The following is a 60,948-nucleotide window of genomic DNA, read 5'->3' as shown; positions in this document are numbered from 1 at the left end:
AACATATACTGAGGTAGATCTTGATGAGAGAGCAAAACAATTTTAAGTAGTGGAGGTGAAAACTTGCATTGTTTACATTTTCGGTAACTGCATCTATCCAGGTATTTACGTGCTTTCTTTTGTTTTTATATGAGGTATATTATTGTTTGTATCTGATCCTGTGATGCTTTTCTGTTTTACTATGCACATTTATTACATTAAAAAAAAAAAATAGTTGCACCGAATCCATACGACGATGGTTGCCGAACAACATCTCGGTGCTACAGATCGTACACGAAATCAGGAATTCCCCACACACTTGAAGTTAGTGACGGATTACATTTTCTTCTCACCAAAATAAGCTAAAATTATTGTTGAAAAGGCATAGTGAAAATATAAGTTAATAGAGGGGGGAGAGAGTATAATCATTCTTTTCCCAGTGCAGAATTTTTTGTTTATGTAGTCGTGCAATGAAGTTACATTTATAATAATGATAATCATGAATATTTAGTACACACATACCTCCTACTGATAGAGGAACTCATGAAATTTGCAAAGTATCTACACGCAAAAAAGAGACATTCAACATTTATTTATTCCTGAAAGGGCATGCAAAAGATAAATTTCTTTATTTGCATATTCCACAAGAAATGGTTTTAGAGCAGATTGTTCCATTTGGAGTAGAATGAGCAGTAAATATCAAGTGGATACCACTGTGCTTTCAAGACAAATTATTCTTGTTCATCAAGTAATAAATAACATCTTTTAAAATTTAATGTTGTCATGATTATTACAACATTGTAGTCCACAGCATTATTTCCATTTGCCTTAAGCAAGAAGCAGACTTCCATGGTATTAACAAAATATGGAAATATCGAAGGGGAAGGGCTCATCAACAGAAACTGCACGATAACTTTGTCATAAATATAAATGAATCAGAGGCATTTCCTGAATCAGATTGTCATGTCAGGAGAAATTCCTTCTTTATCAGAAGAAAAGAAGGACCTTTTCAACTCACTCAAAGTTTGTTTTCCAAATTGTCATGTATTATTTATTATTAGATACACTTTATTTTAAAAGTGGAAAGTACATTCAACATGTGTACAGTCATCTTTATTTATCACATTTTCTTTTATATACTCATAGATACAGTTTTATGATGAAACCCTTTTGAGGGAAAGTTTTGGCAACAAACCAAATACCCTTTTGCCCTAGAGCACAGTTTTGGGCTGTCCTTTTTATGTGACTCATGGATTTAAAAAGTTGCATGTTGATATTAAACAATAATTTTGTAGGATCATCATTAGCATTTATATGGGTAAGGGTGGTGTCATAAACAATGGAGAATGTGTGCCTGCTTTAAAAGATTTTTTTTCTTTTTAATTACTATTGTATATTCTCTTTTAAAGTGGTAGGTATAGCCAAGATCCACATGTGCATTTATTCTTTATGGAGTTCAATTTTTTTTTGCAGATCACTCAGCAAGAATCTTTTCAGATAGAAAGGGACACAAGGCTGCGCAGCCAAATATTTTTAATGTGTTATAATTTGGAAATCTGGTATAAAACTCTATTTTTCCATCATCTTGTGAAAAACGTTCTAACCCAAAGTTTTCGATTTTTCTGCTGCTCTCCATTTGCAAATGATGTTCTAATTGTTGTATCCTCTCTTGAAGAACTTTTTTACTTTATTCTCTTCTTTTGCCAAGGAGAGCTGCTCTTCAACAGAAGGGTTGTCTGCTGTTACAGACTCTGCAGCTGCTGTTGCCGGCTCTGTCTCTGCCGTTGCAGGCTCTGTTGTGGGCTTAGCATCCCCATTTTTGCTGATAAGAAAAAAACATTTTACCACATGAAATGGCTGATTTGGCACAGCTCACTTAACATTGACAGGGAATTAACCCCTTTTGCTATTTGAGGGTTTGATGTGACAAAAAGAGGTTAACTGAAAATATGTTTTTTGACACCTGTCGATAGTCAAAGTGTCTAAATAATAATGACACAATTGATGTTCTTGTTCTTTGTTTATGTTATTAAATATTTTTAGCAATGAAAAAATTAAATTTGATAATAAAAGTCACTTTTGCATTTATCTTTGTATTTCTATATGTGATTTGAACAATGATCTCCACGCACTACACATCTGATCCTATTATGTATACATCTTGAAAATACACATTCTGATGTAGTGTAACGAGAATAGGTAATAATGAATGGACTGAAAAGACAACAAAATTCTGACAATTGTGGCAAAGTTGTATGCTAAAATAAAAAAAAAGACCAGAAGGAAAGCAATTAACAAAGATCTCACAAAGTAAATTAGTAAAATGACACAAATGTGGTGATGCCTGGCCTAAATGCTCTAAAATGATGCATCACATGAACAGCTTGTGAGAGGAAAGTCAAAGCTGAAAGTTCTCAACTAATTTTATTTCTAACTGAACAGGATCAGAATGTGCTTAAAAGAACCATTACTTCTATCTAAAGTTATGTTTGACCAACTATAATTTGTTGACATTTCTTATGCTCAACACAATATCCTCTATAAAGAAAAAAAAATTATTACTTAATCATACTCTGTTTTTATTGAGATCATCCACTAATACAATGCAACTAAAGTGAGTTTACCTCTGATTGGTGTTGATATTTGCTAGTGACAGGGGATGGCTAACTGCCAGCTGCTTTCTCTCTTTCCCAAGCTGAAAGTTGTTTAATGTAAACAAGCTTGGTACAGCATCTGGCTTTAGTCTCCTTGCTTTCCTTTTAAGGGTAAAAGGCGAAAATCTTCTGGCACAAAGTGCCTGCTACACACCTTTGTCCACCTTCCTATCTGAGAAAAAAAATTAATGAATTGTTATTTTCATAAACATTTACCAAAACACATGTAAGTGCATTGCACTTATGATTTTGCCTTTCTTATAGCAATATGCAGAAGTTTACTTTAACTTAATACAAATAATATTGGTAATATATGTTCACCTTTCTCAGCATTTCAATATAACAGTACTTTAATAATATGTACTCCCTTAGAAAATGTATGTTGGTATGCGCGATAACGTTTTCGGTAATACAAAATAGCTATGCCCATATGCAGTAAGTTAAGATTACGAAAACAACAATTATTCTAAAATAAGAACTTTAAATCTTTAGACTGGCTAACGATGGTTAAAATGGAATGAAGAAAAAGTGATACAGCGAGTGAAGAAACGATTAATAGTGATTAGAATTTGATCACGCTTACCCGAAAGAGGGGTCCTTCGTCTCTTCAAATTCTTACAAGCCAAAGCTTCTTCATTTGCTCATCCTTTGAAATTTCATGAAGGACAATGTTGGACATTTATAGGCCTTAACTGTACATTGAGGTACACAGCAAATTCGATTATCATTTTTATTTGTAAGAGCTCTCATGCTTGAAGAATGCTACGAGTATAAACAGCAGACAGCAAAACCGGAAGTAGCCTCACATACTTGCTGGGTGAAGGTCGTAACGTTCTGGGTGAAGGTCGTATGCATGCATAATTCTCCGAAATAGCGGATAGACTTAGGGTGAATTGTAAGGATCCCCATTTAAAACAGAACGACACTGCATGACGCGAGAGAGTAAAGGGCATTATTAACTAAACAAATATGAATGAACCAGGTTTGGAAAGTGTTACTTTTTCCTGCAGGAAAACAAGAAATGCACACTAATTGTATTTGGGATATTAATAAATACACCAGATCTTCTTGCCTTGATCATTTTTGTCCCCACAAAATCTGTCCACCAGTCCACAATCTTCTGTTCGTGAGTGAAATCCAAGATGTTTGGACATGCGAAAGTGTAAAATCTGCAGCTAAGAAGAAAATATGTCAAAAATATAACTATAGGGACCTTTAATATAACAAAGTTGGTTTAGGAGTGAAAACAATCCTGAAAAGAATCAGGCAGAGGAAAGAAATCAGAAAGCACAGTTCACATCAAAATCGACCAAAAATCACTAACAGCAGCAGAAAGGAGAAGGACAAAAAAAGGAGAGCCTAAGCTCTTAGGAGAAGAAACCTAACTCACATCAAGATACGAATGATTTTTATATACAACTCACATTCTGCTCTCACATTTTACTTTATACATCGACTTGACACAGAGTTTCTAATAATAAAACGGAAGACTTGAGTTATATAGAAACAAGTGTATGTTATGGTTGGCTGTAGAAATGGCAGGAGTCATTTAGAGCTAAAGCAATAAACCATGCTTCATTTTCTATCATCATCACTATTGATAGTCTTCTTGCAAAATATTTACTCTATACTATTTATTACTAATTACTCAATAATGAAAGAAAATATTTTCAAACGACTGGCAGATTTCCTTCCTTGAGTCATGGTAACCTCGGCTCTCCAATTACTGACCTGAAACTAAAATCTTTCAGCAGTGAAACATATTACAATTTAATTAAAAAACAAAATAGAGTACTATATATGCATGCACCTCTTCAAAGATTAAACAATCGAGAACTTATTTTTTTGAAAATGGAACAAATATAAACTATTAATATGAAATGTCTAGGTTGTCGAAATATGAAAAGCTATGTTGCAGTAAAACAGATTTAGTCAAAATAATACATTTATTAATAACAAAGATATATTAAGAATAAACACTCAGACTGCACAGCAATATTGGAAAAAAAGAGAAAAATAATCAGTCAACGACGAAATCTTTTAACCTGTTTAATTTTATATGCACATAACAAATATGCTTAGTAGTAAACGCATGTACCCGTATAAAACCTGCTGTTTAATGCTTTGTTCAGAAACATTCCACATATTTATAAACATATTTAATCCATCGATGTGTGTGCACACGTTTAAATCATAGACATCAGATGAGCAAATAAGCAAAGCAAATGTCTACATAAACTCTATAAACATGTATAATTGCTCAATATAAATTAAAAATACTCATGCACTTATATACACTGCTTAATTATAATCATAATAGCACGTAGAAGTCTGTGTAGGACTTCAATAGCATCCTTCAGCTCGACATAGAGGTTGGTAGCACTACATAGCGGGTCCTACTCACACAGGGTATCACTTGAAACAAAGGTTCAGGCTGTGATGTTGGAAGCCATCCGGTCATCTGGCTCTCTTGAGAGGCAGCTTGGTATTTCTGGAGTTCTCTAGACTAGTAATAACAAACCATAGTCACTTATGGTCCAGGTATCATCAGATAGGGAGCTAATGCCATTGTTAGCTGTGTTGTCACAAACACGCACGCACTTTGATCAAAGAAATAGTTCCGGAGAGAATCTGGCTGATTCCAGTAGTCTGTAAACAATAATTATAATAACAATGAAAAAAAGAGATTGAACAAATTGAATTACTAACCATGATAGACATGTGGTGAGTAGTCATTCTACAGAGGTTTTAACACGTTATTTACACTGTCACTGTGTCAAAGATGAATTTATTTGAAGTTGCTTTCCTCTTGTCACCGTTTGATTGGCATAATCATCTAAGACAATAAAATATAGATGACAATCTATACATACCATTATTTTAGCTAAATGATTTATAAAATGAAATCTTACCTGTATGTAAGTGCAGTGTTTCTCTGATTTGCAAAAATTCAGGCAATGCCTTCAGGACCACCGACACTCGCTAATAATCTCGCGATCTCTCGACCAATGGTGGTTGCTTCAAGCGTTGATACATTTTAGGTGCCAAACTTATTTTAATAGGCTGATTAGCCTTTTCTCTAGATTACAAGATAACTATCTTACTTGACGACCTAAAGCTATCACATGTCTAGAAAGAAATTTGTTCATCACTTAGATGACATGATTATACACAAACAGGTGTTATTTATAAATGTGTCAAAAGCAAAAATGTTTACACATCTATTTACCATAGCAATCATATACAGAAAAAGGATATTGTAAAAGTTCCTATATATAGATAATATGAATACTAAAATCCAGCACAATCACAAAAAATGAAACAGTTATTTTTTTGACTGCATCATTACTGGACCAGGTGTCATCGCATTTAAACTTTGACACTATTATTTGCTGTTTCATCAAAGACACAGGTACCACGTTATGAGCAACATGAATCGCTCGGCATGATGGAAAGGATCTGTCTGCTTGATAATTTTTTGAGAAAGTCCTCCTCCCTACATTCATCTATTCAAGAAGTAAACGTGAACTAACTTCCAACAACACAACAACAGACATTTGGAGAGCTTTTTAAATGAATTAGCATAACTTCCTGTACACGATAAGACATTTCTCTAGTATAAAAATCAGACGACAACTGCTTCTATACTATCAATATTTTTTCTCCAAATGTCTCACAGACCACAAGAGATCAATACTTGCCAGTCACTTCTGGAATCGATACGTATGTTGCGTTGAACCCAGTAGCGTAAGCGTGATAGGAGGATCCGAAGCTCAGGCTCAGCTCATTGCTGGTGGACGTGATAGGTTGGGGAGATGCATACCCGCAGTATCTGATAGGATGTGAATAATCTATTATATAATCTAAGATACTTTTAAAATACAAAGAATATTAAATAACTGAAAGGGCGATAAAGTATATAATTAACCAAACTATTATGGATGAATACTTCACGACGTAGGACAAATATTATACATAACCGCCAAGTTACAACTCTTTTGCAAACATTCAAAATCATCCATATTTGTGCCAGTAGATATTTCCATTTGTTTTGGTTCCAGCGGCATATTTTACACCGTCTCCATCCTGAAGCTTGGCAACAGAGAGCGTGGTTGTTGTTGATGAAGGCCTCAACCAATACTCTTGGAATCGCTCATTTCTACTCCAAGTAAACCACAGCCGGTTGGCCAGCTTGGCATTATACATGTAGCAATGTATAATATGTAATGTGCTAGCGCCGTTTCCTTTTTCTTCTTTGGCCATATTTCTATCAATGCCAGCTTATAGTGGCCCATATTCCCAGCACTGACCCTTGAGTTTTGCCGGTGTAGCATACTTGTTCTTTATGTAACACATCTGAAAGAAGACTTACGTCCCGATCCAAGCTGATCCTGTCGAAAGTCTGTCGTAGATGTCCAGGGAAGCTTCAGACCACCACCTGCACTCTTGTCCGTTATCTGGCTGCAAGTTCTCACTCAAGAAAAATGAGGTGAAGGTCAAAAGGATTTTGTGTCCAGGTTGTACTCGTATGGTAGTGTTACATCGAAGGAATAGAGGAAATACTCCTGGGTGATTAGGACTTGTGATGAAACCTTCTTCTCCGACAAGTAGACTTTCACCGCACCCTATAGCACAATTTTAAAAATCAAAATGCCTCTACATATATTTCTTAACTGGGAACAAACTAACATGATTTCTTTGTCTACTATCTCACAATCCTTTCTCAATCTCCTCATCCCTAGTCCTTCATTGCACCTATCTTACCTTCAGTTAGATCTTCTACTAGGTATCTCCTTAAAAGACATTACGACCTTTTTTTCATCTCACCAGCCGAATTTGTTTTCAATGGCTGTGCCAGAACTAATTACCTTCGGGTTATTTGAAGCACAAATCTCCAAACTAGCCTAAATAAAAAATGTTTGATGAATTTTTTTTATCCACGACAAGAATTAGCTTTGTTTGACTTTTCTCTAAATTTTAAATGCAAAATGTACAGTTTAATTCACGATATGAACATGACTAGAAGTGCTCTGTGCAATAAAGAAATATCACTTTACCAGCCATTGTCGACACAAACGAAATGTTGAAGCCACCCTTTGTTATATTGCCGTCTGTGACAAAGTGTAGGGTAGTTGGAAAATAGGTGGTCAAGCTTTGCATTGGTGCTTTTCCACAGACCTTCTTGGCCTCTGGAGGTACGAAGTATCCCGGGTTATAGGATGGAACTTGCAGGATCTAGAATGACAATCCGTAGTTTTGCAACCATCAGTAACAGCAGCAGCAGTGCCAAATACTGCAATGGTATTCTTTGCAAAAGATATCTCCAGTCTTTCCTCTTCCTAAAGCAGTAGATTTTATTGTTTTATTGACATATTTCTATGATCGAAAGTCACTACATCAATCAGGCCATGCTTGTATCAAAAATGTCTAACAAAATGTCGTTTATAGCATTTTAACTTCCTGTGTCACACCAATTTTTCTCTTTATCCAGTCTCATCACGTTTCTCATCAATTCTCATCAATCCTATGCTTATTACACATTTGTACTGCTAACTTTTAACACGTCCAAAGCCTGTATTAGTTCTGTGACAGATTGAATAACACAGAATAAACAAACCGGTAAAATTTATGCGCACTAGTGGGTCAAACGGCCTCTAGCCTTAACCGTCAGCAAATCTCCTCCTTACCTGTACTAGACTTTAAACCGGTGGTGCAGGTGAGGAGCTAAAATTTTTTTTTTTTGACAGGAAAAATGGATGAATTAACGGCCTAAAAGGAAAATAGCATGAGAAGGGTTTGACCTGTTGTCAACGAGGACGTCTAGGAGCTGTCGAGCTGTCAACCCACAGTGCTAATGAATTATCCATGAAATACCCTGTACTTTGCCCCACGTCTCACCTCCAAATAATCGTATATGCAAGATCCGTTGGAATCAGGTTCTTGTAGATCAAAGGTTTCGAAAGTGAAGATATAAGATATGCCAGGTTGATAGGTACGTTCCCCTATAAAATACGAACAGCTCAGATTGTCCAGGTAGGTGGCGGGGAACCGTAGCGACTGTATCCAGCCGCTGGAAGTCTTCAGTGGCCACTCACATGCTGCAATAAAAGAGGTGCCCAGAAATATTATGGTAAAAACTGATATCATAGTAACTATGCTGAAGATGTAATACAAAGTGAATTTGATAAAAGTTAAAATTACACTAGCGCATTTGTGCATTGTGGTAAACTTTCCCCAAGCCTATTAGTCCTACGCATTCTGAACATAAGTACCCATCATAACTTTCTAAGCAAGTGGTTCTCAAAGTGTGGTCCGCGGACCACTAGTGGTCCGCAGGCATAAGTCAGGTGGTCCGCGGCTGACAGTCATCATATGTCAGCAAAGTGATGTTTAAAGCGATGCATTTCTCGCATTAACATTTTAATTACAAAGAACGAGGTAGTTTTATGTCAACTTATTACTATATTACTTTTACAAAAGGACATTAAGTTTCGAATTAAAAAGAAACAAATGCAGCAATTTCAATTTGAAATTCATAGGACAGACTCATTTTTAGGCCTTGGTGGTCAGCCATATTTTTTACTTAGGCCTTGGTGGTCCGCCATAGCTTTTACTTAAGTAAAGTGGTCCGCGGTCCAAAAAACTCTGAGAACCACTGTTCCAAGCAAAGATGAAAAACGCATTATAATTTATACTTTAACCTTGGCTATGTTTGTGTCAAACAAGTTCAAACATTTCAAACGTAAATAAATGATGTTTTAACTAAAAAAGTATTTCGCTTTACGATAGCTATTAAAGTTAAAAAGCATTTTTAAAGTTTTTAAACATATGTTACCAGCCTTTGGTTGTATAAAATATGAAGAAATGTGTTAACATATTTTTTATATATAAATAACAGGGTTAATAGACAGCAATGGAGCGTTAAAAATACCGAACACTAAAAATTGAGCTCGAATAATCCATTAGCAAAAACTTGAGAAGAAGTTGAAGTATATTTAGGTTTGTTCTTTTAGGCAGAACCAGCATACAACAGTTAATTACCTATCAGATTTGGCTTAAAACTCATTTTCTAAGTAGAATTCAAGGGAGAGTTTCGTATAAAATTTGTAAACGTACATCACACTCTCTAAGCTCTTACGATATTTGACCGAAGCTGATTTTAAACTACAGTTATCAAAGACAGTTATTTGCTGTGAAAATTATGAATATACAATAATTTCAAAGTATTTTTCTGAAATAGATGAGACATATATAAAACTTTTTTGCAATATTCAACAATATTATTAAACATGTGACAAGTAAATATGTTTACAAGGTTAAAGACTATTCCTAGTATCACATATCTCTCAGTGATGAGGTTTAGTTCATTTACTAGATAATATTTTATAAGTACAAATCAAACATTCCCTTTTTATTTACAATTGCTCAAACATCTTATGCAGCTCCATTAAGTCTATTTAAACTTTTAATATTTAAGGGAATCTTACCTTTTCTCCACGATGCATTAAACCCTCGTCCATTATTCTCCCAGTCAGAGACAAACCTCATCGTCAAGTTGTTGCTCGCAGAATATATCACAAGTCCATATTTGTTGACATGCCTTCCACATAATCGGTAGACCTGCCCTGAGGGGTATGCACCTGTGATCTAAACATACAGCACATTTCTCCATATTAAAATAGTTTCAATGCACTTACAAAAGCAAACGATATGTAAATATACAAACATCGATGTAAAAGAAACATTGCATAGCATAGACAAAAGCATAACAAACTCTGTTAAAAGACCTTAGTGCACAGCATCAAAGAAAAGAAAAAAACTCGAGGTCAAAGGCGTGACACTTTTTTTAAAGCTGTTTTAAGAGAACTCCCTGGTTCTCAGTTTTCAGCACAAAGGATAGAAGCATCCGTAAACAGAGGTCTACAAAGATGACTGAGCATGATGGCACAAGACACTTAATATCGGGGGTTCAGTCGATGTCACTGATATCCTCAGACCATTGCAAAATGTCCATAAATCAGAAAAGCGTAAATCGGCCGTGAAATGGAGAACAGGGAAAAGTTTCAGAACAAAAGGATAGGTAATAGAGATTGTTTTAAAATAGGGATGTTGATGGTGGAAAAGACTAGGCCAGACCTGGGCAAGGGCGGCCCGCGGGCCACAACCGGCCCGCCCGAAGTATATATACTAAATATACAATATTGGGTAAAACGGAGTTAACTATATTAGTCCGGCCCTCTAAAACCATCCCAATTTCTCATGAGGTCCCTTGGGAAAATTAATTGCCCACCCTGGACTAGGCACATAAAAATAATCTAAGAGAAAGGTAAATAACTCAACCACAGACATTTAGTAGAGGGTTATCTTCGCAAAGTGTGTGCGAGCGTGTGCCGTGTGGTAGGTTACCTGTGTGTTAGTACACATGTACCCGAAATATTATTATTTGTAAGTGTGGTGAGACCTTACGGTGCAGAGGGTTATATCAAGCAATAAACGTTTCTAACAAGTCTTTTCTTCTGAAAATCTGCTCTACTGATTTTTGTCGGAGAACCATTTGATGTGTGATATTTGTTTTATATGAAAACGTCTATTTACCCTTTCAGGTCACCAAATAAATCCATCTCACGGGGCTTTGTAGCTAGAGAATCAAACATAAGTGGTCTTGGAAATTAACCTTAGGTACCATAAAAGCGCAGATAGGTTGTTCTGTTATTTCCATTCTGAATACATCGCATCATCCCGTCGTGGTTCACTGAAGCTACTTAAAGAGTGTTGAGTGCTATTAGTGTTTTCGTGGCAAATACTAATAAATGTAAATATCTTTTACTTATTATAGTTTACAATCAAGACATATTTTTAGGTTAAGTTGCAATATTTATTTATTTTGTTTGTTTCTTGTGTTACAGAATTATGCAAAATAACAAGCAAATAAGTTCATGCAACTAGAAATTATGAATGGTAACCATCAAAATGCATACATCTGTGTAAGACTGACATCCATACGTTTTAAAGACGGCCATAGAGTTTAATTAAGAATAAAAAAAGTTAGTGCTATTTTTATTGTATAAAGATGAAGTGTGTTTTACATATTTACTTTTTTTTCAAAAAGCTATCAAAACTACAAGTGGTAGACCAAAAATACCTTTTCACACCAGTGCGATAAAGATGTCTTTTAAACCTGTTATGTCAACAGCTCTACAACTGTGACATCCACAACCGCAGCGTGGTTTCTTCCCAATATCATTAATGTCATTAGACCTTTCACATAGTACTACACGAGGTTTTCCGTTCTGCGGCGTCTGGTGTAAAAATTCCACATGGAGGAGGCCCTCGTTTAAAGCCGCACAAAAGCTCAAAGACCACTTAACTACTGGATAATTAGCTAGAAACGTTCTTTCACACGCCCGTTGCCTCAGTAAACGATGTTCACTATCGCCTTTATCGTTCAGAATCTTCGTGGAAAACATCACATGACAAGCCCTTTATGACCATCACACCTCTAGAGATTGATGTGAATAGAGCTTAACTCAAGAAGGTGAATAATAACAATAATAAAGGAAATATTTGTGTAGCGCATAGTCTCCCTCGTGAGGAGCAAGCTCTTAACACTTAAAACAAGAATGGACTTGAGATACAGTATACAAGGGATGGAATAATAAAAACACTACTGGCGATGAAAAGAAGACAAACATAAAAAAACCAAGTAAATAAGAACTGAGAGTATCGTGATGCTACAGAGGAAGTCTAGCAGGAAAGTAGCAATAAGTGGAAAAGGGGGACGAGTGAAAAAGGACTAGAATTATGTGGACTGTCTTAGCAGAAATCCTTAAGGAAGAGGTGCATTTTCAGTGCAAATCGGAAGATTTAGCTGTACGTAGGTGGTGGGTATGGAAAGGGAGAGAGTTCCATTGTTTATCTGGACAACGACCAAAAGTCCTGTGACCATATGCTGTTGCTCTGATGACAGGAATAGTTAGCCGAGGTGGACAGAATTTGCAGAGTTTGACTAGCCGTTCTATATCGGAATTGCTCACCACCACTCAAGAGAGGTCAGTGTGGTGAAATTTGCTAGCAGCTGAACTATCTAGTTATTCCCCAGCAAGTTCCAGTAGTTGGTTACCATAAATGTGGTTCACTGTATCAAAAGCACTCTTTTCTCTTCAGCTACATTCACCCTTCCTTATAAATCAGGTACCTAGTAATTTTAAGGATCATGCGATCCACAATATGTTCTTACCAGCAAAGAATCCCCATCACAGAAAGACTCGTTAAACAAGGATTCAATGTCGAGGTCATGTATGTCCACCCTGATGTTGAAAAACTCTTCCACTGTGATCCTCCACTCGCACACTCGCAGGTTGTCGTAGTTGGCCGGGTAGTTTGGAGACGACACAACACCCTCTTCACCAGAAATGTCCCCGCCACAATCTCTCAGAACTGGAAAACATATTTAGTTAATTTGAACATTTATTTTGAACGTATAGAGTAGGATGGAAATAGTTTTATACGAGTAATCGATGACATTTTTTAATTTATTGCTATTTCTATCGTCTCTACTTCTGTCGTCTATGTGATTGAAAGAAAGAGGACGAGAGATAAAAACAAGAATATAAAAATATATAAATGAAACGATAAATCAATAAAGAAATAACCCAGAAAGAACAAGAAATAACCAAACAAATGAGTAAACATACTTTTAAATCATCTTAACTGTCTCCAGAAATGGCCATTTCTGTACTTTGACTAGTCTAATGAACATCGTTTTAAGTAAAATTTTAAAATATGGATATATTAATCTTCATCAGGATGTTCCTTCGCACTTAGCATAATCAATATAACATTAGGTGTTTCACAAAATAATTTAATATAAATTTAATTTATATAAATGTGACTCTAAAAGAGACACAAAACCTTTTTTTGTTATTTTACTTACATTGTTTTCTGTCATAAAGCTACTATGTGAAAACCACAAGCAATGCCTTTTTGAATAAAAAAAAAAGTGTTTTACTGGCAGATTCATTGAAAGACTTGTAACGAGCTGCAAAAGCAGCCCGAGTGAAGCCAAAGTCTTCGTCAAGGGTCAGCACAACCACAAGACGCCGGGTGGTAGATGTTACAGGGTTATAGCTGGGCAGTACATCAGCACTGCACAATCTGCAGTAGAAACATTTGTTTTTGTCAAGTACAAACCCTACATTCACGGCGCCACACAATTTTATTTATTTATTGTTAAAATCTATTACAGCATTTTTAAGTATCACCTTTCTTACTCGATACTTTACTCAAAGGAATTGAACAAACCGTTAATGAAACCCCTCGTGACAATTGCATGTTTCCTTCACAAAAATTCAAAATATAAATACAGTGGAACCTCGGTTAGCGAACGCCTCGGATAGCGAATATTTCGGATAACGAACAAAAATTTCGTTAAAAGTTTGTCTCGGATAGCGAACAAAATTTCGGATAACGAACAGCCTCGTTAACCACACGTGACCGACCAGCATGTCATCATTCGCGCTCGAGACACAGTTACGATCAGTCGTTCCTTATCTGTGCGCATTCTTCTTATTTAGTGATTTTTGTGCTTTATTCTAATAAGATAATCCACAATAATGGCTCCAAAGAAGATTAAGAGCAATTAATAGTAGTGAGGTAATGACAAGGAAGCGGCCAACAAATGAAATGAAAAAGGAAATGATTTCAAAGTGTGAAGGTGGCATGCGTCTGTCGGAAATGTGATGTCGTATTACCGAAGTGTTTTACAAAAAAGGCAGAAGGAGCAGACACTGGACAAGTTTTTTTCCTTTAACCTCGACGCTACAGAAAAGGGAAGTCACCCCGATTTTATAATGTCACGTGTGCTCATGGAGGGGGAATCAAAGTAGTAATTCCACCCCTTCCTCCCCACACCTGCTTCCACCCACGCCGTCAAAACGGCAAGTTTTCTGATCATTCAATGCTTTCGTTAATGTTTTTATGTTTATTTAACTCCATTTATATTGCATTATAACTGTTCTCATTAAAACAAATACCTATATATATATAGCCTGTAACTTTCAAATATTAGCGAGTCAACAGGGGCTGGGAACCAATTACATCTATTTCCTTTATTTCCTATGGGAAAAATTGTTTCGGATAACGAACATTTCGGATAACGAACAACTTTCCAGAACGGATTAAGCTCGTTAACCGAGGTTCCACTGTAGAAGTATTTAAGTTTTCACGAACTCGTACCGCACAAGTAAGCTGCCGTCTGTTTGTGATCCATCGTAAATCGCCAGATAAGTGCGTGCGTATTCGTTACATCTGGTTTCCGTTTCTATGTGTAATTCTGTAATGAGGAGCTGAATGATTTCGTCCTCTTCAACTTCAATACTCCAGACGCAGATTCCGTTCCTGTGGTATCCGTTGATGTAATCAGATGAATATGTGCTAAGATCGATGTCTCCAGCGCTGGCATTTGTCACTGAACCACACGTGGCTGTAGAAAGCAAGAAATAAAAGATACATGGATAGATAAATGCCCCAGAAGACAAGCATAAAAGCTCCCTATTACTTTTTATTTAAATTTTTAACTTTTCTGAGATAAAAGCGCTAAAAGTAGCTATAAAATGATGCAAAGAACATTAGTTTCCATATTGTAAATTTGTTTTTTTTTACTCCTCCATACCACCGCAAACGAAAACGTGTGTCTTGCATTGTCAGCTTACATATTTTGTAAGAATAAAAGCATTTCTTTGTAGATAACTAAAAATTTTATCATTAGTTCATCATTAGTTCACACAAAAATACAAATAGTTCCATAGATATAACAGGACCCTTTAACATAATTCCACTGTGCGTCTAGAACTCTAGAAAATAATACATTCCTTTCTTTAAAAAGAATTGTCAAATTTCCTTAAAAATTCATACTTTATTAATACAAAATGCGAAACCGTTTGAAAAATAATATCTGGTAAATAGCAGTTGGTTTCTGTGCTATACTGTCTGTAATACGTACAGTTCTCTGTAGCCAAGAACATCACTGAGAGATCGAAGTAAGATGTGTAGCTGGCGATGTATTCGACGAGTATGTTGTTGGATGCCTCATCTAATGTAATCATGTTGTATCTGGATTTACTTCGATCAGACAAATAACACGTTGAGCTGAATAATTATTCTAAAAGTTAATTTCTGAATGAAGTTTCAGAAGAGCCATTTAAAATAATTATTCATTTTGAATAAATTTGTAAAAGTGTTCAGTGATTTTAAATATATATTATCTATATAGTATATATTATATACAGTCCCTCAAAGTTTGCACTGTGATAAGGAAATAAACTTACATCTTCTCATACAATTCTGGCCGACTAAATGTTTCATAATAATAATTGAACGTTTCTGTTTTAATGTTAAAATAGGTTACATCTTATTAATTCATTAAACATGTATATGTAGTTTTAAAATAAAACCTATTAATGACTTCCTCTTGCAGAAAACAGAAGCGCTGATAGCAACTAACACTGTGATCAAAGAATTTTCATCTTTGGTTGGTCCTCTGTACATTCTAATTTGTTGATTTCTGGACTCGCTGCCATAGAAGTAACCTATCATCATGATGGTGAGTCCCTGGTCTGCGGTTAGCGCCCATTCACATCTTCCTTGCATTGGGTAATTCTGTCTAAATCTCAAGGAATACGAAATATTTTTGTGGAGCCGTATGTCTGCATTTCCACATTCTACAAACAACAGAGTAGATAATAATAATTATTAGAAAAATAGTGTACACAATTATACAGCGTTATATTCCAGCCATATGTTTAAATTTTTTTCCTCTTTACAAAGAATAATAATAACAACAATAATAATATTAATATTAATTAAAAAAACCTGCAAATGCTACTATTCACACCATTGTTGCAATCATAGAACAGATCACATAGGTGAGAACCACTTTTGTTTAGCTGCTCATAGGTTTACTGAATGTTTCTTTGAAAACCCTAATGAGTTTAGAAGGGAGGCAGCACATCTCATCATCATCCTTCATGTTTTCAGATCCAGCTGTTTCCCTCTGTCGTTTCGGTCTAGTGCTTTACGAATCGTCAACTCACTGCTATAATTTCTGCAGAAAATGATATTAGGGAAAACAAATTTCTATTTCTTTAGTTCATCTCCAGAGCCCGATGTAGAAGCTTTTCTAAGATTGGTTAACAGTTACATTTCTACAAAACAAAACAAAACAAAACAAAACAAAACAAAACAAAAAACAAAAGAAATGAAACAAAAAGTAGATCAATTGCTACTCAGAATACTTTTGTGCATAACTCAATACATCCTAAGGATCTATATTATAACGAAGGAAAAATATTTTACACTGCACCAACTGTGTGATCTTCGCACCAAATGCACAAAGAAACCGTTATGGCATTACTAGCCTGGCAGTTGACAGGACAATGTAAAACTCTAGATAAAATCCAAAGGCAGCAAAGTACACTAAAGCACACTAAGCTCTGTACACTAAAGCTCACTAAGCTCTGTACACTAAAGCTCACTAAGCTCTGTACACTACACTAAAGCACACTAAGCTCTGTACACTAAAGCACACTAAGCTCTGTACACTAAAGCTCACTAAGCTCTGTACACTACACTAAAGCACACTAAGCTCTGTACACTAAAGCTCACTAAGCTCTGTACACTACACTAAAGCTCACTAAGCTCTGTACACTAAAGCTCACTAAGCTCTGTACACTACACTAAAGCTCACTAAGCTCTGTACACTAAAGCTCACTTACCTAGCACCATGCTGACATTAGCTTGAAACCCAAAGCCGGCGGAAGCGTTCAAGCTGGAATTAAATAAAATGCGGTAGACATCTCTCAGGTCAGGAGGAGTCGAGTTCTGGCAAAACCTTTGGGTTGGTGAGTAAGAGTAGACCTGAAATTAATTTCAAGGAAACTTTTAAAAGGCATAACTGGACAACTGCATATAAAACTGGTCCGTTTGACAATTCAGCAAAAGGAAATATTGTCAAACTGTTTCAGGTATGATTTTGTTTGATGTAGAGTTTTCTTTGTTATACACATTCTTCTTATGCACAAAAGAAAGATCAGTTCACTTAAAATAGAACAGAAAACTGACAAAGATTGAAAGAAAAACTACAAGGAGAGACTACATAGAACACAGGTGTACACAGACATTTTTACATACATACACTCACGTATACACCAGCTCACTAAAGCTATTAACGGGTTTGAGAGTAACTGGTTTCTGTTTTTGTCATGTCCTGTATTTTGAAAGTGATTTTTGGTGATTGCGATGTCAACTGTTCATCTGAGTTTTTGTTCTTCTGCCTGCTTCGCATCATTTTGCAGTGCTTGTCTACTTGTATCAGCAGCCTGGACTGAAATCTTCTGTCTTTGTTCAGCTTTTGTGCTGATGCTTAGTTTCTGCCATCAACCTGAGTGCACACTGGACATGGGGAACCACTGGTATTATTATTATTAAAAAACGTCAAGCGCAGCCAGGGGCGTTAACGGGCGGAAGAATTTGTCTCAGTCTTTTAGCTACAATAATTATTTTTTCAAAGTATCCAAGTAATAATGTAAATCTGTTTTCATTGCCTTAAAATCTTGAGGTACAGGCTAGTGTTTCTTCGCTGTCATTGAAACTTTATAAGGTGACAAAATAAGCAACTGCCTAAAAATCATTTCTAGATTCCCCTTTGTGATGACCAGGGCCTATGAGTGGCGTGCAGTTGTCCAGGGGAGACGTACCTCGATGAAGTCACTGTCACATGATGTGTTCGGGAGGTTAAAGTAGGTGAAGCTGATTCTCCAGGTGCTGAAGGTATTCGGAAAAGAAAAGTAGTACCAGCAATATTGGTCCCCGTAGTATTCATTTGGAAATCCTAGCGACTCGATGGTCCCATTATAGTTCCATGGGATTTCTGTGCCGCACACTAAGTGCAGTTAAAATAAAAACAAAACATTTATTAGTGTAGATCACACGCGGGGTTTCTGGCACTCAGTTTCACATCCTATATAATGCTAAGAGCATAACAGAAAAATATCGTTTTGGAAACTTTAATATTTGGGTAAAATAGTAAATGGTATACAATTATTTATATAAAATTGAGAAAACAGGAATAATCAAATATAATTTAATGAAGATAAAGCACTTTAAAATAAATATATTGACAAAATAGCGAATCGATCTCTTTTGCAGTTGCATTTAATGCTAAAACTTTATAGTGTTCTCTTCATTTTTCTGCTATTCAAGCAGATATCTTAAAAATTGTTTTCATTTTGTTGATCTCCCATTTCTTTTTCTTTTTCCCTGGAATTACATTATTATAACTTCATTTAGTCACTAATTACAAAACACGACAACAAAGCACTACTTACTCTGGCTGTAGTCACTGATACACCAGTGAGGTGAAGAAGCAGGAGGAACCAAAGATTAGCCATGGGTTTGCGCACTCCTCCACCTAGTCATTGAAAACATATTAAAAATAATCAGATGTTCTTCTATCGGGCTATCTGTCTAACTAGCCAGTGCACTTGCTTCATCGGGGTTGATGTTTGCCACTACCAACTCTTCCAAACTGCTGTTGCTTTATTTAGTGTTGGTTAATTTATGACTTCGCTTAAGTCTGGTGGGGATTGGAAAAACCTTGGCGATGCCATAAGGTTTATAACTGCCATAAATATCGACACACTCCGTTTTAACTATGTCATAAACATTATGCTACAAACAGGCTTTGAAAAATGCAGGTTGTTTCTCTAAAAGAGAATAAGGTCTCATAACGATGAACTCGCTCGCTGTCACAAATCTGAAACATTTTTTGTCAAACATCTTTACATAATAACATTCTGCACTTTCCTTTTCAAGGATTTACTGCAGAGTGAATAAATGAATATGCATCAAATTATTTTGTAATTTAAAATAGTGAAAAAAACTATACAGAATTTTTTAAGGCTTAGTTGCCTTTTGGCACACATGATACCAAAGTGGAAAAAGAAGATATAGAAAGTAATAAAAATAAAGAAGATGATCATGATGGTCATGATAATAGAATTTGTAAAACACATTTTCTCGTGTAAGCGATCCTAACACGCTGCACACAAAAGACTATAAACAAACCGATAGTCAGTCCTACAATGGACGACACCATGACAAACACGAAGTACGTGAATAAATGCACGGACAGACATTATATTTCACTACGTAACATAAAAGTCGTAAAACTGGTTTTCACAATATCAATAAATTAGTCTCTCATCGCTAGATGGCGCATGATTTACAGGTCAAAGCTTGACCCTTGTAAAGAATGCGACTGTCTCTTTGCTGGAGGGGAGATGGTTGGTAGAGGTAATATGATTTATTACATAGTACTTATTTTAGGACTTGGCAGTGGGAAAAGCCAGATCAGAGCCTTACTGTAAAATAATAGATATTATAATACTGGTTTCTTTTGCGTCCTTACACCTACCAACTTTCATTTAATACTTTTGGCGAAAATGACATCCTGTTTTCAAAAAGGGTGTGCAGTTTCGTCTCTAGTATGTTGATATGCTGATAGACCCACAGCCACTCAAATGTAATTATACACATCCTGCTTTGTTCTTTCCATTAATGAGGACAGTAGGCGGCGATCAGTGATAAACTACAATGTCAACACGCTTTAGTGACTATTGTGCTTACCACACAGACTGAGCGTTGAAAAGCCCAACATGGAGGTGAATGTTCAGTTGGGAAAAATTGGCAGTCTCCTGTTATCAGACGACCATCTTGATTTGGTCTCCGACATATAAAGTTATTCTATACAATTAGTCGGAGGTGTTTCCAGCAGGTGTAACGCATTTTCCTTGAGTATCACTTCTAGCACACCCAGTTCTAGTCCTTTTTCATCCTTCCTCTTTTCCGCTTATTACTAGTTCCTACTCGTTTTCCTGTCCAGAATCACGTTATTCTCAGCTCTTGTAATCTAGTTCTTCTTTGCCTTTTCTATTTTTGTCTTCTCTTTGTCGTCAGCACTGTTATTTAGTCTTCTATGACTTGTATGTTGTCCATGTCTCATTACTGTTTTAAGAAAAATTAATTTCGCAATTTGCTGTGTACTGCCATGATATTAGCCCTATCAGCACACAACAGAGCTCGTGTCGAATGCAATGGGGATCTGGAGCTCTGGGTTCAGGCTGTTTTGTTCTTTCTCGTCATGTAGTGCAGGTCGGGGCATTGCTGTAATTTGACACGTCGATTTGAGTGGTATTAACCTGTCTGTGCAGGTGTATTCCGAGCAGATTATCAAGTGGGTATTAAGAGCCTACTGGCTAAGCAAACCTTGCTTATAATTGAAATTGAGAAGTTTAAGTCAAATAAGCATAGAAGGCCTTCTTACATTTGAGAATACACCACATCGGGAGGCATGGCAAACACAGAAATATTTTGGAAAGTTCTTGATTAAACGATCACCTTTCCAGTCATCAATGCTGGCTCAAAGCGATGTGCAAAACAACACACAAAGCTGTACATTTGTAAAGTACACTCAAACGTGGCTGTCATGGAGGTTGTGTCAACACATTGAAAATAAAGAAAATAAATGGGGGAAAACAAGAGGTCAGAAGGTCAGCTTCCCCTTCTCAGAATCTAAGGCAACAGGGAAAATAGTCCGTGAAGAAGAAAGTATAACGAGCTACAGGAAAGTAAGGACAATATCCTTAAACAAACGAAAACATAATTGTAGAATTAGCATGGTCCAGATAGGACGCATCAGATCATCAGACAGTGTCGAAGGAAACAGCGAAGTACAAACAAAGGAGTTTAGAACAGCGGCAGGTGTACCAAAGACACACAGAGTAAACAGCACGTAGTAGACACGAAAATCCACGGGCACCGACAGAAAGCAGGAGAGCAGTCATCGTCAAACCGTTTAGACAAAGGAAGCTACCAGCATCTCTTTTCCCCGCTTAATTAACCTGTCCTCATTAATCAGCTGATGAATGGGCAGGAGGAGTAATCCAGCCACAGGTCCGAGCAGGCCTTGACTTAGTGACCGTCTGCTCCACGGTCGACTACACCAACGTTTCCTTCTCTACTGTAGATACTTTGATCTTCAGGCAGAAAAAAGGGATGATATCTTTCTACTTTTTTGTGTATGATGAACGTGCTAGGCTTCAATCCTACTATGTAAAGAACACAAATATTTCACTTACTGTTGCTCCGCTGACTCTGGAGGAGCGCTTGTTCGATACCCCGTGGGCAACGAACAGTTGGTGCTTATGTCGAGAATGGCACCTGACTCTAAAGAGACTCTGACCTTTGCAGATGGGCCGCACTCTCACATAAAGGTGGCTCCTAGAAAAATGAAATCGTTAACACATCACTATCCAAAAACCGAGAAAGGTTAAAAATGACCTGAATCTTTTACAGCTACTTCGATTAAGGACGAGCAGATGTTGCGACCGGCATGTGTTTATTGTAGAGAACATTTCCAACAAAACTTTTAGTAAGATAAATAGCAACGACAAACGTCCAGCAATGACAGAGGATGTGCTCTAGAAAATTTATTGTCCTGATAAAAGGTGAAAAGGTAATGCTGTAGAGTTTTCAGTTGCTGTCGCATGAGATGTTAACACAGTGTCTCGAGACAGATTTATGTCCATATCCTTTCACTTCCTGAATCATGATGACTTAAAGGTCTAGATGTTAGAGACTCTGCTGTAGCGATAAACACACACCCAGAGTCATTCGAGTGTTTTTACTACAAAGTAGAAACAATTGTCTACATGCTGTCCAAACATATTATTTCTTTACTCCAAGACAAATATTAACACATATGCACTACTGAAAATCCTAGGGGTCACGGCCGGATCTAAATAGCACTAAGCAAATTTATATCAATACGTGAACACCAAGCTATTGTAAATGCATTACATATTAAGATATAAATTATGAATATTTAAAAGAAGAAACACTTTCCTATACCTAGTTAAAATCCGTCGAGGTCCTCACAGAGCCCTTGGAGACGGTGTATAGGAAATTAAACACAGCACACAGCATGGTCAATACCTTCCGACACAATTTCTCACTTTCAGACTTTTTTTTTGCTATTTCGACGATTAAGGCATGCAAAACGCACTTAAGTCATATTACGAGGACCTTAAAATGTGCCAAATGTCAACGGTTAATGGTAACCAAGGATGATGTCACCTGAAAACCCGACATGTCCTGGCGACGAGCGGGACAGGTGCCAAACAAAATGTCGTTAAATCAGAACAGGGGAATCGCTTTCCAAGACACACAGGTGCACGCCACAGTGCCGAGGAACACGAGGAACCTGTAACTTGAGGCTTTACTATTTAGTGAATTGATCTATGTGTTAAAGTTACACTCGGCTAACACGAGTAAAGCGTAAAGGTGATCACAAAATTTACTGGTATTAGCTAATGTTAAAACCTTTTTTTTTTTTTTTTTCTTTTTTCTTTTTTTTTTTTTTTTTTTTTTTTTTACAAAGCTAGATTGAGCGAGTACTTCTTTAAATTTAATACGAATTTCTTCACACAAGCCAGAGCAGACATAATCACAATTCTCATTCATGCTTCTCCAAGTAATAATTCAATATGGCTTTTTATTTGATAAGACGAGTTTTCACAAGTGTGAGTTACAGACACGACGGTGGATTTCTGAATGCTCGTCTTACAGAGATTTTTTCTTTCCACGCACCTAGACAGTAAATAGTCATTCAAAGCTGTTTCAACTGATATGTGTGGTCATCATGCAATCATGAGCAGCAAGATGTCAGAGTTGGGACTATGCGTCCATGGCAGTAGATTTTACAAAAGGTAATTTTACTTACAGAAGGTCACATGTACTTCAGGTGTAGGCTCGAGCTTCCTGTTCAGTACACGGCAAAGTGGAAAAGAAAGGTGAAAAATGCTTTGGCAGGCCCCACTCGCTGACGACTGATCTGATGAAGGTCTCAGTTCCGGAAATGAGCGAGTATGTCCTTAAAGTTAATACAAATGTTATCTTACAAACCATACATAATCACAATTCTCATCTACGCTTCTCTACGTAGTAATATAATTCGTTTACCTTGATTAGATGATCTACTCACCTTAGCTAACGACCAGTCTTTGCCTGACATCTTTGTCCTGGAAAAAACTGTCAACGAGCTTGGGTAAGTGGTGACAGAACTATATTTGCTACAAAGATGGAATTGAAATTAAAAACTTAATAAAGATATCAACAAAATAACCCAACTGACACTAGAATGATGTACGGTGGACCTTCAGTAGTTATAAACAATTACCTACAACAAGGTTGAGAAACATTAAAATATACAATAAAATGTTCTTCTATGTTTGTTTCATCAATAACTGAGAAGCATTTTATGGAGAAGCTTCTTAAGTAATCTTCTTTGTCTTTTAGGTAAAATAATCATCTTCATTATTTTATGTCTTGCTCGCTGTCGCACTTATTATGGTGAGAGATTGGGACTAGTATTCAAACGGCCAGTCAATAAACAGTTAAAGGGAAGCAATCATGAAATACTAAGAAAATGAGTCAGACATGGATTACTTCCCTGTTACTCGCCTGCCTCAGAGCGTGATGTACCTTCACATTTGTCCTGTGTAATTTCATACTGTGAATTTATTTTGTTAATATAGTGTTTGTGTCTTCAGTGTTGTCTAATGTTGTTTTGCAAAACACATCTATTAAATCGTAATAATTGGACTAATAAGCAATTTGCTGACAGAAATCTACTGTTGACATACATCTGCAGTAACCATTGGACGAGAAGTGACTGTGTAACAAGCAGTTACTAATTTTCTTACTAGGGTGCACTGAGTGCACAGCAATTGTCACGAGTCTATTTGATTATTACACAATACATGTTAACCTGCTAGCGTGTGGTTAGTGAAACCAACATCAGTTAACTGATTAATACGCAGTGGTTACAAAAGCACAGTAATTAACTGATCAGCTTACAGTTAAAGAAATGTACTGAATTAAGCTGATTAGTGTGTATTGGCAGAAACCTACACCAATTAACTGATGATTAGTGTGAAAAAAAAAAAACGATAGCCGTTAACTAATTAGTGTACAGTGCAAGTAAACCAAAATAATAAAATGCATCACTATTCTCTTTAGTACCAATGCTAACCCTGTTGAAAAGGAAGAAAATAAGAAATATTTTCATTATTTTCGTTGGGAGACTTTATCTCGGCTCACGAGACAACTTAGCTCCAACCTGTATGAGGCGGTTTGCCCATCAACCTATATGAGGTGCCTTGAATGATTGTGCTCTAACCACTCTCATAAACCTCTGAGACGCTTGACCACCAGTCTATGTGACAACCCAATCACTAACCTAAGAGACTGACCATTCACCTATAAAAGAGCCTAACTGTCAGTTTATGAGACAATCTGACTAGCCTCACCACTGCCAGACGTGACTGACCTTTGCCCTCAGTGAGAGCTGTCAGCGAGTGGTGACGGAGCGACATTTGTCACAAAGATGGAAAGACGGAAGTTAAAAAAAAAAACGTTGCTAAACATAATGGACAGAATTACCCAGCTAATACCAGAACCATGTACGGCGGGCTTTTGGTCTTTGCAGACGATTACATGCAACAAGGTTAGTGATGTCTACCGCCCTTCCTCCCCTCTTACGCCCATCGATCTCACTCCCGCCATTTGCTCTCCAACAAGTGAGGGGTGAGTGAGGGAGCAGAGAAATCGATGGAGAAATTATATATTGAGACTTCTCTGTGTGGCGAGATTACGGCTCTTGCAACGATTGACGGTTAGCCACCCAGCCACCCCGCCCTCCACAGACCCGTACATAACAGTCGTCTGGGCTCAGGACCTTCACACATGGCTGCCATCATGTCTTCTGCTGTGTTGCACGACTGCTCCCACTGCGTGCCGATAGACAGTTTTTTTTTTTTCTATTATGAGATTAAAGGGTTATGAAGGACACTAATACGTATCCAGAGGAGGTACGAAAGCTTTGCATTCTAACTGTAAACCAGATTTTTTTAAATTTTATTTGAGAGTCTTCATACTCAATAATTGGGCGACTTAAGCACCTTCATTGGCTGATCTTTATCAGCTTTTTTATAAAATGCATAAACACACTGAAAGAAAATAGGATCTGGTGGAGTTTGATTGTTGTGTCTTCCCACCCCCTTGTTGCTTTGATTTCTCTGCCCTTATTCTTAATTTACCCTTTTAGGATTTCTTTAACAAAGAGTGAGCCACACACTAAGAAGCTGTGAATTTTACTTATAGCCAAGAAAGTGAACAGACTTTGACACAAACAATGCAGCTACTCGCATTATATTTAGCCTGTGATTTTTTTTTAGTTTTTTGTTTTTTTGTATACTCTTTAATAAAAAGGGTTTAACTGACTGCCCAACGAAATTTAGAGAACTGGTGTACAGAGATAGGTGTGGCCATGTGCTCACCACATGGCTGTTTCTGGTTGAGAAACCCATGCAATTATTCATCAGCTCCAATATTCTGAGATAGCGATTTCGTGTTGATCTCTAACCCTTTGCAGTCAGCACCTCGAATTCGAAACTCCGACTGATTTGCTGCACACTGTTCTTTTGTTCACTAACCACAAAGCCTCGAGTTTTCTCACAATATTCCCTGCAGTCTTCACTGGCGTCAGAAGTTCAAATCTGTGCGATATTCCATATAAGTTTTTGTTTATACACTATGCTCATTTATTAAAAGTAATTTTAGCGCTCCATCACCTGTCAACATTTTTCAACTTAATTTGACGTTTGGCTAAAATTAAACTTTTCCTCCAATCTTTAGTAATAAGAAAAAAAAGTGTTTCAAAACTCAAGGGTGATTACTCTCAGTGTGGCAGACAGCGACACTCCTCCATGTCGCCTCGCCCTTACAATTGGTGAAACAGGGCGGAGTGCAGGGACGATTGATGGCAAGGACTACATTTACATAGAAGCCATGCTGCCACCTGCTGACAAAGTGTCGGCTAAATGTGGCCCAGCAGGTTTTGTGCTTCTAGTGATAGTGGTACCCAATATAAACAACACAAACAGCAAAGAAGAAAGTGTGGAGGGTCACTTTAGTGCGTGTGAGCCACTCACGACCGTTGACGTCAACACACAAATGTTTTTGCCACACCTTGAAAGATTGTGTGTGTTATCACTGTACTATTATCGTTGACATTTGCGTTCTTCAAACTAACGAGGAAACGTGTACTCAAGTCAACACACACACACCTGTACAAGTGACTTATAAAGGGTGGAATGGCGTACATCCTTGTCGTGTACCACACACAACGACAGCTGAGGGTAGAACACACCCCTCTATCGTTTTCTCAGTATCAAAGTTTATAAATAAGCCGGTATTTTTTTTTTCCTTTGGGCAGCCTTATTCTCAGTACACAGAAACAAATATTTTTGCTAGAATGATAGTAAATGATAATAATCTCAGCTGCAGATTCTGTAATTCCAATTCCTTACCGGCCGTTTTTTTTTAAGGAATCCTTGTCTTAATGTCGTTCTTATTCGAAAAAATGTGACCAAGTTTAACGAAGTTGTGACAAAGGTTCTTAAATCCGGTTTATTTTTTTAACAGACTCAGCATGTTTCAAAAAAAAAAAAAGAAAAAAAAAGAAAGCCGTTAGCTGGCACTAACAATGCACCCGATCAATGTTAACAGAATTAATGTCATTCTGTACAGCCTACCCCGCCCACGACTCCAGTCTGCGGGTGAACACAATCGCACTCAGCCAACTACCTGGCTACATGCCACCACAGGACCGGTCAACCTCCTGGGTGGCTAGGCTACACAGTTAGAACGGATGAACCCTAACCCTGGCAAAACGCCTGTGGAAATGGAGACTTTCAAATGGTGGCTCAGCATTCACGTGGATTCAATGATGAGACCGAATGAGCTTCGTTCCACCAACCCTGGGCTGGGCTGCATGAAAGGGTGCTAAGTCTCTCTCTAACCACTTGGCGCTAAATCAACTTAGGGGTTGTGCCCCTGGCTGCCTCTTCCCTGATGTCACTGAAGCTGAAAATGTAGTGGCATCCGTTGGCCTATAAATAGCTGTCAGCTGAGTGTGCATGCCAGAAATCGACATTTAATGAGAAAAACATCGATCTTGTCCATGTTGCAGCCTAAGCTGGCTGCGGTGTTGGTACCATCTTCTCCTTGCACTCACGAGATACAAGAGTAGCCAGGGGAGAGACAGACCTGGAGGTCAGCGCTGACAGGTGAGTCGTGTCTACATCATACCCCCCTTCATAAAGGTCTCACCATAGAAATAGTTTTCTTTACATCTTGAATTCATTTATTTAGAAATGTTAGTGGTATATTTTTTCGCAGTTATCATCATAAACTAGATTCCAGACAGCAGTATGTCATGCCTTGTGCTTAATGTAGAATTGATCGAACGACAAACGGTAACTTCTACGGCTCAATTTAAAGAATAGTGATGCTTATTTTTTTTTTCTAATGATTGGGTAACATTTAGTTTAAGAAACTATTTTGCTATATCTGGGAGAATATACCTTTCCATCATCGAAATACAAGGCTAAAAATCTGACCAAGCGTAGAAAGCGCTCAACAACTCTGACGTCAGAAATTGTACAATGTACATGAATACGCCTCCGTTGTGAAGTCTCAACCAATGATTCCATCTTTTCCTCCGACTCAAAAGATATGACAAGAGTAGGGAGGTGACGGATATACTGAAGGTCAAGGCTGACACGAAAGCTGAGATCATATGTTAATAAGGGTGTACAAACGTGACGTCACGATTTTCGACCATTCCTGTGCATGATGATGTAACTCGAATGGTGCGTCTACCCAGACTTGGGTAAACAGTGTCCTGCGCTAAGCTTACCCAATCACTGTTAAAATAATCGCCTCTATCCAGTCTTTTACAGCCTCGAGCCGCCGTCTAGCGGCACAAAACGGAATGGAGTGATGGAAACAAAAGTGTGATAATCGTTTACCGGATGGAGATTCAGGTTGCGAGTTCAGCTCCTAAATCAGGCTTGCGTGTCTGTCCGCACGACCGCGAGTGTGAAGGAATGAAGCGACCGGCAACTCGCAGCCCCTAACTCTGCCATCACCTAAGTCTCTGTGCGCAATACCACCTTACCCTCCTAACCCTTCTTACCCTCCTTACCCACAAACTTCAGACAGAATCTCGCTCAAGGATACACCGCGTTCACTGCTACGTTCACTCCTCCGCCCGCCGACGTGCAGTGCATGGCGGGAACCTCGCCCCGCGGCTTTGTTGTTGGAGATATCAAAGGAGCGGTCACGCCGCCTAAAGAATATATTTTTTTAAAGATTGTCTTACTGCCTGAAGTGGACGTGTCTGTGAATTACAACAGTGTTGTCGGTGGTGTGGATGGAGGTCTGAGGACATTTCCGCGTGCAGCCTGACCTGAACACAGCCAGCGCGACGAGCCGGTTTGCGGCAAACAGTGCAGGGTCGTGACCCCGCAGTCACGTGACTTTGGGGAGGGGAAAAAAGACTGGAGTGTCGGCGAGGAGAGAGAGAAGTGTTTGAGGTTCTATTCTGGGAGGGACTGGTGGTGTCTGAGCTCGAGTAAGGTGAGTACTTCCTCTCGTCATGTCCGGCAACTCGCGCTGTGTACGTCTTGCTGGTTTACTGTTACACACGCGTTACGTGTGTGTGTGTGCAGCTGCTGGACGTAGTCGTACGTGGTGTGGACGGAGGGCTTGGACAGGAAGGACTAAATGTATTTGTTCGATGTTTTCTCTCTCTTCACACCTCCCACTCTCTCGTGGTCTACTTCTCTCTTCCTTCCTAAGATATTTTCGTGTTGAGTGACGCTGTGTGTGTGCGCACGACAGAAAGAGGAAGTGTGGTGTGTGTGTGTAAAACATTGGGTAGGTCGAGTGTGTGTGTCTGTGTGTGAGTGAGAGAGAGAGAGCCTGTGAGCTGATTGTGCACGTGGATGTAGTAAGTGGAGTGGAAGAGAAATAGATTGTGCGAGATAGGAAATGATGTAAGAAGGACGAAGAGTGTGATGTGGGAGAGCTTGTGTGTGATTGTAAGAAAGAGTAGGAGGGGAAATGTTGATTGTATAGAAGAGTGTAGATAGTTAAGTGGAAAAGAAATTATTTCTCTAGAGTCTAGACAATAATCAGCAGGCGTCACGCGAATCTTTGCAAATTAATTCACCATCAGTAAAGTTACAGCTCTCTCACTCACACACACACAGACACATGTATACAGAGAGAAAGAAAGGTGATGTACTGTGTATGTGGGTGTACAAATTGGGATGGGAATTACATGAATTTTATGTGCGTGTGTATATATATGGTAGGTGTGTCTAGGAGAGAGAGAAACGGATCTTCATTATGCATGCACTTTAAAATTAAGGTTACACCCTTTTTCCCATTCAATTTGTGTGTCGGTTAAATAAAATGTATTTACGTCGAAGGAAAGTAAAGGTGGTGAGTAGCAGCATGCGGGCCCACGCAGGTAACATTTTCGCCCATAGTCCGTGAACGATGACACGTGATCCTTCTGTCAGCGCGAGCTCACACACACACATATGAGCGTGCACACTAATAAATCTTATTCTCAACTGACTGTAGACTGACCGCCACAGTGTAACCCCCGCTGTCTACTACCCACAGTCCGCGACAAAATAATTATAATATAAAACTTCTAAACTGTTGGCACCGCAAGTAAATGTGACCGACCACAGCATGAAAAGGTCACGTGACTGACCTGTGAGAGAGAAGATGCTGTCAGCTCTCTGCTGTACGCAGCAAACCTGAAAACAAAAACCTTAATTGATGGCTGACAGGCCAATTATTAAACACGTGAGTGTTGATTTGACTGCACTGGCAGGATTTCCCACGGGGAGGGAGAAGGGGAGTAAAATTTACAACAGTCAAATTCTTCACCAGGACCATGGTTTGAAAAGTAGTCGTATGGTGCCTGCTGGACCCTGCATCCTTCTCCCTTTCATCATCTCTTTTTTTTCTTATTAATTATTTTTTCTCGTCCACTACCCTCGCAACAAGCTCAGCCATCTATATTAGAGAATGCAGAATGAAAACTTTCTTAGTTTCCAAGGTAACGGTCAACCACCGTGCACGTTGCGGGTTTGTCCTGGTGGGCGAAGGAGCCAGCTGTCAGGTTGAGGACAGTTCACGTCTTGACATCGTGATCGTGAAGGTCAGGGCATCTTGCGGCGTCCTTGTGGCCTTCACCTTGTGTTTGATAAATGAGGTTGGGGAGGGAGACTAGAGGGGCACACACCACCTCTAGAAAAAAAGATATGAGGCAAGAATGTGAGCGTCGTTCACTGTCAGCAGCATGTTTGACCCCTACCTCACGGCTGAGCATCTTCCTGCGCCATTGACTTGACCCCTGGCCACACTGCTGGACAGGTTTGTAGGGAACTGTTACTCAAGAACTGAAGGGATCCCAGATTTTCTATTTTAATTTCTTAGCAATATCGTGTACTGTAGGAACAGTCTGGAATAAGCTGCAAGGGGAGAACACTGGAGTCAACGATGTTGTGTCTCATCTGTCCTAGACATCTGCAACATAGAGGGATGGGTACAGTGAATGTAGGGGAGGTTAACATCAAAAAAGTTACCAAAGAACACTGATTGCGGGTGTCACAGGGGCACAGTCGTGGCTGGAGGAGGATTTGCATTTGAAAATTTTCTCCCGATGAGTACGGGCTTGGGTCTGGCTGGGAAGGGGCGAGAAGCCTGTGTAGCGGTTGTATTTCGGGAGACACACAAACATAAGCATGATGGAACATTGACAAAATGTCATCAGTTCAGCGCCAGGCCAAGCGTGGAATTGTTGCTGAAGGAAATGGCAGCTTTACCTTCCTTCCCTCCCTCAACCGCTCTTGTTATCTGAAAGATAAGATGCATGAACTACTCACGCGAAATATTCTCCCTGATTTACATTCCGCTAGTGCTCTGGTGATGACACACGTCCTGTGGGCTGAAGACATTTCCTCCCTCTCGTGTCCTGGCTTTCTGTCTAGTGTCCTGTCAGTGTTGGTTTTTTTTTTACTTGTCTGTGGCGGCATATATTTACAATTATAATTACAGCCTTAATGACATTGCTCAGTGACGCTTCTTAATAACTGGCTTGGCATTGGTCTTGTCTTCAGCACTCTGTGTTTATGCATTTCTTCAGACACTTTTCTCAATTTTGTGTGTTTGTATAAGTAGATGAGTAGCTAGAGCACTGGAGTCCAAACTGTCAGCCGCACTGGTTCGATACCCGAGTAGCTCAGCAAGCTTTTCCCAGACGACTCGCTGGCGGCAATGGGTACCTGACTCTATAGAGGGCTGGGGAAGGTAAGGCAGCGATGGAGATGAGATGGACACCGCCCTCACCTATAAGCTTCCCTCGAGAAAAGTAAGGTCTCTAAGACTTTATTCCTCAACGACCTGAAAAGGTTAGGGATTACCTTTTTTTTTTTACCCTCGAAAATTAGAGAATATTATTTAAAGCGCAGATATGTAAACTAGAGTGCCGGGTTTTGTTTGTTTATTTTTGCTGTTTGAAACGGTAATTGCGCTTGGCAATCTGCGGCGAACGTGTAGATACCATCAGTAGTGTGTCTTGTGGTGTAGTTACTGGTGGCGTTTACATGGGGGCAAGCCAAGAGCTAGCTTTAAAACCTGCTTCCACACACTGTGCTCTACAAGTCTGGTAGAGAATACTAACGGACAGTATCCAGTAGCAACAACACTGGGATGTCATACACACTCTTTAACACCTCCCGAATTCCTCCAGTTTGATCTAATTTTGATACTTTCACTTTCAAACGAGACACCCGAGAGAGTAAAGAAGAAGCGAAAGATGTAAAGAAGCAAGAAGGCAAGGGGCCTCTGGGATTGCACAAAGATGACGTCACTTCCCGTGGCTTTGCAGGCAAAGCTGTATTTTCTGTCCCTGCGCTCAGCAGGATGCAAGATCAATAGAGTTCGCGCCATTTGCAAGTCGGGTGTAAAAATCGGATGTTCTGCTATGTCCAGAATAATTTATAGATAAGCTTCACACACTTGGGGATCAGTGCACCAATTCTGGAACCAACAGCTTTTATGTTGCACTAATATTTTTATTGTTAGAGAAACACTTTTCAACCTTCGCCGTCCCCAGCAGGCTGGAACAATGAACTGACTGTTTAGAAGGAAGATTGGCTCGAACAGGTTGTTGTCTAATTGGTGTCAGAACCTGTGGTTTGATGATTAAATCTGATGAGATAGTACTCTGGAGTTACAGATTGGTTCGTCAATACCGAGGGCTGTCTGTGGTGGCAGGGACCGCTGTATATCCTCCCTCCGTGACGCAAGCTACCATCGACTGGGGAATGGGGAAAGAAATGTCAGATGAATGGGTGAGTTCAGTTGTCGGCGTGTCTTGGACTGGAGATGGCTGATGGAGGTGTGTGGGCGGTCTTGTGATCCAGAGCATCGTAAACCTCGTAGGACGACTTCGAAATAGCATCAGTGATGCCCCCTGGCTGACTCCGGCTGTCAGTAGTTACGCGCCCTTTGATCATTTCATGTTTGCAATTGCAGTGATAAATACGCAGTAAAGTACCCGGTCTGTTGTGTTAGCCACTCGATGGCTCGTTGGAACGTGTGAGGACCACGGTCCTGTTTGGGTACATTGCGGGTTGAATGTTTTACCCTAAAGCACGCGCTGTGGCGAGACACACGTCACCCGGGGTAATGGGAAGGGTGTGTGTTGGGGGGTAGACTTAAAGGAGGAAGAGGGTAGTTGGCCAAGTCTGAGGATGTGATTTCAGAACGAGGGACGTGCGTCTCTTAGCGGCAACGGCGGCCATCGATCGCGCTGAGGTCGTTGTCTGTCTGGTGGTGGTGGAGGGTTGTCTGCTGCAGTCACAACGCGTTAAAACCAATGTCAAGGTGCGCCATTATCTACTTCTGCTCGCTATCTTCTCTTTTAGGTCTTTGCCCGGAGCTGGCCTCGCGTGTTGACATGTGGGCATGTAGAATGGTGTGAAACTCTCACGTGGCTTAGACCTGACCTTCCTTTTTTAAAATACAGTTTCAAATCGTGACCTGGGAATTCGTTATCTCACCCACCCCGACTCCCTCCGCACGTTGTAGCAGAACAAATTTCTCCCACCCTGCCTCAGAGTCAATCTCTAGACCTGGATTATTTTTTCTTTCATGTCGTCGCCTCGCCTGTCTCCTGGCATATACCCGGATGCCTGGTGGCGAGACGAGTTGAAGGTAATTTTTTCTGCTTGATACGCTCTCGTGCGAGCTTAGAACAAGCTTTGAGTTGTTTGCAAAAATTAATATACAGTGTGATGTATAAATTCTTTCAGAACCGCGTGTCTTATCTGACCTTATCAGCTGTTTTTGAAGAGTAAACATTGTGTGTGTTTGTGAGGTGGGTTGGGGTGTCTGTAAAGTATGAATTATTTGACAAAACATTTGTCTGTCTGCTATGTTTGCTTTGTTAGCCATTAGACGTCTTTAAGAATGTCTTTTCACAATCGTTGAAGCGTTGGTTGGTCCCTGGACATTGTACAGTTGTGGGTAGATACAGAACCCCCCCCAAACATACACACCTCTCTTTATCTAATGGTTAATCAAATGTCCTTCATACCTGAGTACACTTGGCAGCCTGTCTAGGTGTGTAAATGTAGGGCTTGTCATATGAGATCCTGGTTGCACTCAAGAAAATGAAGCGACGGTGAGGATAAATAATATTCAGTAAACAACAAAGTGTGGCGAGGAGAGAAGTCTCAACTGGGTGTGCATCCGGTTTAATAGTTACACATGTGTTTGTAAACTTGATCTCACTGCCACGACTGCAGGTTGTGATGCATGAGGCGGTGAACTGTGAAGTATTTTTCTTTTCTCTCTCTCTCTCCATAAACTAGGTCGGTGTGAGGAAAATATTTTGTAGTTCTCAGAGACGCATACTGAGCTCAGTATGAATACAATTTTCTCGTCAGGTACACACCAATCGCATCTCCGGCATTGAAGCACTCAAGCGTGACTGGGCAGGAAGGACCGACATTTTCTGTTGACTCATACACAGCTTTAAGGCAAAATAAAGTCGACTTTTGTACAAGAGAAAACAAAAACAGGAACTCAAAACAATCAACTTCGCACGCTCCTACAAACAAGGTCTAGCGGTCAAGACCCAACAGCCGTCCATTTGTGAAATGTCTTTGTTCTAGCGGGTCACGTGATCAGTGGGTGTAAAATAGTTTTACAGAAGAAAACCAAAAATAACTTCATCTTCACTTCCATTAATCCTCGAATGTGAGGAAATCCATCATTTTTACCTCCGCCCACGCGTGAGACAAGAACATCAGAAGCTTGTTCCCAGAGCATCAGACGTGTGGACACAACCTCAGCTTATCGCCACCCACAGAACACCTCCTGTGTCGGGGTATCTAGAGCAGCTGAGTATAGTCGGGTACAAGGACAAACGAGTACAGTTCTCCACGAGCACAGACAATCTTGAGAGAGCGAGAGAGAAGGCGAGCGATGTTTAGATAATGATATAATGATACCAGGTATTCTCTGCGTCTGTCAAGGGTTTTTATTATTTTTTTTTCTTATCTTCTTTCTGTTCACTCAGGGTTCAGCTTGTTTTCTCCTCAAGAAGCAGCTTCTCGTGAAACAATCGTCTGCTTGTTCAGCACAAAGTTCAGTCCTTCAGCTTCGGGTCATTAGTTTATCTTGTCATCCTTTCCAGGTGTGCGCCGTTTTATATTTATTATCTATTTTATGTCTGTTTTATGTTTTAATCCGGAAACAGTGTAGAAGGGTGTCGACATTGATATTAATAGAATCGCCTGAAAAGTGGGAAACATTCTCCTGGAGGTTTTTCCTTTCTCTGGACCCGATTGTAAATGTAACGTGTGATGATAATAACAGGACTTGTACAGGGTTATTTCCCGTGTGAAGTCGCGTGGAATAACGAGACTTTGTGATCATCGGACATCAAATGCACCCTACATAGTATTAGCCTCTGGTTAATTGCTATGCCTGTCTTTGTACTTGTAGTCTGCATTATACGCTTTCTTACACATGTAAATATGTAAATAGGGCACTTGTAGATAACAAGGGTTGAAGACGACGATAAAGGGATAAAAAAGAGATAACTGTCAAGCACTGTCAGTCACCGACACTGAAGTAAGGACGCTGACATTGTTTCCCGTTTACTTGTTGGTTTTTTTTTTCTTCATTGTATATAACCGTTTGTTCTAGTATTTAATGACCTGTTTTCATCTCTCGGGGTGTGGAAACTCACCTGCCGTCGTGTTTGCGTCCCTTGATGCTACGAGTACTCTCCCCTTTCTTTTCATCTGTCATCGCACGTCTGCACCTGTTCCTGTTACTGTCCATCACCATAAGTGTCTTTGTGTGTGTTTTTCTGTATATGTGTGTGTCTGTCTTTGTACCTATATATGTGTGTATGTGTCTGTCTCTCTCTGTGCGACTTTGTCTGTCTCTGTATCTCTCTATGCGTGTGTGTTTATTTGTGTGACTTTGTGTGTTTGCCTTCATCTCTCTGTATTTTGCGTCTATAATATAGATATTATTAATACATATTATCTCTATATGTCTCTGAGTCTATCTACTTCTTTTCTTTTCCTCCTCGACTTTATTCAAATCCTTCAGCCTTACCTCCTCCTTTAACCCCTTATCACTCGCCCAGCCGCACGCTCATGTTTATGTAGACCGATAAACTCCTATTAACCAGCCTGGCAACCGTTTCCTCCCAACCCGGCAAATCATCGTTGATCCACAATATCATTCCTCCGCTCTTCTCTGCAGACAAAGGATCACCTCGTGATCCCACCATCTGCCTTTCATGTAACATGTCTCCTCGTTTAACCCACAACACGACGACCACACAGCCGCCATGTCAATAAATCTCCATGCAGACATCCCAAGGGGTTAAACTCGTCCTCAATAGGATTCCCTAGTTGCGCAGTTTGGTGCGTGACGAATGGGGCCACGGGGCTGTGAGGATGTTTTATTCACACCGTGGACAGACGGCCTTGTCCGCCAGGAAGGTGAGGGGCGATGGTGACTAACATTCCTGACCCAGCGGTCGGTGGCGGTTGTGTAAAGGACAGGAAAGTAAACACTTGAAGGCAAGAGTCAAGGCAGGACCTTAGGGACCCGCTGTCAGGGTGTTTACATGGTCTGCCCTTGCTAACTTCTCAACTACGACCTCGATTTCTTATCTCACCATCCGTTATCCCGCTATTCGAAGCACTTAGTCTCAGATGGGCTTTGACCCCTGGTGATGGATCATGTACTCTTCTGTCGCAGGACGTGTTGGACGGATTTTAGAAAGATAACCAGTTTGGGATGAACCTTAAAGTACTTTAAAAATATATCCTTTGAAATATGATCCCTGACTAGAAATGTGCCGCTAAGCAGGTCTTAAAATGAGAGATAAGACCATCAGCTGTAGATTGTCCTTTAGGTGGTTCGTCAGTAAAAGTGGGACAAGTCCATGTAAAAGCTGTTTATGTACCAACACTTCACTTCAGAGTCCAATAAACAGGTGTTACTAGCTCAAAGTACAGGTGTGATGCTACGCTCCACAAACATGTCGTATTATTATTTACAGCTACTGCAGCTAATATGTTTTTTTTTTTTACTCTGGCGCAAGATGTGCTTTGTAATTTATGTTTTCTCATTTGTCTACCAGCAGATGTAGATCGCACGGTTTGCGTGAAAGCAAGATGAATTGCATGTCATCATCATTTGTTTTATTTTTCAGGAACTGAAAACGATGCTGGGAAAACCTGAAATCATTATCCGAGCACCTGTGATGGCTTGATGCAATCACCTGTCCAGAGCATGCGCATGGTAGGTCTGGTGAAACTATAAACTGAACAGCCCGTGTTTTGGGGACCTTGTACAGCTGTTGCCAAGTAAACTGTCCGAGTGTTTCAATGATTGTCTATGCTCAAAGTTTGCAACCAAAGTCTAACAGTTCAGAGGATACACAAGATGTGTAAGGGGCATCTCATTTTTCTTTATCCTTTGGTCTATTTCAAAGGAAAGTGCAGCCTCCTAAAGGCGATCTTTCAGACTATGGGAAGGGTGAGGGATGTTAGAGAAGTCAGCAAACTGAAGACCTTTCACCCTCAATGGCCAGCACATCCTGAGAGCGTGTGCCTTGGTGTACCTCGAGACGAGATCTGAACCCAGGACCTCGGATTCTTATTGCTGTTGTGCCTGCGAGTGTTGTCCAGTACCACTGGCACTCTGTACCAAACCATCCCGTCTGGAAGTTTCTGAAAATTTGCTTCCCTTGTGTATGTAATCGTATTAAACACACAGATCAGTTGCCGACAGTAATTGCAGCCATCACGTGTATGTGGAAGGGGAAGAACCTGAGACACCTTCATTAAAACTTTACATTAGCCGCCACGCGTCTGACACTCAAAGCCTCCTTTGGCATTCTTGCAGTCTTCTGGGTCTGACGGGTGGACGTCTGGCTGCAGCTGATAAACAGCCGCCACTCACAGGCAGGCAAGACCTCGGCATCATCGTCATCATGCGGCAGCCGACCCTCAGCTGGTTTGTCGTCGTTGTCATCGCGGTGGGTGGTGGTGGTGTGATGGAGAGGTGTCTCCTCCCTATGGCGCGCGCTGGCATCACCACCCGGGGAACGCCACCGACCTCCAGCAGCAGATCGAGCGGCTGAGGAAGACGGGTTATCTGCTCTTTCCTCACGTCTTCCGCGCGTTCATCGACGTGGGCAACCACCCCGACGCCTACAACGTGTCAACCGCCTGTCAGCAGGACCTCAAGCGCTACCTCCGGGGTCTAAACAACTACGAGGACTGGGCCTGGAGGTGTGAGTACTACAGAGTTTCTATGACAACAGGTCTCTAGGTTCTATAAGGCCAACCCGTGTCCTACATTACTTGGAAATGAGTGGATTTATTAAATAAGATACAGCAGTCGAAAATTGGTGCAAAGCCCAAAGATTTTTGTGGTTTTTGTTTTTGTTTTTTATTTGTTTATTTGTTTTTGTTTTGTTTTTTTTTTTGTTTTGTTTTTGGTTTTTTTGTTTTGTTTTTGCTTTTTGTTTGTTTGCTTAGAAAAATGATTATATGTATTTTAGGTCTCGAAAATGAATCTTATGTTGCCAATCTCAAGTGGTAATGTGACTTTACAGAAAGGATGTAGCGAAGGTTTGTTTCTTAGTAGCCGAAAATCTTGGGCTTAATGTCAGTCAACCCGACCTCACTGGAAGCTAAGCTCAGTGTTGCGACCTACAGCATGGCCATCGCGAGGGCCAAAGCCGCTTTACAGTCATTTATGTCGCGTGCGGAGGTCAGGATGGATGGGGGTTCCCCCCTTCTATACCCTCACTTTCCTAGCATCGATCAACGCAAGCAACGGTTTTTATAGGGAGGTGCTCACTAGGCTGCCAAGTGTGTCGCGACTCCCCCTGTGTGCATGTGTGTGTGTGCTTGCATGTTTGCTGGCGTGTGTGTGCTGAATACATGCGTTCTTACTTTTTTTAAATACATCTTGGCAGATGAGAGGCACATACCACTGTAGTGAAGTCGGCATTAGGCTGTGTAAACTCTAACCGACTCATTGTGTTGTGTCTGTGTTTTAAAGAGAATGCTTATTTTCAGTCTATGATGCCACTGGCAAACAAGGAGCGGGGCTGTTCCTGGGCGCGCTGACGTGGAAGGGCAACTTCCAGCAGTGCCTGGACACGCATCAGTACTTTGCAGTGTCCTTGGCCGGCGGGGCCAGCAACAACAACGCCGACGACACTGTGCCGACGCCCAACTACTGCTCCGTGTTCATGCGCACCCCGCACTGGCTGCACGAGGCTGTGGACGCGCTGGTGAGACGGATTCCTCGGTGCCCACCCGGTCCACATAGTTCACAAGGCCCACACAACCCACACAACCCACATAGCTGACAAGGCCAGCACGTCATGAACATCTAGTCCACGTGGCATACACTTTTACACCTCCAGATCACTCATCCTACACACCTCTTCCTCTCACAGTCCAACCCACACAGCACAATGGCATTTACAGACGATGCTGTTGAACTTAAATTACAAAAGCTGTAATTACTTTCACACCTGAGGCTCTAAAATATCCTGTCAATGATATCTATGATGTCATTGATATGACTGTTACCTTCTGACTACTGCAGTTCTCTCGCGAGAATAAAAGTGAGCTTAGAGAACAATGAGAGAAACCATGTACTTCTGTAACGGGGCGAGCACAGAGTGAAGATAAATTACTTGCACTGAGAATACCCAGTGTCACTTACCCTCGCCAGCACTCTTTCATTTGTACCCGCTCACCCGGGACACTTCAGAACATCCCCCTCAGCATGCATCGAGGTCAGGGGTACATTTGGGATATTCTCAATCTTTCTAATTTAGTCAAGTTTTCAGACTGACCAAGTCTGAACTATAAAAAAATAAGGTTTAAAATCCGATTTAGAAAAGTTATTTTTAAAATGGTGTGCGAAGTTGCCTTTGGGTGGAAGCACTTTCCCTCTCAAAATCATCAACAGCCTGAGTGTGAAAATATGTCCAGTGGGTCGTGTGCGTGTTCGAATCCCATGTGTATTAGTGCGTGGAAGGTCGTGCTGAGCTGTTTACCATGAAATATCCACACCTTGTACACACCACGAAGCAATTCAAACCAAGCGGACCTTTACTGAATTGTAATTTTTACAAACTGGTGGAGACAAATTCTTTCATGGACTGGCTGACGGGTAATGTCTTAATCCACTCATGAGGTCCAATTCTTCCAAATTTATTTTATCAAATAGCATACAAGGCTATACCTCCTGCAATACCGCTGGTATTTACATAGCATCTTAATTCATTAATCTCATTTTTTCTTGTCTGTATTGGTAAACTTTTGTCCATGTACGGGTGAGACTTCTTTGGTTTGTAAACATTTAACTCTTCCTTTTTTGTGAAATCATTGTAAAAGGAGGAGAACATCATGGCAACGATAAGATGGAATATGTAAGGTGTTGCTGCAGCTTATATTGTAATGAGCAGCTGGATGCTAATTTAATTTAATTTCTCAAGTTTTTCAAATCATCACGAAAAGGATTAGTGCCACTCGTCAGGTTACCTCACTTAATAAGTCGGTGTTATAAATAAGTCAGCCTTAATAATAAATAAGCCTTTTAAATAAATGTTTATTCTTTTCCAGGGTTTGCCCTTCCCAGTTCCCATGCCTCCATTAATTGCGGATGTTTGTGTTCCCAACCACTGCACAGAACCTGACTTGGAAAACATCATCCAGACATGTTAGTATGGAATGTCTGACATGGAATGTGATTAATGAGGTCTGCTAATAGACAGAAACTTTGCCAAGTGTGGGATTGCCTATAGGAGGTACACATGAACTAGTCTGATAAGTGTTTAATAATAATAATTAATTATGTATACTTGTATCGCACAGCATGAACGACCATGAGTAGATGTCTATGTATAACAAGGAATATATATATGTTGCAGTTGTCAATGGTCAGTCGGAGTACACCAATCTAACAGTGACAGAAGCTCGCTGTTACAAGGGAAGAAATATCAATGGTGATCCAGCAGCTGTCTTCTCTGTGTATGTTTGTTCTTTAATTCAATTAAACTTACACTATGGTATCTCTCCGCTCACTACCTCTCCACAGTCTCTCATTCATAAACTTGAATAAAATGTGAATGTTGTGTTACTTTAACATATTCTTACTCATATCTACGTGATTGTTATTATGTGATTTATTTCTAGTTTGTATGTATCATTGGTTGTATCATTGCTACATCCACCCCTCTGGTCCTTAAAGTCGAATAAAGAAAGATAGAAAGTAAATAGGTCCAGAAACTGGTTGTTCTCCTCCATACTCGCAAATCTGACAATGCCACGTCAGCCCTACAGTTTCTCCCCTGGTTACCAATTAAAGCAAGAATTGACTACACGCTCTCAGCCCTCTGCTAATGAATCTTTACTAGCTCCTCCACTGTCTCTTCTCCTGTCTACGTTCATAGACCTCTTGTTCCATTTCTGTTGTTACAATTTTCTTCTATCCGCAATTTTGGGAAAACTCTTCGCTTATTGGTTGCCTGTGATGTGCAGGACACTCATATTTGTGCTGATTGGCTGCGTGGGGCTGGGCACTGCCTACGACATCTTTTTACGACGACGGAAGCTGCGAGTGAAACGAGGCCCGGAGATTCTGATTGGTTACCAGAAAGACACTAAGCAGTACGGTATTCTCAAAGTCATCCTGGCCCCGCATCCGGTCAAGCTGAAAAGAAGAGCGACTATTGGAGGTACCCATAGACTGACAATTGTACCCATATAATACATACAGACAGACATAAATACAAACAGACAGACATAAATACATATATGCACACATATAAACATCCCGTTTTACAAATGACTGACGCATGTCCCTTGACATATTATGTTCTTACCCAAACAATTTTTATCATTTTTTTAGTTTCTTCTCGTAATTTCTAACAGGTTACGAGAAGTCAGATAGCTACCTGTTGTCGGAACTGAAAGTAGAGAGAGAAAAGTTGCTGAACAAGCGAAAGACACCTTCTTTGCCTGACATCTCGACGGTGATGACAATCTTCACGAGCCTGCGAGATCGTCGCCGCCGGAAACCACCAGCCTTCTGAATGCGCATGAGATCAGCTTATCGCTGCCGACTGTTGTCGAAAACGACGACTGTGAAACTACACAGGACTGCGAATCTCACATCAGTTCGAAGAAACTTGGGGTCGACGATCAGAACAACATCACTGGGAACTCAGAAATAACGAAAAATGTGGAGGAAGTGAGGAGCGAAAATGATCGTTCACATGAGGTGGCCGATAATCCGGGAACAGGAAATGTCATCGTAGATGAGCACATCGTAGAAGAAGAAAAGACTGACAGCGAGAGGAAAGCTGCTTCGGAAGAGTCGGCGGACGAAGACATTTCTGAGAATGTCCAAAACGAGGAGAATGACGAATCGACCTCGGAACTTACTTCGCTGATCGTCAAAGACCATCCGGGGACTGAAAAAGAAGCCGAGGAGGCCAAAGACGAGGTGAATGCCAACATCTCCACGAACGTTCGCCAGCAGGTGCGGAACGGCCCGACACACTCTCACGCCTTCGAGACGCACGCGGTGACTCACCGCAACCTCGACCTTCCACGCCAACGCTCCGTCTCTAACCACGCCGAGTCTCGCGCGCCTCACGTGGACTTTACGAGACGGCGGGCCGCGCCTGCGCAAATGCTCGGTGTTCGAGAGGCAGATGTCGGAGGTGTCCAACGACTCCGTCTTCGACAAGGCCTTCCCGGACCTGGATCCGTCGGCTGTACGACATTCCAGAAGAGGGCACGGACCAGCAACAGAAAGAAAAGAACAACACCGTGCAACCGGAAGTGGTCATCAGACGGCGCCCGGATGTGAAAGGCAAGTCTCAGTTTAAGTATTCGTAAAAATTTCATAATTTTTATTTTTATAATGTTGTGGATTTTATAAGATTATTTGGCAAATTTATTTTAATACCATTTTTGACCTTTTTTGTAATGATAAAACATTGAAAAAGAGGCTAGAAAACTTAATTTTTTCTGGATATAGACATCCTGTACTAGCCACTATTACTTTTTATGCCTGGTGCTGACCATGCTAAGCTTATTTTTCAGACAGGACACTGCTCAGCAAGATGGTGCTAGCTTTCTCCTTCCGGCGGAGCACCAAGCGCATCATGGCGGAAGGATCTGTGGACGCGTTGTTCTGTCTCAACGGGGTGCGCGTGCTGAGCATCTCCTGGATTGTCCTGGGCACCGTCTACATGATCCTCTACCTCAACCCGGATGTCGTGGGTACGTGGTGCGGCTAGAGTCTGACAATGACCATGCTCTTTATCTTGTTCCTTTCCTGTCCACCTCAACAAAGATATTTTGATTACTTATTTAGACGACTCTTCCTTTTCTTTTCTTATGCCTCGTTATCTCAGCCTACCTCAGCTTCTTCCTCATTACTGACTGTCTTTATCAAGTATATGTGTTTACTGTAATTATTATTTTTTTTTTTTTTTTTTGCACTTATTTAGACCTTTGGACTCTCTAGTGCACAGTCCAATCACAATCGTTTTACAACTTTACAATTTAGTTGGAATCATTATACTAGATTTTTGCTGACATAGGAGTAAGTTATACCTTATATTTCTACAAATATATTTCTCGAGGCGAGAGAGACCTCGTTTTCTGACTACAATAGTAAACAAACAGTTTTGATGGGATTTTTTCTTTGCTCCACGTCCTCACGTGACATCAGGAGTCGGTTGAGGCGTGGAGTGTAATATTGTATGAAATGACTAATGAGACCCAGCGTGTAGGTCACAGTTCGTTAGTTCTCGGCTCTTCTCGATCTGTTTGTCAGATAATCACGTGGACGGCATAAAAATCACACAGACATGGTGGGCGCAGGTGGTGATCAATACCACGCTGGCATCCGACTCATTCTTCATCCTCAGGTCAGCTCTTGTCCTCGGGATATTGCAACTGTTCTCTTTCCTTCTCCTCTCTCTCTATCCTTTCTTATGCCACATTTTTCTACATTAATTATGTTTTCCATATACTGCTGTAATTTTAATTTGAAGCTAGGCAGATTTGAAAAGAGCAATTCATTGTGAATATACATGTAGATGTTTTTTTTTCATCGCCGGTAAGATTATCGTTGATGAGTGTCTGCATGCATGTGTGTCACAAATAATCGTGTAACTGTATGGAGCTGTGTTTTCTCCATGTTTGTCTTTAATCATCTGCAGTGGGACGCTTGGTGCCTATAACTTCATGAAGATGAAGAAGAATTTCAAAAACAAGAAGATGTCGGAGATTATGAGCATCAAGGAATACTTCATGGTCATCTTTCATCGTCTGGTCAGGTGAGAACAGATTAGAAGCTTCTAGTTATATACCTGTGTTAGTAAATCGGGTCCACTCATTTTTAGAAGCCATATAAAGGTGTAGTGTTGAGTTTAGCTGGGCATTGAACTGAGTAATGTCAGTGTTAGTCAGACCTAATCTCGGGGCGGTCTCTCTCTCTCTCACTCTCTCTGACCTCTGACCCACACATAAGTACACACACACCAAACATTCGCATATAGTTACAGAATGGCTCCTTACCTGTCATGGTGACAAACACCTTACCTTGACTAATGATAAGCGATGTCTGGTCTTGTTTTCGGACAGGTTAGGTCCTTGCTACCTGATAGTCATCATGATCTTCACCAACCTCATGCCCTACATGGGCAAGGGCCCTCGCTGGACTTATGAGATTACATCGGTGAGAACGTGCAAGGACCACTGGTGGGCCAACGCCCTCTTCTTCTCCAACTTTTACAAAGCAGACACCATGGTGAGCAAGCAGCTTTGATGCCGAGTATAACTTCCAGATGACCCTTGACAAAAGGGAGATAAATCAATGAATGTTCATTTTAGCAGCTTTTATGGGCTGGGCTGGGGCTTCCCATAAATTTATCGCCCCTTTAAACTAAATTATTCTTCTATGCTGTTTCTTTTTTCTTTTTTTTTCTTCTTCTTCTTTCAAAGCAGCCTGACCCACTAAAAGCAGTTTAAAGGACCGTTACGAGGTCTTTTGTTTGCAGATATTCCGTTTAACTTTGTTCCCTGTGACTTTTCCCTCTCTAATGTTTTCCGCTTCTCACGTTTTAATGTTTAATTATATATAAAGTGAGCGTGCTGATCACGTGGTCATTTGTTTCTAGTGTATGCCGCACACCTACTACCTGGTGAATGACTTTCAGTTTGGCTTGCTGTCGCCGCTGTTTCTTATTCCACTGTTATGGTAAGCGACACAACAGTTTGTTTACACAGCAACCAGCTCTTAGAACATTCATTCATCTCAGTATGTTAGTTATTTTGTAAATGTGTTCCTCCCCTCGACAGATACCTGTCTGTGTTTATGCTAAAAGCCTGAGGTTTTCAGTGACAGATGAGAGATTGTCTTTTAGAGTACCTCGCACCTTAATGTTATGCTCTTATATTTTATGTTTCATTTCAATTCACTCGTGATTATGTCAGCAGTTTACTTTGTACTTTTCCTGTAGACAGGACGGTATACATAGGACTGTGCAAAGAGTAAACATGCATCAAGGTGAACACAATAAACCTGCGAGTAAACCTTTGTCAGGATGAAGATAGTAAACATGTTTCAGTGTAATGCTTCTGTATAAAAAAACACGACAGTGTGAAGCTGTGGTGTAACTTGTAGTTTATATGTTATCAGTCCTCTTATTTCACATTGTACCCGGCTGTTGTAGCCGCCCACTGCTGGGCTTCCTACTGCTGGGTGGACTGGTGCTGCTACAGATCGTCACAACACTCATCCTGGACCAAGGCATCAATGGGAACACGCTGATGTAAGTCTGTGCTACACTTGTGTAGACACTGTATTCCACCTACAGAAATTCTTCGCTTATTCTGCGAAAGTTTTACACAATTGTACAAGCAACACCTGCAAATGTCCGCTACAGTTGTATTAGCAACGATGAAAGAGTGAAGGATCCTTAGATATTGCACATCCCACTCCCCACACCTTCTACTTGGGTCATGGCAACATCTAACAGCTTTAACTTTTTATTGGTTGTGAATCATGAATTACCGATGCTGAGAATTTTTATTCCCAGAATTTATTATTCTATTATAGCCGCTGTTACTCGAGCTGAAAGTTGTGTGTGTGTGTGGTGTTTGTGTTTCTGTCTTGTACATACGTGTGTTCGTGCGTATGTGTGTGTTTCCATGTGTTTGCACATTTTTGTGATATGTGTGTGTGGGTGTGTTTCTCCATTGCTGTCTTGGCAGGATGGGGACAGACTATACCTACTTCTCACAGGTGTACGTCAAGCCGTACTGCCGTATAGGAGTCTATGCCATCGGACTGGGGCTCGGCTACCTCCTGTACGTCACCAAGCGCCAGGCCAAGTTCAGAAAGGTCAGTGCTCCTCATCAATTAACCTAGCGTCTGGTTCTGTAGATTCCTCTGATCTGTACCTTTTTAAAGTTTCTTACACTTTAATTACAGTTCTGACGCCTCCCCTGAGATGTACTGACTTCCTTTTGTGTAGCTCTTTTTAATCGTTGACTTTCTGCATTTAGCTTACAATTATCTTTGACTGCCGATTGTGTAGCTTCCCCTGATACTGCTGTGGGCGCTGTCCCTGTTCATCGTGGCTGTGCTGCCGTTCATCACATACGAACAGTACAAGCCCAACGGCCGCAAGTGGACGGGCCTGCAGACCGCCTTCTTCGAGGCTTTGTCGAGACCCATCTGGGGCGTGGCCTTGTCCTGGATCATCTTCGCCTGCAGCTGTGGACAGGGCGGTAAGCAGTATTGTAGGGCTGGCATTCATGTCGAGACTGTAACCCAGGCTGGTCGCCTGCTTCAGCTATACATTTCTTCCTGGGTACAGAAAATCGTGTGCCCGCCATGAGCATGTACACCTGGGTCTTCTAGGGTCTTAAGCGTCCAAAACGAGGACACTCGTTGGTATACGCAGGACCAGTCTGGGGCGTACCTGGGACAAAGAGTACGAGGCTTGACCTTCTTGCGAAAAAGGGTACAGGCGAGACATGAATGCCCACCAAAATCGGAGATAAAAACAACCTTAGGGTGAAAAGTTTGTAAAGTGAAAGAAAGAAAAGACCGATAACAAAAATAGAGATACATAAAGGACAAGATGTTGGTGGAGCGATAAATGGCTTGAAAGGGTTCTACAAAGTTGTGAGAGACGGAGCAATATAAAGGCACTGCCTCGAGCGAGGAAATAGTAAATAGCAAATAGATCCATTCAGTCTTAGATATTTTTCTAAATAATAATTTGTAAATTCCTTTATCTCTACACGTATCGACTTCGGCAATACTGTGCGTATCGATCAATCATTAGGTGTTTGCCAGCAAGGTCAGGAAAACACGCTAAAGCCAACAGAGAGGCCCTTGGTTTTTTTTGTTCTTTTGTTTTGTTTTTGTTGTTTTTCACCATCAAAAGCTTTGCTGTATATGCATAGAGAGTATTTACTTATACCGGTGTCCCTTAATTTACATATCCCTATTATTCAAAGAGGTGTTAGGACTAAAGACTGCCCTTGCCAGCTGCATATTTTAACGCCTACTTTAAACTCTTTTCAGCCTTTATCAACAAACTGCTGTCATGGAATGCTTTTCTCCCTTTGTGTCGGATCACATACGGAGTGTACCTCCTACATCCCATGTTCATCGCCCTCGTGGTCGAGTCCCGACACAACGGCTTTTACCTCGACTTTGGAGAACTGGTTTGTATTAAGCCTGTTGTATTTTGTTTTTAATTGGTTGTCAGCTATAATCAGTTACTTTCAGTGTTTATTGTGTATTATTTGAGTGCCTTCCTATGTGTTTAGCACAATTTATCAAAATATTGTAAAAAAAATGCAAACAAAGTTATTCGTTTCTAGACCTTTGAAAAACAAACGTAGTATGATTATAGTCCATTGAAAACCAATATAGTAGTATGGTCATAGTTATCTTGTAGCCAGTGAACATAGTATTTTCATTATAGACCTTTTCTACTCTCATGACCATCTGCACACCTTTGCTTTTGCAGGCCTACGAGTTCGTGGCCAGCCTGGTGTGCTGTTACGGATTATCTTTCATCCTGATCACATTTGTTGAAAGCCCTTTCATCGCCCTGGAAAACAGTGTCCGCACCCACATCCAACAACGAAAGAAGAAAGCTTCTGTGGTGTGAAACCATGTGAGCCACAAGATGTTAAATCAGGGTGTCGGCGCTCCAAGTCGGGGCCGTGTGTGTCCACGAGATTTGGGATGTTGTGTGTTCTATGCAGAAGTGTTTTTTACCATACCATGCAAACAGAGGCCTTAAACAGAACAGGAATAAAAAGAGGCAGTAAAGGAGAAACTTTCGTCTTGATAAGCCATGGCTGCTCAGGATCGCACCTTTGCTAATCCTTTTAGGTTTTTGTTCAAGAGGAGAACTTCTTCCTTTGTGATACGTCAACGACACCACCAAGCGGTGCTTATACAGTTGTTTTGAAAGAAATTCTGCCTTTTGGTTACAAATAATGGTGAGTGTGAGTGGATGCCTGCTCCATCTATGCGTTTATTTTTTTTAATTATTATTACTAGATAATGACAATTTTACAAGTTTTTTGAAATCATCTTTGACCTATAGCACTGTTGTTTCACTTACTCCCATCTAGCCTTATGTAGAACAACGTACTAAAGACCGATAATTTCAAACTACATAAATTTATAATTTTTATATACTTTATAAACATTGATCATGTCAGACTTCTTGCAGTGTAAATTTGCCTCGCTTGTTTCATGTAATGAAGGGGAATGCAGTCATGGTAATCCTTAAAAAGGTGTAAAAATTCTTTAAAGCAAAAATCGAAATAGAGGCTTCACTCATTTTTATACTATTTTGATGCTATTTTTAAACTCTGGTAGGAAGTATGTCACTAAAATCTAAAATAATTGGCAGAGCCCTGATAAGTAATAAAATCAAATGTACTTCGCAGAGCTAGAAGAAACGGGATTTTATTTTGGGGCGAGCCAAAGGCAAGAAAATTCTTGTTTGATCAAATACTGGTTACATGCCTTACATACACCTACCCTATCCTGGGGAAATCGAGGGTAATTGTCAAAGGCACAAAGGGCTTCCAGTTTGACAATAGTTGTTTCACGAGGAAGAGGGTATAATCTGGGGAAAAAAAAATTGTGAAGAAAAAAAGCCGACGTAAGGGAGATAACCGTACAAAATTTTATCAACATGCTATGGCAGGTTTGCTTCCCCTACCATGATTGTTTTGCCATGCCTCCTGCAACTACCTGTCGTACTTCACCACACGGCCTAATCGTCGTCGAAAGTTTGACTAAATTTGTAAAATGTAGTAAGAATGCTCTGCTCACTTAAAACTTGTTTGCCAAGACATTGCCAACAGGACCGGAGGTTTGACTTTCGGTACTTTGTTCTGTTACAAACAGTCGATCTTAAGGGTCTTGCTTCCTAAGTGATATTTCGTACACGGAAGTTCTTCTCATGTTCGATTTTTCTAATTTTGTTCGAGTTATCTACATCGGAATACATGCTGCTGTTGTTTTATCAACATCATATTTTCCGTTTTTTTTTCATTATGACTGAAGATTTATTTGTCCATTATGAAATAGAAAGCTATAAAATCTTTTAAAATGTCAACTGCATTTACACAAACACGGGTAAAAATAAAGCACTTCACGCTGCCTCGTCCCTGTATGTCCACGAGCACCTCTAGAATATGCATCTTTTGAAGATTTTTTTCATATTCTTCACTTTCAACTTGTTATTTGAGATTTTTTAATATCAACATATTTCTTCTAGCTTTGTCCACTTTCCATTAATGTGTGTTGGATGGGACATCATATATGGTATTTGACAATGATTATCGGATTCGCATGTCGGCAGGTAAATAATCAAAACAATTTCTTTTTGGGCGTGTGCATGCATGGGGAGAAAAAAATCCCTTGAAAATCAAGAAGTTGAACAACTCCCACAATTTATTCTTTTGAGAGGACATTCTTTTCATCACTTTAAAAGTAAAGGCTTTTCCACTGCCGTTTCTCTGTTATACGAGCTGCAGTGTGATAAAATACATTCCTAATAGCGATTCAAAACCTTTCTTCGGAGTCTTCATCGTGATATATTTTTTCTTTTTTAAAGCCGACTGTCAATCACTCCACGACGATGAAATTCAAGACTTCTCGAGTTTGTTATTGCTGTTCGTATTACAATGTGAACCATGCAGCTTCTTGCACCGGATTCTTACTTGAATATCCAGGAATCGCCGACCATCGTATGGCCATTTGGAATTATTTTATTAATCTGAGCACGTGCCCTCGCACTTTCAGCAAAATGTTGTTTAAACATACTTTTCCGTCTGTTAATCATCGAGTGTAATATTACATTGTTTCGGCTTTTACATAATGTGGTGAGTCATTCCATCCCTCTACACAAGTTACCAGAAAATGAAAGCTTATCTTCTGTTTTCACACAGCTTTCCTGTGATTTGTACCAACACATGTGCATGAGAATATTCTATTTATATTAGCAAGTTTTGGAGTTTGTCATTAAACTAATGTTTTATACATTTCTAAGAATGGTGTTCTCGCTGCAAATTAATTTTCTTATTATGTTTCCGTATATCTTTAGTGTTTACCAATTCATGCATGCGTTTGTGTGCATGTGTGTCCGCTAGAAACGGGACAAAAGCAAATTATTGTGTTCCTTATTTTTTTTCCCCCACTTTTAACTCTCGCCCACCAGGGTGTCCCTTTCACAGAAAGTAGTGCAACCTTTACTGCATGAGTGGTTTTGCACTTACAAAAGAAAGTGGGAAGAAAAGGGTTCTCGGGGACGGACGACCAACTTCACCTTCTGTGCCAGACTGGACTGTGGTGAAGAGAAGACAGAAAAGTCTTTCACTATTTGTGCTTCGCACTTGGTGAGCTGTCTGTGCTGTGTCCATTTATTGGAATCGTCTGTAGATGATGGTAGACAGTCGCCACACTTTCACACGAAGCCACAAATTTCAACATGCAAACGATCGTTCCATATTTTACCTTTATGTATATTTTTATGCAGAATAAAATATTTTTACACAGAATCCTTGTTTTGTAAATTTTCCTTGTGCTTATTTTTTGTTTTTCTTTTTGTCTGCATCGTCGTCTGAATGACTGGATGGATGATTTGTGGATGGTGAGTTTAAATAACACTAGTGATCTCTCTGTGTGTGTGTGTATGTGTGTACAAGAGAAAATGTGTTACAAATATAAAAAAGTGTCTTCACTATCGTTCCATCTCTCCTCTTTTCTCTACCTGATACGAGAAAATGTGTATGAGACTGATCAGTTACAGCACTCTGTGTGTTCGTGCGTGTGTGAAGGACAGACAACACGGAGGAAGGGCAGAGTGCCTTTGAAACACAAACCGTGAAATCTTGAAGTGGAACGCACGTTCACGCTGAGCTAAAGGATAGACGGGTACCCCAGTCCTTGGCCCAATTACCGGGTAGAATTTCACATTGACATTCCTAAAGGCCCTTCCACACGAGAAGAATCGCTTGTTTCCGAAAGAAGTTGCTTCTCCAAAGACGACACTCACACTGCATGTTCTTGTTGGTGTAGATGATTGTCCGTACTTCAGGGCTGTTTTCTACAATAATTTGAAATAATTGACTTAAAGTTTGTTTGGTAATCACTCTCCCTTTGTACATGGTCGTTAAAAAAAGATATAAATTGTTTGCACGTATGAAGCATACTTTAGGTGTCCTGTAATACACTTGACAGCAGCATTATTATGGGAAAAAACCTAACACAAATGCCTGCATAAATCCTTCACGTAAATTTACATAACGTTTTATGCGTAGTCGAAACTTTATCTCTCAGTACTAAAGTTTTGTTGGGAAATAATGTCTTCCTTGTTTATTTAGGGAACAACCTTTACCTTTTTCACCCGAATTCGGCTTCTTCATAGGTCTTACAGGTGTTAGCACCAACAAGTCCTGCCTGCGATGAGCATATAAGCTTTAACTTGCCAGTCTTTGTAGCTAATCAGGTTTTTATTTTAGTCCAAAACAGAGGACGTGAAATTTCACCATGGCATAAATTTGTTTTGTTAACATTGCAATCACTGGAAATTATTCACAAAGTGACGGAAAAAACATAATATGTTCTTATGAGGTGTTATAAGTTACTGACTCGGATCCGACACGCCGACAGAAGCAAGCATGACTTACTTAAATCTTTGGCATTTAGTTTTATTATAATTATTATTTACTGGCTTATACTTTAATAAGATATGCGCTATTTTTTACATGTTAGTTGTTTATTTTTACGTAATACTTTATAGGTATGAGTTTGGTCATCTTGAGAAAAATGTAAAAACTCAGTTAACTTGTTTCCAGTTTCTTGGGGTGCCTGCTCCACACTTGACCATTGACCTCAAGTCAAACAGCCTGAGTACATTTTTGCAGGAATTGCGGGTCCTTCCGATTTACATTAGGGTAACTGAAAGCTTATTCCAAGAACATGCTGCCCCACCCGATGGGCATAAATAATTTTGTCATCACATTCAGTACACTTTAGTCAATGATGTGGTGTGCTATGTCATCTGTCACATCAGTTTAGTGCCAGCTTCTGCTGTTTATAGCTTTTCTTCAACTTACTGTGTGTCCTGAAGACGTGAACTGAAGACGTGAACTGAAGACGCACAACTCGAAAAGAAAAAAAAGCGACGAGTCAAGTTATTAAGCTTTTAAAACAAAATGATTCATTGCCTGGACATTGATCAGCGTAAGACACAAAGAAAAGATCCATTAAGAAAAGTAATTTTAAATCAGAACTAAAATACAGACTGAATCACACAGCCATGGGGTGGAGTGCAGAGAATTCAACTCTGTAGTAGTTTTGACATCAGAATATCATCAAGCTCTAAAGCCACCACTTTAAGCTACCCCTAAGTAAATAAGCAACGAGATAAATCAGGGACCACTAACTGTGATTATTACCAATAAAGAAAAAAGTGCAGGAAAAATCAACAAGTGATTGTGTTACTTTCTTCGGCGTCAGACGAAAGCCGTCGTCAGTGTGTTATTACTTGACGCATGTCCCCACTCCCACTGACTGTCGTGGCTTGTAATTTATTTCACTCTTTTGCTGTCAACACCAGGTTAATAATGGGGTGCTACATTATCATTGGGGTGCTACATTATCATTATGTGGTGGCTAGCGACTTCATGGTCGTTGAAATAGTGTGTCTGCAAGCTCGCACAGGTTTTTCTCATTCATTCTGTTGTTTCTGAGTTGTTTTCACTTCAAACTGAAACAAATTTAACACAGGGTGTAGAGAAATGAGAACTCATCGAAAAGATTCTTAGTTTAAATGAGAGCATCTACTGTCAAAGTAACGGTTGAGTCTTGACTAATAGAATATACTGTTGTGGTTCTGAAAAGAGGGATGTCACCCTTCCGAGACATTCCTCCCACAGAGAGTGTATTGAACCATTACGCCGGAAAAGCGAGGCATTATACGGAGACAGGGTGTGTGCAGTTTGTTAACAAAAGCTGAGGCCCTGTACCCGACATCAAATATCTTCAGGGGTCCTTCTGTCTGCCTTTGGTTTCTTTATAAACGCTCCCGTCCGCTACACTTTATTGTCTCCTAAGCCACCCACCCGGGAACCTCTTCTCTTCTCCTCGGCCTCCCTACCTGCCTCCCTCCATTCCTCCACCTGACATCCACCCGACGTCCCTTCCCTTGAGGCCACAACCGTGCACCCGTATAACGGCGCTACTTCACATCGCGATTTTCACTCGTGTAACACAGAACGAGTTTGGGGTGGAAATCACCTTGTGTTTATGACACCGGCGCCCCACCCCGATCTAGTAATGAATTTTGATACTGGCACTTCAACGGCTGTTGTCTGTGACTAGCCACCAAACACGGCTAATCACCTCACCCCCGCTGGCCCTACCCTGCTCTACCCCTCAACCAATCCTCAGTCTTACCCAGGATCAAATATTCTTTTTCCCCCCTCTACCCGACTTCGTGCTCACGCCCATCGCTGGAGGTGAGGCACTAAATTTAGAGGGGTATAAAAGCACAGACCGTCATTGTTGTCCTCATATCGCCGGCCTTCCAACGGCACCCGAGACCCTGATACCCGCAGTACGAGGCCACATTGTGTGGACTTCGACAAAGCCAAGTGACTATTGACTGGGGTCACAGTGACTATTGACTGGGGTCACTTGGACGGCGCGCTGTACGTCAGTCCGTTCGAATGTCTGGGTTCTCTATTTTAGTCTGTAGAGTATGAAAACACTCTATTCCACTATTACTTCTGATTCGATGACCTGGCTCTTGGTCTGAAAATGTGTTAACTTTGGACAGTGAAATCTGTGGTGAGCACCAAAACCCTGTAGAGACAACTAACAGATTTTTATTCACAAAGATGAGCCAAATAACTTTGGGTAATTGGCTGGTCGGATGGCTAGTTGATTTGGTTCATTTGACCTGAGAGTGTTTTCACCCAGGGCACATGGACGAAAAAAGGTGCGAAGAAAAGAAAAGACTAGAATACCTATTTCAAACAAAAATCCGACCCCCCATAAAACCCACTTCCATCTCGGTTAACGGATGTCACATCGAGAGAGACAGCTTGAGCCGACATCGAAATCCTCGACAATTAAATCCTCGCTGTCTTCTTGAACTGACTTTTTACTGCTGCGCCACAGCACCGCCCTGACTAAACCCTGCGCAGTAAACTGTGTGTTTATGTGATCACAGCACAGCACTAAACACGTGTTTGTCCCTCCTGTGTCAGGAACAAACATGGCCTCCAGCTCATCCTCCCGCCTTGTACTGGTGTCTTGGTGTTACTGACGTCACACTCTGTTTTACCCACGTCATTTTAAATAGCACGCAGTTTAATAGACGTCATTTTAAATCATACGATATTTCATTGACGTCATTTTTTGTTTTTATTGACGTCAGATTCATCGTACCGTGTGTGTGTGTAATGCCGTGGTAGACATGTCCCAGTTAACGAACGTAAGAGTAATAAATATCGGTTCATACGAACGACCTGCCACAAAGCCTGTGAATTGAGAAGTTTCTGTTATAATATAAACAAGACATTTGTAGAGTTAAATGCATGAAATAGCTTTAGAAAGCTATACTGTGGTGTTTGAAAATATTTCTCTGAAACATTTTTCACTAACCCTGATTTTTTTTTTTTTTTTTTTTTTTTTGTTTGTTTGATATGTCTCTGAAATTTTTATTAGATACAAGATCTGACTGATGCTTAAAAAAAACAGTTCTGTTTATTCTTTTCACTCTGCTCAATCGTCGTATCCTGTTTTGAAGACGTAATTCGGACATGATTCACGTTTGATTGCCATCATATATATCTTTTTTTTTTTTAAAATGGACGTTAACGTTATTTGTCACACACGTTACGTCACACGACAATGAAACGACTTCTCACGCCGTCCACCTCTTCCGCCACTCCACGTCTCATCAAAAGCGGAACAGTTTTGTTGAGTAGGTCGTCGTCACGACTAGCTTCAGCGGGGACAGACTGAGACTGGTGTGTCAGGAGTATCTCAAACCATAAAAAGAACAAAAGAAGACCAAACAATTGTAATTAAAATATAGTAGTTATATTTGGCAATGGATAATCTCTAGAACATTCATTCCATCTATTTATTTGTTTATCTATCTATTGAATTGTTATGTGGGTTTATTTTATTTCTAAGTTACTTCTCTTCGCCTAGGTTTGCATAGTCTGCGACATAATTTTTCGTTTCTAAATGCATTCCATATTCTCTTTTTGTTTACTAGTATAAAACTGATCAAAACCTTTGTGTTTGTAGATATGTCTGACAGTTTAAGAGGCGCTTTTATTACCTTTGTCTGCTCAGGGTTTTTACGGGTGCATTTTTTTTTTAAGTCTAGGATTTCGGGAAACCTCGTACAACTTTGTCAGACCTTCCCCGATTGTGGACTACACGACGACACTAACCTGTCACCTGTTTAAAACTAACTTAAAACTCACGCAAGCACGAGGACGCACGAGCACGCACAGTCCCACCATTGACAAAAAGTCTTATCAACTGTCGCACACACTTTGGTATCCGTTTAGCAATGAATCGTGCGATAAAGGAGTTGCCAAAGGGAAATGAAAAACCAATCAAAGTAGTTACATGACAGACAAATAAATTAAACCATGTGAAGTCGATAACAACGACAGGTCACGGATCCGTCTAGTTTTTGTCTGTGAGTTGGCAGGTTGGCAGAAGATCCTGACTGATACAAGGGCCACCTGTTCAACACGTTCACAGAGTTCTGTGGCTGGTCTGAGGTGAACGTTAATGTAGAGGACTGAAAGAGCAAAAATCTCCTCCATCGCCCCTCCCAAACAGTCCTGACGTCTCTCTATCCCTAACCCTGTCCTTTAAATATCACTAAAAAATTGCAGACCAACAAGCGTTTGACGACAGTGAGAGGAACAGGAAAGCGGGAGTTGAGGAGGGAGGGGAAGCGGTGACAAGGGAGGACGAGAGGCCATCTGGTCGGTTTTTCTTTTTTCTTGTGGGGGGAAAACCATTTACTCCAGTGGCGAGAATGCGGTAGTCCAGAAAACCCGCGGAGAAATAACGAGTGCGCGCGACAGCTCGCGAGATCGATGACACTCAAACTTTTCTTGTGTTTGAGCAAACACCTTAAGCCCTCAGACAAGGGTGGGAGAGACTCTATAAATCACCTGGTAAACAGTTTACGGAAAGGACAAAAAAGCGAGGTTTTTCTTCTTGTTGTGCTGGTCACCAGAAGTCAAATCCTTCCCTCTCTTGTTTAGGATTCGGCTCTTCAGATATACTTCTAACTGAAATAAAATAAAATTTTCCGAAGCTAAAATTAGTGCTAGCAAAGTTAGAAATGTATACTACCTCATGTACCCTAAAGCTTTGTCTACAGGGAGGTGACAGAGGTTACATCTCACTCCGGAAAGGGAGTCAGGACATCAGATGACAGGTAGATTCAAGACGCCATCTTGTGTTACAGGGTCAGAGCAAGGACGTGTGTAGGTGGACTGCTGTCTGTCTGCCGAGACCAGCGCTTAGCCTCTTGCGAAGTTTTCCGCTGTTAGTCTCGGCGAGCCGTAACAAAGATTGACTAAACCGGAAGCTTTGTAGTCTCATGTCTCGTTTTAGTAGTTAACTGCAAAAAAAAAATCGTCTGCCAGCAGTCCAGTAATTGAAGTTCGTGGTCAGAGTAAATCTTTTTTGGGTTAGGACTGAAACGATCATGCTATGTTGTCTGGGTGTAGTAGGATAAAGGCATTTGTATACACTTCTAACCGAAAAAAGTGTATTCCCTGAGATTTACGCAATTACTAAAACAAACAAACAAAAAAACAAACAAACAAACAAAAAAAAAAAACAAACACCGGCAGAAGTCCTTTCACAGAGACCAAAAGGACTGCCTCGATGACTAGACATAGAAAGCTAACTCAACACATGAACTATGTGTTTCAACACGATCCTTTACTTTTCGACAAAATAAAAAAAATAGAAAGAAAAGAAAGAAAAGAGTAACATCCCGACACAGCCTGTACACACCACCTGCTATGATTCCCCCTGAGAGGCTCCGACTTCCTGGTCGCTGAGTGTCTGGAGTTCATGATCTCATTCTCCAAAGAGCGCGGTGTCAAACGAGGATTCACAGGGCACCACCCTTGAGTGTTGTGCCTTCACGGAGGGACAGGGGGAGCTTTGCGGGAATAAAGGAAGGAACGTGCGATGCAAATGCTTGGAAGGATTTTCGTCTCCAGGTCACGTGGTTGCCACAACAAGTGTGAAGGTCACGCTGACTTGATTTTGTGAAATTAGTTTTTCAAAACTTGCTATCTCATTTCCGGCCGTTAAATTCGTAGGAGGCCAACGTTCATTCACGCCATTATGCTTATGCTGTCTTTATCGTGGAATCTTAAGTGATGGCAGACAAACAGACGAACGGATGGACAGACAAGTTGGTCGGTAGACTGGTACACTGTTTGTTGTCAGAAATAAAAGATAGAATCTCAGACATGGAGGACACTCTCAAAACTTCTTCCAAGGTTTAAAAATCTCTTTTTTCATGTCTTTTATTTTATTTCTATAGGTTTTTCTTTTTCTCCGTACCTTTTTCAGTTCTTTGCGATCTTATTTCTTTCGTTCCATTTTTCTTTCTATGTTCTTTCTTTTGTTTTTTTTCTTCATTTCTTTCCCTTTTTTTTCGTTCTTTCACTCACCCATTCAGTTTTTCGTTCATTCCTATTGTTGATATTTTTTCAGCATTTCTTGCTCCTCCGACTGTTAATATCGGATTTATGCTTTTTATTTCTTTCTTGTTATGCAGCATTACATTCTAGTCAGGACAGTTTAGTTTCGTAGTCTGAATATTGCTGATAAAGACACTACGAATAATCAGGACAGACCATACAAACGTGTTCCTAAAAACGAATAATCATGAGAATGAGAAATGAAGCAAGCCCGGACACAGTCGAAAGCCTCCAAAATACATTCAGTGACATGAAGTTCTTTTTAAGGACACACAATTGATGATTCTGATGATAAAAAATAAATGTCAAGTTTACTGTTTATAACTTTAGTTAAAATGTACATGTAGAAAATTCTTTTCAGATAAGATTAAAAAAAAAACCATTCTTCCTCTCTTTTTATTTTAGTTTAAAAGTGTGTTTTTCTAGAAAATGAACTGAAGCACTACTGTCATTCAGGTGTCAAAGTAAATTCAAAGTAACTTTCATTTGCAAGTATTCGAAATTTGTGGATGATTTTCTCTCTCGAAACTTGAGTTAGTAACTTTGTAACTAATTTTGTTATTGGTGGTGGAAATGTATCCGAAAGACTTAATATGATGTATCCATAGTCTCTCATCTTTGTTGACTCTTAGAAGTGTATGAATCTACCACAGGTCATGGTCGAATTTACTCCTGAAGGGTTGATTCGCTAATTGGTTTTCTCTTCTATCTGGGCTTAGCGATATATTTTGGTTCTTATTCCCTGAACAAAAGGGAATTTCTTGGGATAAGTTGTAGGAATCATTACTTTGGAAGAAAATGAACACGTTGGTCATTATTTCTTTTCCAATCTGGTTGCCGTTATCTAAGGACTTAACCGCTGTCTTTAACAAAGTTTTTAGAAGGAGAGAAGGTGCGACGATAACAAACGGTCAAGGTATGTAGGAGTCAAAGGTCAAGTTTGGATCAGAAGAACATGTGAAGACCAAGTCTTGTCAAGTCTCCCAGACATGTCCGACATTATCTTCAGCTGGTGATGTGGTAAGTTGGCGAGAACAAGACGTGACTGTGACACCACAGACCGTGTGGATCCGTTATTTACGGTCTTTGATGACACGACAGGTGAACCAAGAGACCAGACCAGGTGTGACTAGCCCGGAAACGTTTTCACAGAACAGTGCCCCCTGGGGCTGCAGTGGTGGAGACACAGAAATGTCTCAGACAGAAACACAAATGAGTTTAGGGGATGAGTTGTAACGTGTTACCTCCCAGCATGACCACCAGGAATTTTGAGTGTTAATTAAGTCTGGTGTCTTGTTGATTGCAATTATTAATTTTTGATCATATTCGTTCAGGTTGTCCTGAGTGATTAACTGTGATATAAAATTTATTATTGTTGTTGTAAGTATATTTATCATGAATCAGCAAGCACAGACCGACAGACCGACATGCCAATGATTTAGAAGAGAACCTCGCGGAACTGTTGAGTCCCATGTACAAGAATGGTTAGTACGGGTGTGGTCTTCACTTTTTTTCTCTCGAAACCTTTATTTTCTCTCTCCTGCTGTCCTCTTTTTCTGTCTTTTATCACAGGTCGCTGACTCAGTTCCCAGGTGAGACGAGGGCGCAGGAGAGGAAGGGGTCGGGCAGCAGATTGTGAGGTCAAAGTCAGACGGATGCCGTGCGATAAATTGGAATAAATAGTCAGGTGGTGAGAAGCGATCACAAAGGTATCTTTGTACTTTCGGTCTCCTTAGTGCGACAATGAGGCTATTTTGTCAATTATTAAGCGCATGCGCAGTGCGTGCAGGTCGGAAGTTTAAGCGGATGCGGGTAGAGTGGGGTGGAGTGAGGGGTCACCCATTCAGTTGCTGTTACCGAGACATGACCGTGAAGATAAAAGGGGAAAAATCATTGCTGTATTAAAACTGTCGCAACAGTAAATTTTAAAAGGCAGGAGTGACAGTTGATATACTCTGCTTTCATATTGTAAACGACCAAAAAACTCGAGTGACAAATATTGTGGTTGTGTTGTAAGCCATAGGAATTAAGAAAGAGTTTCGTGCTGACAGCAAACTCAACAGTATGGGGTCGACATGAGAATTTTTACATAAAAGACCTGTGTTTAATGACCTGGATCTCAACATTACCGCAACCAACAAAACGGCTCACGTGTCCGCTCCAACTTTGCGAGGTTTGGAGAAAACTAAGAGATGCGAGCTACAGTGTCAGGAGTGAGTGGAGTGGAGGGAGCAAGAAATAAATTGATAAATGTATTCATAATAAATATACATAAGTTGTCAGACTGGTAATAGTTTTTGGTACAGGAATGAATCGTTGGAGAAACAGAAATGTGCAGAGTGATGGTTTACCTTTTG

At 40.2% G+C, this 60,948-nt stretch overlaps 2 protein-coding genes across 2 annotated transcripts; one reads left to right on the top strand and one right to left on the bottom strand.

Moving 5' to 3' along the window:
* Nucleotides 1-7,001: 7,001 nt before the first annotated feature.
* On the bottom strand, nt 7,002-22,092 carry LOC112557885 (cubilin-like). The gene is made up of 13 exons (XM_025227981.1): nt 21,827-22,092; nt 19,016-19,098; nt 18,386-18,570; nt 17,405-17,546; nt 16,135-16,351; nt 15,634-15,752; nt 14,868-15,114; nt 13,642-13,787; nt 12,871-13,070; nt 10,121-10,280; nt 8,532-8,731; nt 7,691-7,868; nt 7,002-7,258 (listed from the first exon to the last, which is right to left on the bottom strand). Coding segments are annotated over exons 2-13 (2,052 nt in total). The 5' UTR covers nt 19,017-19,098; nt 21,827-22,092.
* A 1,341-nt stretch (nt 22,093-23,433) lies between these two features.
* On the top strand, nt 23,434-51,395 carry LOC112557883. The gene is made up of 20 exons (XM_025227979.1): nt 23,434-23,455; nt 23,736-23,793; nt 38,183-38,514; nt 39,308-39,525; nt 40,871-40,967; nt 41,179-41,278; nt 41,789-41,985; nt 42,182-42,341; nt 42,428-42,791; nt 42,884-43,127; nt 43,361-43,540; nt 44,100-44,193; nt 44,488-44,604; nt 44,912-45,077; nt 45,448-45,527; nt 46,003-46,101; nt 46,544-46,673; nt 46,870-47,062; nt 47,868-48,010; nt 48,319-51,395. Exons 1-20 carry the CDS (start codon nt 23,434-23,436, stop codon nt 48,460-48,462), a joined length of 3,138 nt encoding a protein of 1,045 aa, XP_025083764.1. The 3' UTR covers nt 48,463-51,395.
* The last annotated feature ends 9,553 nt before the right edge of the window (nt 51,396-60,948 follow it).

The sequence above is a fragment of the Pomacea canaliculata genome, linkage group LG2, assembly GCF_003073045.1.
Source record: "Pomacea canaliculata isolate SZHN2017 linkage group LG2, ASM307304v1, whole genome shotgun sequence".
Taxonomy (NCBI): domain Eukaryota; kingdom Metazoa; phylum Mollusca; class Gastropoda; order Architaenioglossa; family Ampullariidae; genus Pomacea; species Pomacea canaliculata.
Note: the sequence above shows the minus strand (reverse complement) of the source record. Positions and strands in the feature narration are given on the sequence as shown.

What these genes read in the sequence shown, in the direction of transcription:
- LOC112557885 (XM_025227981.1), bottom strand. An exon ending in GTTCTTGGCTACAGAGAACT is followed by an intron (nt 15,115 to 15,633) that starts GTACGTATTACA and finishes TGCTTTCTACAG; the next exon opens with CCACGTGTGGTTCAGTGACA. An exon ending in GACGGCAGCTTACTTGTGCG is followed by an intron (nt 13,788 to 14,867) that starts GTACGAGTTCGT and finishes TTTCTACTGCAG; the next exon opens with ATTGTGCAGTGCTGATGTAC.
- LOC112557883 (XM_025227979.1), top strand. Translation starts at nt 23,434, where the DNA reads ATGGCAGTAGATTTTACAAAAG. An exon ending in ACGAGGCTGTGGACGCGCTG is followed by an intron (nt 39,526 to 40,870) that starts GTGAGACGGATT and finishes ATTCTTTTCCAG; the next exon opens with GGTTTGCCCTTCCCAGTTCC. An exon ending in GCCAGGCCAAGTTCAGAAAG is followed by an intron (nt 46,674 to 46,869) that starts GTCAGTGCTCCT and finishes CCGATTGTGTAG; the next exon opens with CTTCCCCTGATACTGCTGTG.